Genomic DNA, 72089 nt, shown 5'->3' with positions numbered 1-72089 from the left:
GGTAAATATATACACATAATACCATTACGATGCATTTCTAGAGCATTACACTTCTAACTAAAAAAACTTGCTCATGTCATGCAAAACACTGCTGGTATTTCCTAATGAAATATGAAGAAATGAGATGAGAAAGAAGTGAACTACAAAACTTGACAGTACCAAAATACAGCTATGTAGTAAACAAAACTTTTTACTTTAAAAAATTGTAAATACCTGTCCATTTTTCAAGCCAAGCAACAGTCCTTCTCTATTAGGTGGGGCCACCAACTACTTTGATGTAACGAATAAGTGAATCCATCTGCCACTCACGTTCCTTGACACCACTAAAATTAAGACACTGTAACCGCTTCTCTATAATAAAAAACAATATTAGAACAATGATTTTAATTTTTCATAGACTCTAGATCTATCCAACTCTTAAAATTAGGATGAGAGCTAATAAAAAAGTACAAAGACTTGTTTAGCTAGTGTCAATCATAAGAAGTGACCAATTTTGTCAATTTATTATATTCAGTACTATCACAAATCAGTACAGCAAATGCCATGATAAGAAAAATTACATACCTGACAAAGAACTATATTGTTTGTACAAACCGACAAGTAAATTGCAGTCTAGCCGCTGATTTATCTTCTCTCGCACCCTGTAATGCATATCTGATGCATCTTGTGAATACAGCTCATAAATGATGATCCGTTCAGGAAGCTGGACCTAAAATACACACGTTCTGTCAGTGTCCATAGGGATGTGATTTCAAGAGTAAAACTTACATTACAGACAACCAGTGAAAATGTTTTACAAAATTCTACATGATACTGTACTAAAAAAATAGCTGAAGAAGTAGCTAGTCTTTCTTCTTCAAGCTTTAGGGTGTTTCATTACATTCATTTACAACCAGTGCTGCTCTCTTTTCTTGATGTACATTTCACTTCTTTTTTTTATTTTTTTGACTGTGAACAGATACTGGTCAGCCCTCTTGCCCCATGTGGCTCTTCACAACATATTTCAGTGCAGACTAATCCGTCACTATGAAGGAACAGCCTCCCTTAAGGGAGGCACAGACTAGTTAATGAGGCAAATTCACCTCTCATCATCAGTTTCGATGCCTGGCCATCCCCACTCCATGCAGAAATGGGGAAAAAACCCAAAACCCAATCATCACCACAACCACTTTCAACAAAAACCAATATCTGCCAAAAGGGGGTCCTGTTTGAAGGTGAGGGCATCAAGTTCAAGGAACAGTCTAGTTCACAGCATCAGCAAAGCATCAAATCAAAGAACAAGGATGGATGCATATACTACTAGAAAGAAATAAGAATACGTAAGTAGAAACCAAGCATTCTTCTGGGTGCTCTGAATTGATCCTAGTAGTATGATTGGACCTTGAGGGAAGGGAAAACTTTCCCACTGCCACTATCTTGTTCTCCCTTGCATCATGCATTCCCTTTCCCACACTTCTCATCTGAGTGCTGGGTCATCAGAGGCGCTTCATTTGAGAAAAATATGTTTCTAGGGCTAAAATAAACTACTTTTTAATACAAACAAATTGTCAGTTTAATGCATCCCTAATTCTGCAATCAGCAGGTCTCCAGACACACAAAAGGAAGGAGGAAGACCCTCAACCTGGACAGGGCTGAAACTATGAATGTACTTAAATACTCCTCCAAACTGATAAATTTGTATCATACAAAAGGTTTTAGTTTTAAAAAATCTTTTATCAAATCTAACCTTCCTGTTGCAAGTAAAACAAATTTCAAATTCTAACTAGAATCCTGTAGCTGGTAGTAGGCACTTCAGAGCCCCTCAAAGAAGCCTGAAAAGACTTATCATACATAGAAACCAGGATATAGCCATCAGCCTGCAAGGAGACTACGATCATAAACATAGCTTCCAAACACTCCCAAATCCCTGTGAAGAGCGTTGAGGTACTAAAAAGGGGATCCAGAGTGGCAGCACAACACCAAAGGACATGAACTAAAGCATGATGTCTCACACATTAAACAGATGATGTGAAAACAGAGTGGCTGAACAGATGATGTGAAAACAGAGTGGCAGAACCTGAACAATTGGGGAAAAGAAGGAGAACGGTGTGCCTGATGCCAGAAGAGCACCCTCAAGAAGCTACCAAAGCACCTTTTGAGCGAAATATCATTGCAAGGGTTACAAGTAACAGGAGAATTGGAATAGGATCCCGACAAAAGTTGCTAGAGACCTCAGCCTCCTGGAAGGCCAGGGAGAGAAAGTTAGACTTAAAACAAGCACTTCTTATCTACACTAGATCACCTTATCATCTTGCCACTGAATCCCATATAAGCCTATGCCACTCACATCCTTCAATGACTGAGTCCCAACCTCTGTGGATGCTCACACAGAAGAGCTAACCACTGAGGAGCTGCAAGACCTTCAGCAGGAACAGCAACCAACAGCAGATGAGGAGAAAGAGAAAGGGGATACTGTGCCTACTTCAGTGATTAAAGAAATGTTGCAAAATGGAATAAAAAAAATTTTGTTGAGACATACCATCCTAACAGAGTTGCAATCTGTCTCTAACATGTTTAAAGACAATGCTTTGTATCATTTTAGGCAGATATTGAAGAGACGTCAGAAACAAACGTCTCCGGACAGTTTTGTTATTTGACAGGGGTCCAGCGGCTCTCAAGCTGGTTCTAGTGCCAGTAAAATAAGAAGTGGGGAAGTAACAGACAGTTAAAAACATAGAGAAGTAACCCCAGATAGGTTCTTGATACCTTAAGTCCATCTGAGGGTATTCCCCTTCCAAACAGTAACCTCTCCTCCTTCCTCTCCCCTCCTGTCCGTCTTCCATACACAAACAGAGTCTTCCATAAAGGTAAGAGTGATATTAAATGTTCATTTATATTTATTTTCTCATTGTTTTCTTTATGTAAAAGTTCCTTGTTGTAAGTAAACTTTGTTAGCCTAGTTTTGCAACCCTCAAAACAGTAAAAAACACCAGATGAGCTAGTATCTGACATTTTAACTTTTAAGAAAACTAATAAAGCTAACCACAAAACTATATTGGCTGATGAAAGAAAGCCACAACAACAAATCTCAAATACTTCATCAAGTATCGGTACACAACCATCCAAAAAAGTAGCTGCGGATAAAACTCCTATGTTACTCAGAAGCCAGCAGGAAACAAATTGAGCTCTTTGCTAGTTTTTTTCCCTAAGTCCCAGATAGTGGGTGGGACCTACACAAAAATGAAAGAAGCACCAAGCATGAATTTTGAATTTTTATGCTGCCGTAGGTTAGGGAACCATAGCTATGTAATTACTTGGTAAGTTAATTATAAAAAATTAAATGTTATACTTGAGTGCATGAGAGCAGATAAAACTAACTGAAAATTAAGGGAAAACTTACATTTGACATGGGTGAGTAGAGCACAAAACCGATTAATAAAAAAGCCAAATGAAAATATAATTTTAAAACTTTTATACTAGTAAATAGCAAAGAAAACTAATAAAAACAATACAGTGGGTTGCAATAAAGGCAGTGCAAAAGTGCTTCAGTACAGTACAGTAATGCTAAACAACGTACAAAAATTTGGCAGTATCTCCTGTGAGATGCAATACTTACTGCTAAACGGTGCTTGTATATAGCTATTTTCTTCACAAGATCTCGGCATTTGATCCGCACTTTCTGCTCAGTTATCAAATGCTGAATAATGACATCAGTCATATTTTCTCTGAATGCATAGCGCTCTTTGTAAAGACCATGCACTGTAGAGAATATCAGCTGGTAGTAAGCAATGGTTCCATCCTGACATCCAAGTGCCTGCATGTAAATTAATACATCCTAGTAAACACAACTTCAAGATTACATATTCACAATTGCATCCCAAACATGGTTAATATATCACATTCAAATTTTCTAAACTGTTCAAAGACCTACGATTATCAAAATAAGAACATCTCAGTTTTTTAGACACGAAAACTGTGCAATACAAGAATTCTTAATCTGAAAAAGCTATAATAGTGTTAGAGTAAAAATATCTGAACATTTTTTCATTGTCCCAATAACAAAAATCTCTTATTTCACTCACACTTTTAGTCCCAGTAAGTGCAATTCTACCCAATTACTGATTATATATTTCCTAAATGTCACTCTATACCAAAAGTGTGTGCTAATGAGAGGGATGAAAAGAGTACTGGTATAAAGAATTTACACCCATAGAACATGAAAACAATTACAAATTTTGTAGGTGTGGGTAACTGCAATAAATAAACTTTTTGTTCTGACTATAATGAATTAGCAACTAGGAAGGTCAGTGCTTGTCGCCTTTCAGCTATTCATCCAGCTGGTCATCTTTATAGTTGAAAATTAATTCCTGATGATGAAAGTATGTACTAGGGACTACTGTGCAGAGCACTTAAAATTATATGCCACCATTACGATAGATATGGAATTTTTATTATAAAATTAATATTAATAATACTTACCTGTAGGATGGGTGGGACTAGATAAATTATACAGGTATTATTAATATTAATTTTATAATAAAATTTCCATATTATAGTAAACTTACCTTAATTATAATTTATCTAGCCCGATTAACCACATTGAAAAGGGAGGGAATCTGAGTACAATTTCCCTTTTGGGCAGAATAAGGACATAAACAGTCAGAGATATATATCATAGGCAGTTAAAAACTCAACCCGAGGTCTAAGATACTAAGAACTCAAAGTCTCCTACCATAATGCCGCAGAACTGCGGTAGTAAAGGACAAGGAGTAAGTGTGTAGTCAGCCTGTCTGTACTAAACAGTCAGGTGACCGACCAGGTGACCAGTCAGACAAAATGAGGACAGCAAGGCTGCACCCTGATGACTTTATCAGCACTACAACGACACCTGCTCTCTCACGAATGTCCTGGCGCCAGAAGAGAGAAGATCGGGGTGATTGACAACTCTTTGTTTTTTCCCTGAAGGATGAGTGCCTGGACTGCCTGGGCGATTCTTAAAGCTAAGCAAACATTGAATGTGTATCAACACAACCCAACGTCGCCAGCAGCGATATCAGTTCATGAGCAACTCCTGACTCGAGCTTTCTGGTGCCAAGAGAAAGGAGCGTGGAGCAAAACGGCGACTCTGGTCCCGAAGGACGAGTGCCAGCAGTCCAAACCTGGTCTCATGTTAAACGATCATCGGAGGGTGGTATCAACGCAACTGACGTTGTCAACAAGAAACTCAGGGCTACTAAATGTCCAACCTGATCACGGACGAGTGTCTGACTTCGAGAAAACAGGTGAGACAAAAAGTAGATGGTAGAACGAGTCACCAGATGACAGCAGACGATCCATCGACTAATTCCCTATCCAGAGGGACAATGGAAGAAGCGTGAGTCGTCAGGACAAGCGAACCAGTGACTAGTCCTAGGTTTGGCATCGACTTTGGGAGAAGCATAGTCGCCAGTGCCGACAACCCAGTGGCTGGTCCCATGTCACTCTGACAATGGAAGCAGCATGAGTTGTCAAGCAGCTAGTCCTTGTCATCAATAACACCTAAATACCAAACTGCCTAATTCCCATTATAACTAAACCAAAAACTGCCATAAGTTATAATGTAAAAGGAAAAATATATAAAAAAAAAAAAATAATAATAATATACAGGTAGCAACCAAATGTAAAATAGGAAGACTACCTAATTCTCCTGTCTGACGACCTGCCCTGCCATCACCAACGGGCCCAAGGAACGAAGGTTGCCTAGAACTAGAGAAATATCCCTCAAGTAAAAGGAGGCAAAAAACAGAATTAGAACGCCAAGTCGCCGCTTCAAGCACCTTGGCGACTGAGACGTTCTTCATAAAAGCTACTGATGTAGCAACTGCTCTAATACTGTGTGCTCTGAGCGTATGGCCCTCACAGGCAGCTGAACCACCAGTTTTTAATAAGATCTCTGAGAAAAAGGATACACCATTCTTTAATATAGGTCTCTTGACATTTCGGGGTGAAACAAACAGATGACGGGGACGACCCTGAAGGTCCTTCGTCTGGCGTAAATAGCAAGAGAGCGCCCTAACAGGGCAAAGAACTACAGTGGGCCCCCCCGTATTCGCATTCTCCGGATTCGCGGACTCACACATTCGCAGATTTCTCTCAGGAACGTTTCCCCGCATTATTCGCGGAAAATTCGCGCATTCGCGGTATTTTTCTTTGAGAAATATCCATAACTTCCTGGTTTTTTTTATCAATTTCATCTAAATATGCACTTTTTACGATAAAACTATTAAAAAAAACCAAGTATAAAAATTTTTTGTGGTTTTTCTTGAGTTTTAACGAACAAAATAGCCTGTTTTTAGCGTTTTATAGGGGTTCCAAACATTCGCGGGTTCTAACTATTCACGGGGGGGTCTGGTACACATCCCCCGCGAATACGGGGGGACCACTGTAATTCCTCATTTAAATTACCGACAAAGTCAACCAGCGACTTCAGCACTAAAGACCTGGGAATGGGATTATCTGACGATTCAGTCTTTGCGACAAATTCGGGAAGGTATGACAAAATCATTTCTTGTCCAGATCTGGCAACCAGAAAAGAGAGTGCTTGCAGTTCACCCACCCTCTTGGCTGTAGCCAGCGAGACGAGTGTCTTAGAAGAGAGGTCCCTAAAATCAGCCGTATTCAGAGGCTCAAACGAAAAGAACCTTAAGACTTTAAGGACTTTATTAATGTCCCATGTCGGAGGAGAACACTGCAGACTGGGTCAGCCAACTGTCGCACCACTCTGGAGGAGAATCCTTCGTGCTTGGAGAATCTCCTGAGTCTCCAGGCATGAAGATGAGCATGTGGAGCCTCTGATGGAACCGATGAAAATGGGGTTGTTTGAGAAGATCTGGTCTCTCTGTCAGACGAATGGGGGGCTCCACCAGAGCTTCCAGTAGGTCGGGAAACCACTCCTTTTGTGGCCAGAAGGGGGCAATCAAGGTGAGATCCAGACGATTGGTTGCCCTCACTTTGTTGAGGACTGACCTCACCAGAGCGAACGGAGGAAATGCATAGGCTTGAAGGCCCTCCCAGTCCTGCAAAAGAGCGTCTGTCCCGGCACTCTGAGGAGTCTGGTAAGAGGCAAAGAAGATCTGGCACCTAAAATTCAGTGGGGTGGCAAACAGATCGACTGTGACAGGCCACTTCTTCCTGAGGCTGTTGAAGACTTCCTGGCAAAGTGTCCATTCCGACCCTTGAACTTCGTTCGGTCTCAACAAGGCGTCTGCTAAGACGTAGTGATGGCCCAGGATAAACTGAGGGACCGACGTAATCCCCGTCTTCTGCCCAACACAGGATTGATCGCGCTTCTTAAGTGAGAAGGTCCGACTGTGTGCCATCTTGGTTTCTTAAGCACGAGACTGCTGTGGTGTTGTCGACGAAGATCGCGACAACCGACTCCAACAGTTGATCCTGAAATGAAAGAAGGCCTAGGTACACTGCCCTTAGTTCCTTCCAGTTTACTGACATGATCCTCTCTTCCTCTGACCAAAGGCCCGAAGCGGCTTCGGAGCCCAGGTGCGCGCCCTAACCTTGAACCGAGGCGTCTGACCAAAACATTAGGTCTGGCGGAACTGAAAGAAGAGATGTCCCTGACTTGAGGCGGTGAACTTGCATCCACCAATGGAGATCCTTCCAACATTGTGGAGAGGAGGCGACTATTGTGTCCTCGGACACGAAATCCCACGACTGGCGAAGTGTCGACTGAAGGGACCTCATTCTGAGACGACCTCAGGGAACCAGTTGGATGAGGGATGACAAATGGCACAGGAGAGTCCTCCAAAGAGAAACTGGCTGCATTACGGAGGACAAAAATTCTTCGACCACACTTAGAAGCTTGTCTATCCATTTCGGAGTGGGAGAAGCCCTCAAAATCTGGGAATTCAAAACAATCCCCAAATAAGTCATGATCTGGCAAGGGATTAGACTGGACTTGTCGAAGTTGATATGAATGCCCAACTCGACACAAAGAGACAGAACTATCTCCCTCAACCAGAGACATTTCTCTAGTCCGTGAAAAACCAAAGGTAAGGTCTGCTCTTCAGATGCATGGGGATTTGCAGATAAGCATCCTGCAGATCGATGGAAATCATCCAGTCCCCCATCCTGACAGATGAAGGAGACTTGGACTTTAGAATGAACTTGTTCAAGACCGAAAGATCTATGATGGGGCGCCAGGCACCCGAGGCCTTTAGAACTACAACACCCGTGAGTAAAACCCGGGAGAAGGAGGAGCTCGCTCTATGGCATACTTCTCCAAGAGAGCCGAAAGCTCCTTCTCCAAGGCTTGACCCCTGATTGAGTGAGGGGAATGACTGCTGAACTTGAGAGGACGATTGGAAAGTGGAGGTCTCGAAACAAAAGGGAACTCGCAACCTACCTTCAGGACCTCCACCACCCAAGCATCCACTGCTCTCTCCTGCCAAACTAACCAATGGCGAGAGAGACTAAGCTCCTACTGTGGTCTCCGGGCGAGGTAATGACTCCTACTTCCAAAAATTCTTCCGCAGAGGTGAGGAAGAAGAAGAAGAAGAAGGTCCACCTGGAGGTTGAGCTCTTCCCCTGCCCTTAGAGCCACGCCAAGAACCTCTCCCACATTTCAAAGAGTGAGCACCAGAGGAGGAAGCTGAGGCGCCAGAAACCTGAGATGTACTCTGGAAAAACGAGCCAGAAGGAGGAGGTTGTTGGGCTGGAGCATAAGGTATGGATCTGGCACTAAACTTACGCTTACCCCTTGAAGGAACGGGAAGGTTGCAACACTCGAGATTCAATGCAGAGGATGAAGCAGCCACTGCAGATTGCACAAGGGAAGATACACTAACACTCTCTGAAACACCAACACTCTCTAGAACATGGCCATGTTGCTCCTCCCTCGCAGGCATAGAAAGGGCAAAGTCCCTAGGCTTCCAACGCTTGATATGCTGACATGGTGGAGAGGGGGAAGAAAGAAAGGAAGACAGCACTGGTTCCTTACGCGATCTTTTCACAGGAGGCAGGGACGATGCAACACGTTTCCTTCCAGTCCTCCCAGCTGACATGGCAGCCAACTTATCATCCAAAACAGAGTCCAACCTCTAAAGAACCGCTTGGCATAAAGCCTCAGATGGATCAGCAAGAGAAGGCTCCGATGACATGGAAGGGAGATGCAGCAAACTGGGCGGCAGAGATGACGTCACGGCTAAGTGAGGCAGCACAGAGGAAACAACTGGGAGTGACGTCATCGATGGAAGTGACGTCACAAGTGGTGATGACGTCACGGCTTCCCCTCGATTCGAACAGGAAGCAGACGCCACTGGCGGAGGAATACAAAATGACTGACCCCGTGACGTCATTAAGCGGGGCTGACGCCACGGCTTCCCTCTGACTCGAAGAAGTGGCAACAGTCACTGGCAGAGCAATACAAAATGGCTGACCTCGGCTACCCACGAAGAGGAGGCTGGGAGGAGGGGGGAGGGCCTGGCCAGCATGAGGAGGGGGTAGCGAGCATCCATGAAGTGCGCCAGCAACCCCTCCAAGGACACAGAACCCCCTAGCCCGAGTGTCTTCCAAATCACCGCCATTTTGGACGCCTCCGACACTGGAATAAAGGAGAATGATGAAAAAGCTTCCTCCCTCTCAGGAATCAAATTAACTCCCGAAGAAGAAGGGGCAACATTACAAAAATTAGCCTGAGGGTCCTCCCAAAGGGGACAAGGCAGCAAACACTACTATGGGGTGTGAACGCAGCAGGAGACGAAGCATTGGGAAGAGATGAAGAAAAATCTTCCCATGAAGGAAGAGTAGAAACCCTCCGATGCTCTCTCTTGATATAAAACAAATTCCACTGCTCTTTAGGCCATGCACGGCATTCCGTGCAAGGATTCGTTATTATACAAACATTAGAGCGACACCTACTACACGTGATGAGGGGATCGGATGCCACGGAAGCCAAAAAACGAGAACACGGAAAACCTGGAGTTCCGGAGCACACACGTTGACGAGGCCAAGAAGGAGCAGAAGCAGCCATAATATCAGCAAACACACACACACACTAAACAAGCGAAATGGGCAATGAACCGAGCAAAGGCCAAGAGAGGTTAACCACTACACTCGCCCAGGCGGTTAAGAAAAGACTGACGCAGTGGCGTAGATGAGTGGCCCTTGACCACTCTTCACCCGATATACGCATGTGTTGACAGATCTCACAAGCTTCCCTGCTTTCATCTGCGTTTTGACCGGATCCAGCTAGGCACTAGAAATTATCCTATTGTTAAGACCGAAGGTTTGTTCATACATGAAGAACTTCATATTGCCATACACTCCCCGAACACCTGAATTAGTCCAATTAACAAAATTTTAATGGAGGTGGGATCAATCTAAATCAGCCTGACCTGTCCACGGAGCATATGCAGGAAACTCATTATAAACCTACCATGTATAAATGTATGTATCCTCACCTAGTTATCTAACTTGGTAGGTGAGGATGTTTGCAAAGAAAGTACTTCAACGTCAGTGTTGAGTCTAAGGTACCATCTGAGTCAGAAGTACCTCCCATATGGTAATCTATATTTCTTATTCATGAAGGTAAAAGCAAATGTCCTCACCTGGTCGTCCAACTCAGTAGGTGAGGATTCTTGCAGAGGAAGTACCTTACCACCAGTGTTGAGTCCACGGTATTCTATACCTCTCATGTATGGAGGGGAAACAGTGAACCTCCCATGTGGCTATCTAGCCTCTCATGTATGGAGGAGAAGTTGAGTGTGCAGGACCTTCGAGTTCTCTACTGCTCCAACTCCATTTCAAACCCTTCTTCCGTCAGCAGGCAACAGGAGGAGACAGCTGCCGACAGGAGGTAAACAAAAGAGCTTAAAGGAGTGCTCTTTTTTTTGCAACTGGCAACAGAAAGCGACATTTGTCAATAGGAGGTGACAGCAGCTGAGTGCTGTAGCGCATCCACCATGACTCGATGAAAGGAAAACAGTTTTAAGTGACTCAGGACTCTGCCAATTCCGCACGAGTCAACTGAGAGAAAGAAAATGAGGCGCAAGAACATGGGAAAGATTGGGAGGCAGTGGGAGCGGAGTTACAACGGATCTCCTGCTTCGTCCGAAAGCAAACGTACATACTTGAAAGCATCCCTATAGAAAAGCTCTGAAGCTAGAATAATATCTAACTTGGAGAGAACCTTAGATGCTACAGACACTGTAAACTTAAAAGAGAAACATTAATCAAGGCAGTAGTAAGAGATTTGCCGATAACCGAAGGGAAAGCAGGCAAAGAATAAACACAAGCATTACGAAGAAAGAGGAATATGCTAGCAGACTAGAATTTAGAATAACCAAAACATGAGAAAGATAAACAGTTGACTGAGTCAACATAATATTTAAATGTGTAAAACTCGCTACAGATACATTATCATCTCAATAAAATTGTCTATGTATCTACATATATAGGTATATTATTTATCCTATGATGCTAACACCTGAAACTTGGTGTTGATGACGGCAGAATGCGCCTACGGAGCGAGGATTAACGCTTACCGAAACGGTCTTTATGCGAATGCTTTAACCCTCTTGTGCACAGGCCGAAAATATAAGGGTGTAAGGCACGCGAATTTTCCCCCCAGGCCGAAAAGAACATGTGCATGGAAAAGTTTTTTGGTAGAATTCGGTACATCCAAACTATAACTAATATACACTTCTGGTTAGTGTTATTGCGTCGGTAAATTATTAAATTATTTCCTAAAGCAATCAGAACATCTTTACGAGGCTTAGAAATAATAAAAGTGATGTGATGAACGTGAAATTTCTAAGAAAAACGTAGATATTTTTGGGATATAATCATGAAAAACATAATAATTAGGTTTGGGGAGTTTGTTTTATACCTAAATTGTGTAGAATGTTTGATCTTTTATGTGAAAGCAATAATTTTGCTATAAATGTGTTTTCTAATGAGCTCTAATTGATTAAAAAATGTTAATTTTTTACGGAGTGCAATTTTCAGATTTTCCAACCTACTTATGTTGACGTTTTGTATCGTAGCTAAGTAAGCTAGCAGCGTCGGCCTTGCGTTTTCTTCGAGATTCATCATCTGTTGACCTAATGGCGTCAACTACGTTTTCTATGACTGACGTGTTTTTTTCGTGAATTACTCCCGACAATAACTTACATATGACGGGTTGGCGTTGATGTCTTCTCCTTCGTCGTCTTCCGACCTGGGCAATCAAATCGCCGAAAATAGTGCTGGCCTTGTGGAAGACTGCCGTCTCCGTTATCGTATCGCCAGCTAGTATTTCTTTGTCTTTTATCCAGACAAGAAGCAGCCGTTCCATCTCGTTGTGCACGTGGGTCCTCTTGCTGGACAAAATAGTTGATGACCCTTGGAAGGTGTAGCTGCTTTGATGACATCCTTCTGCTTAGGGATGGTGCCTATTGTCGACAGATTTCGGCAGTATTCCTTGGCGATCACACTCCTCCATCGCATACCAGCTTCATACTTCTTGATAATCTCCATCTTTGTCTCAAAAGAGAGCATTCGCTTCTTTCCATGAATTTCAACTTTCTTGGGACCCACGACTATGTTATACTGTACGTAATTTACATATAAGTAGAGTAAAGTTTTCACACAACACGATAAAGTACGTATCTGCAAAGAAATCACTAACGAATTTAAGTTAATAAACGAAATCGTTAGACCGAGCGAATACCGCGTGTGTACGATAAAGATGATGCTGTGCGTGGCCAAAGAAGCACGCCGCTACGTAGATGCACCATGGGAGGGATGCTGACCAATAGGAGAGAAGGATTCTCATGGCGGTGACTAGCATCAGGAACCAATGGGAGAGCAGGAGGATGGTGGCGAGTCTACTCAGTTGGCAGTGCATCGAGTTTCAAAATTGTTATCGGTGGTTCGGGCGAATCTCGGACGTTTACAGAAACCTTTCGTACCTTGAAAACTTTTCGATGTAGAGCCGTTAAATTTTCGTGTTAGCTTTCGTATCTCGAGTTTTTCATAAGTTGAGCCTTTCGTATCTCGAGGTACCACTGTAGTTTATATTTGACAACGCCTCCAGGGTTTGCGTGTGAGAGAGAGAGAGAGAGAGAGAGAGAGAGAGAGAGAGAGAGAGAGAGAGAGAGAGAGAGAGAGAGAAGAGAGAGATTGGTGGAAGAATAAATGGGAGTGGTTAAATGGTGGTCGGAAGCGTGTGTCTGTTGTGGCGCTCTGTTGTGTATATCGGTGGCGGGAGTCTGTTACGGGTGTCGAAAGCAGTAAGGCGTTCGGTGAAGTCATAAAGTTGATTTTGGCAGCAGTCTTGTCCGTTGATGGCCAGTTGATGTGTTATTTGATTGATTTTGGTGTTGTAAAGTTGATGTGCGTGTGTCTGTCTGGTTGTGGTGAGGTTGAAGCGGTTGGTGGTAAATTTCGGTGTCTGTGGGTGGTAATTGGGGCAGTGTTGGTGTTGGCGTGTTGTTGTGCTGGGGTAAGTCGTGTGGATTCAAGCTGTTGGTGTTCTTCAGCTCATTGATTTGTCGGGTTGGTAAGTTGTTGTGGGTTTGTGGTTCTCGGTTGGTTGGCTTGTGGTGTGATTATCAGTGGTGGTTGTGTCTCGGCTAGCCTATATCCAGCAGACAGCACAGCCTAGCCCTGAGTATCTGGAGCCAGAGATGAGTACGTGGTTGTGTTTTGTGTGTTCGGTGTTTCGTTAAACCAATTGTCCTGCAGGTAAAAAGCAACGTAAAGGGGAAAGAGTGGCTGTGGGGAATTTTGTCAGCTTGTATGATTAACGTTACTGTGGCGATTTTGCTTGCTGTTTTTCACTTAGCTTTGATTCCGCCACAGCCTAACCGCAATGGCGACAAGGAGAATTTTGACAAGAGCTAAAACATTCGAAACACACCTGGCGGAGAACATGTAAACTAGACAGTCATCCGGGCAGCCAATCAATATTTTTTATTTAAATGCAGACTCGCCTAATCAGCGGGGAGATATAGCTAACTTTAACAGTAGGTAAGATTCATCATAAATAATTAAAGTTACTGTAATTTGATTGAAAAGTTAGTTTAATACATTACCCTTAAAAAAGAAATAACTGGTTGCCGTAAAATTACTTACAGAAACTACGTACATATGTATCCATTTTCGTGCGTATACTAATGTTACCCCTAATTCATGGGATGCCATTTTCTTTTTCCCTCAGAGTAAAAGAAGTTTTCTTTGCATCACTAGGTAAACTTCATAAGTCTGTTATACGTAACAAAGGTACACAATTCAATAAAATAAAGAAAACATGTATATGTACATACATAATGTTTGCAGAGGGTGAAGGTAAAATTGTAAAATTCAATCAATTTAAAATCATGTACTAGTGAGAGGGCTAACTATGAGAGAGAGAGAGAGAGAGAGAGAGAGAGAGAGAGAGAGAGAGAAATACGTATGTCATGTGAGGTTAAACTCAGGAGGGGTATCATCTTTAAAAAGTGCGAATGGGATCACATCTTTTGAAAGTACATTAGTAACTGTATGTGCTGTAATTACATAACATAGTACATACAGATAGTAGTTTTCACAGAACGACAACTCTGTTATGTCTAATATGTTTTACTAGTTGATCATGGAGGTCTTATATAGTGGTAAACACTGAATTACATACTACCTTTGTATATATTTTCAAAAATATAAATAGCATACACAGAATCTCCATACTAATTTTACACTTAAAAGCATAAAAACTTATACACTAATTGTAGTTCACTAGTACACACTTCAGAAATCAAACAAAGTTTCTGAAGGGATATCATCTTTGAAAAGTGCAGTAACTTTGTGAATAGGTATTGCATCTAGTAAAAGTACATATATGCACTAACTGTAGGTGCTGTAATTACCTTTGATCATAAATTTTTTGCATGTACAATAATAAAAATATAATACATTTTTAATAAAGATTTTATAAAGAAAAGAACTTTAAAACTTCAAAAATCTACATAAATAAATTAAACATAAACACCTTTTTTTTTGCAGGGTTTCTGCAGCAGTGTTTTCTGGAGGATTGCAAATGTCACACTATCGTGAAGAACTTGCATATGATAATTAATTAGGTTTCAATGAAAAATTCGTGCTATTGTGAATTCGCGAAACACCAATCTCGTAAGTTCGGGGCATTGCTGTATTTGCTCTCATCAAGTCTTTCCAGCAATCCAACACTGAAAACAAGTAAAGTGCTGTATATTTGGTTTACATATGAAAAAATAAAGGGTAACTTACAACAAAATTGGAGTCAGGTCTGGCAGCACACCACCAACACGAAGCCTGTTCTCCAACAGTTCCAAGCTTCACACTTCTCTGGTGTATAACAAGCATGACTTGTTTGAGCCTCCCAAAAGAAGATACTCCCCTTTACTGAAGTAGCTGACACAACATGGATCAAACCAGAGGCCTTCTCTTGAACCAACCTGCAAAATTGTTACATCTCAATCCAATATGATAGCAAGGCAAAACCAATCCTATGAATGATACATAATTAGTATAGTCTATGTGTTTATTTAACAAGCTAAAATTCCACTGCTTGTTTGCTAAAAATGATATTTTATTCTACACAATAATTCACCAAGCTGAAGTACAGTATACTGTACAGGCAAAATAATATTGATTGTGCCAAAAGGTTTTAATCTATAGCAATAATCCCAAACAGAAAAATCTAAAACTGAATACATTGGACCCCCGTATTCGCATTCTCTGGATTCGCGGACTCACACATTCGTGGATTTCCCTCTGGAACATTTCCCCGCATTATTTGCGGAAAATTCGCTATTCGCAGTATTTTTCTATAAGAAAATATCCACAAATTCCTGGTTTTTTTATCAATTCATCATAAAATGCACTTTTTAATGATAAAACTATTTAAAAAAACAAAAAACCAGGTATAAAAGTTTTTAGCGGGTTTTTCTTTGAGTTTTAACCAACAAATAGGGTTTTAAGCAATTTTTATAGGGGTTCCAAACCTATTCACAGTTCTAACTATTCCACAGGGGGGTCTGGGGTGCACATCACCCGCGAATACAGGGAGACCACTGTATTGCTTTACAGTACTGTTTTCCACTCAAACAATAGAATGAAAGATTCTGTCCCCAGTCAGCTACACAGAGCACATCAACTGGTTCATCTCTGAAAGATAAATAATTGAGATCTATTTCACACTTCATCACTGAAAATAAATATATCGTATATATAAAGAATATTTGAAATTTATGGATTCTTATGTGTTAAATATATTAATAGGAAATCAATTTAAATATTTTGCATTTATCTAGTCAATTACCAAAATAAAGAACTAAAGACAAAAGGCAGAAGGATACTAACTTGGCGGATTCCATGCCAAGGACCAAACAGGGGAGAGTTGGTACCTCCAGGCCGTTCAATTCGCATTTTTTCTTCACCCCACCTGAACCAGTCAAGTCCAATAGAATGATCAATAAATATGACAAATTTTTAATCAATTTGAATTTTTCATAGCTAACAAACCTGAGATCTTAACAATAGGATAATCTCCAAGCCCCAGCTGGTAACCCAGTTAAAACAATCAAAAGGAGGTCTGTGAGATCTGGCAACTCCTGCACGAGAGGTGAGAGCTGGTCAGAGACCGTGCATCACACTCTGTAATGCGTTTAGTCTTTTCCCCAACCCAGAAACTATAAAATAGAGGGCCAGCTAGAGGTGGGAAGTAAAAACGTTAAGATCTCAGGTTTGTTAGCTTGGATCCAGCCTAGGCAGGTTAGTTGGTTGGTGTTTCAGGCTGTTTGGCTGCTGGTTCTTCTGTTAATTTACACAAGGAAGGCGCTGTAAATAAGCCTGCACATCCATCTCCACTGCCGGAGCAGGAGGGGGGAGACACACAAGAGTTTTTGTCTTCCTTTACAGAAGTTGTGATCATATTCATGGGTTCAACAATTTGGAGAGTAGGACTCAGGTTCGGGTCGGTCGTCTTTCACTTCCTCGCTTTGAAGCCTCTGGGAGCTTACAACGGGATCCCAAGTCATCGTTTCAACTTCCCTTGTCGGGGACATGTCAGTCAGTCTTGCATAACTAAGTTAATTCGCCTCTGTTTCAGATCGGGCCAGCCATTTCGAATCTTCGCACTACAGGCTCTGCCAGTGTTTCCCCCCGCCCCTCTTTTTTCCACGAAGGTATAGGAAGTACTATGCTACGAACTCTCCAATATTTGATGTCACTGTCATCTTAACCCGGACGTCATTCGTTTGAAGCTGAGGTTGACCCTGGAGCAGGTGATGTCGGTGGCTACGTCCTTGTCTCCACAGGATGCCTTAGTGGATTGGAGTCTACGGCAGCCCCCATGTTGCAACGGTTTCTGGCTGGACTTCTGGTCGTGGTCATTGCCAAGATAGCTTCTGACAGGTCCTCAGAGGGGTTGGTGAGTGGTTCCTCTCTTGCCAGTTTGTTGCAGTCAGGAGGCAAGGCACTTTTGTATCTTGCTCACCTCAGCATTAATTTATGGGCTAACCGTCTCCTGATTAGAAGAGAGGCGGTTTTTATCCAGGATGGAAAGATCGGTTGACCCTGGGTCCTTGCTGGCATGAGGAATGGGGATCTTTTGGAATCACAATTTCTGTTCACTCACCGAGCTGGAGGATGTGATAGACCAGTGCCAGGCTGACACCAAGGACAGATTAGTGCACCAGGCTGTGTCTAAGTCAGAGTCTCGTCCTCAGAGATGTCTGGCTCCTCCTCCTCCACCTGCCCAGCAGCAATCACGAAGGTCGTCGCCTGGTAGGCCGTCAAGGAGTTCGGTTTTGGCAGGGCCTCCCCATTCATCCAGCCTAGGTCAGAGGAACAACGTCCCTTTCGCTCCCTTTCCTTTAAGCCAAGAAGGGGCCCCATCGGGGCAGAGGTAAAGGGGGTCATTGTAGGTTAGGCATCAATCTCCCTCTCCTGTGCCACGGGTAGAGGGGTACCTGGCGGGGGCCATAGGGTTGGCTAAAATGGCCAGAGTTAGGAGCAGAGAAGTGAGTAGTAGATGTCCTTCGGGTGAGGTATATACTTCTCTCCCCAACCCCTCGGCGGACAAGCTACTGCTCAGGAGGTGTATCCTCCAGACTCTGGAGTTCTTGACTCTCGGGAGGAAGTGCAGAAGAGCTGGACAAGTGATGCGATAGAGGATGTGGTGCGTCCGTCTCCGGGGTTTTACAGCCACTCTTGGTGCCCCAAACGTGTCGGGTGAGGTGGAGACCTGTGATCAACTTATCCACCCTAAATCACTTTGTCAAGAAGACAAGGTTCAAGGTGGAGACCCTGTATTCAGTGTTGGCAGCTGTGAGGGAGGCCGATTTCATGCTGTCGATAGACTTGAGGGATGCATACTTCCAGATCCCTATTCATCCGACATCAAGGAAGTTCCTTTGCTTTTCTCTCGGAGACAAGGTCTTCGGGTTCAAAGTCCTGTGCTTCAGGCTGACCACAGCCCCTCAAGTGTTCACAAGGGTCTTCTCTCTTGTCTCAAGTTGGGCCCATGCTCAGGGGATCCGTTTGCCGAGGTACCTCGACGATTGGTTGGTCTTGGCAGGTTCCAGGGAGAAGCTGCTGCAGGACAGAGATTGTATGCTTCGGTTCGGTGTCTGGAACCTGGCCATTGTGGTCAACCAAGAGAAGTCAAACCTCATACTCAGTCAAAGGATTCTCTACCTGCCATGGTCATTGATACGGAGGTTGCAAGTTTTCCTGTCGGATCAGAGGTTGGAGAAGTTGTAAGTGGTGGCGCATGACTTCCTGCCGGAAACCACATCAATCAGCTCCATCAGTAGCAGGTTCTCTGAGAGTTTTGTCTTTCCTGGAGAGCTGGTCCCTCATGGGCAATCTTCATCTTCACAATGGAGGCTGGGGGAACTTCTGGTCTCCGGCAGGGGACTCATACCTGTCTCTGGAAGTGAGATAAGACCTTCGTTGGTGGTTGGGCGACTGAAATCTCTTGAAGGGTGTTCCTCTGCAATTCTCTCCCTCTGGACTTCCATCTGTTTTCAGACGCCTCTCTCGCAGGTTTGGGGGCTCGTTTAGGTGGCCTCATTGCATCGGGCATATGGAGTTTCAAGGACAAACAGCAGTATATTTCAATGTCTTGGAGTTGAAGGCAGCCTTTCTGGGTCTGAGGGAGTTTTGGGAGAAAGTGGATCGTCATTCTGTCCGTTCTCATGTTGACAACACCACGATGGTCGCTTACATGAACAAGCAGGGAGGTCTGGTTTCATATCAACTTCACGCCTTGACTGTCAAGGTTCACCAGTGGGTCGGTCAGCTATTCAGTAGAGCTCTCAGCCAGGTATATCCCAGGCAAATGGAATGTGGTCTCAGACAAGCTCAGTCGTCGGGATCAGATCCTAGGCATAGAGTGGTCCCTTCATCAGGTAGTAGCAGACAAGCTCTTCCAGGTTTGGGGAGACCCATGCTGGACCATTTGGGCACTGGTTCAACAGGAAACTGGAGATATTCTGTTCAGTGGTTCCTGTTCCTATCCTTTAGCGTTAGCAGAGGAGGCACTCCAACATCCCTGGGACAAACTGGAGGTATATGCCTTCCCTCCGTTTTTGTTTTGATCATCAAGTCCTGAACAGGCTGATGAGTTTGCAGACTCTCAGGTTGACTTTGTTAGCCCCTCTGTGGCCTCAGGCAGAATGGTTTCCAGATCTGATGTCTTTGTTGTCGGAGGTTCCGAGGGAAATTCCTCCTTGGCGGCATCTCCTGTGTCAACCACTTGTAGAAAGGTTCCACCAATTAGTAGAATCCCAGTCTCTTCATGGTTGAAGGCTATCAAGTATCTCCTCCGAGCAAGAGACTTTTCTCAGAGAAGAGCAGGGCATGTGTCAGCAGACTCTGAAGGTCGACCTCTGCAGTTTACCAAGGCAAATGGCGATCTACTGTGATTGGTGTCGTAAACTGGGTTTTTTCTCCACTCGGAACTTCTATTCAGCACATAGCAGACTTTGTAACCTTCCTCAGAGATGAGAAACATTTGTCCATTTCTGCCATTAGAGGCTACAGGGTGGACCTGAGTTTAGTGTTATGCTTTAGAGGTATCAACATCTCATCCAGGGAACTTTCCTTGCTGGTTAAGGGGTTTGAGCAATCGACTTCTCCTAAGGAGCTTAAGCCTCCGACGTGGGATGTTTCCTTAGTTCTGAGAAGTTTTACTAAGGGTCCATATGATCATGCCTTTGCTTCGCTCATATGACAGGAACTTGACACTCAAGATGGTTTTCTTCCTGGCCTTGGCATCTTCGAAAAGAGTCGGGGAGCTGCACGGTCTGAGGTATGATGTGAAGCACACCAGGGGTTGGGGCTCAGTGTACTTCGAATTTGTCCCCGGAATTTGTGGCCAAGACCCAGAATCCCTCTTTGCATGACAATAGGTTCACCTCCTTTTCCATTCCATCACTAAATGACTTTGTGGCAGTGATGCTCAAGAGCTTTTGGTTGTGTCCTGTCAGGGCCCTGCGTTGCTATCTTAAAAGGACACGGCACCTTAGACCAGGCTGCCGCAGACATTTTGTTGGCACGGGGACATACAAAGAAAGGTCTCGAAGAATTGCTATTTCTTTTTGGACACAGGAAGCCATCAGACAGGCATACTTGACTCTTGATGATTCCGCCGCCATGTCTGTCCAGGCTACAGCACATGATGTTAAGGGTATTGATATATGGGAGAATCATTGCACAGGGAACTAAAGAGAAAATTTGACTGTCCAATAACAAAGCAACACACCAGGGTTTGTTACCACTCCCTACTCCCCTTTGCCAAGGAGTGGAGCATATGCTACCGAATAGAGGGTTGGTTATTTGCATACCAAGCGACCAAAACTATCAGTATGACTACTTTACTCACCTGTATCAGGCTAGTCTAGCAAATGACATGTCTATTCCTCAACCTGTCTGAAGGAAGAAGGAAAGGTACAAGAGAAAGAAAGTAACTAGCCAACTCACTCATTCTCTCATCCACACAATCATCTTGGGTAAGATACAAATGTGCCCTGTTAAGGGAAATGATGAGTTACACAATCTGTTGGGCAGCCACCACAGGACCCAGGGAAAAAAAATGTGTCCATAGATCTGTGGGCAACATCCTTAAGACAGAAAGAGGTGAATGTGGACTGGCGTAACCAAGTCCCAGCGCTCCACGACTCTATGTACAGCCAAGTTCTTCCGCTGCCCTCATTGTCTCATGTCTCGCCGTCAACATCATTATCTGGTGTCACGCTGAGGGGTAGGACCACGATCCTGATGTAGAAATCAACAATAAAAGTACAAATAAAGTAATTATAATAATGTTGTTTTGACTTTTATAATAAGAAAAAAAGCGAAAATTTACATAGCAAATCTTTGGGAGCTCATAACTCAAAAACATACTTATGCGCATGTCGGTAACCATTACTCGGTTATTTATTATCCAATTTTAGAGAGAAAGATATCATTGGAAAGAGGAATAAAAATCCCATAATTCTGTGTGACAGAATTTTGATATCTTTTTTTTCTTCTTTTTTTTTAGAATTTTTTGAGTGTCTAGACTAAAAAAAAAAAAAAAAAATTCATAAAAAATAAAAAATAAAAAAATAAAAAATAAAAATTCTGTCACACAGAATTGTTCCGTATATAACGAAGTTTTTATGGTATGATTTTCAATACAACTGATGTCATATTAGCAGAGAAAACTCTACCAATTTTTTTTTTTAAATCATGATTTTTGCTAATAAACGAAAAGTTTTTGATCAAATGACTTGAAATTTTTATATGATGAAGGTATTATATATATCTAAAACATATATGAAAATTATGTATTTTGCGTAATAAATAAAAAAAATAGACATCATAGTGGACGGTCCCCTTAAAGGAACGGGAGCAAAAGGGACGTTGGTCCCGACCTAGGCTGGGATGAACGGGGAGGCCCTGCCGAAACCGAACTCCTTGACGGCCTACCAGGCGATGAACTTCATGACTGCTGCTAGGCAGGGGGAGGAGGAGGAGCCAGACGTCTCCAAAGACGAGACTTTGACTTAGAAACAGCCTGGTTTGGCACTAGTCTGTCCTTGGTGTCAGCCCAGCGCCGGTCTATCACATCCTCCAACTCAGTCCAAAGGAACAGAAATTGTGATTCCAAACGATACCCATTCCTCAATGCCAGCAAGGAACCAAGGTCAACTGATCTTTCCATCCTAGATAAAGCCACGTCTCTGCTAATCAGGAGAAGGCTTGCCCATAAATTAACACTGAGGTGAGCAAGATACGAGATTGCCTTGCCCCCAGACTGCAACAAACTGGCAAGAGAGGAAGCACTCACCAACCCCTCTGAGGACCTGTCAGAAGCTATCTTGGCAATGACCGCCGACCAGAAGTCCAACCAAGAAACTCTGCAACATGGAGGCTGCCGTAGACTCCAACGCTAAGGAATCCTGTGGAGACGAGGACATAGTCACCGACCTCACCCTGCTCCAGAGTCGACCCCGGCTTCAAACGAATAGACGTCCAGGTTAAGATGACATGACATCTAATATGCAGAGTTCGTAGCATAGTACTTCCTATGCCTCCTGAGAGGCAGGGAAGCAAACTGGCAGAGCCCCTAGAGCGAATTTAAGCAATCCGTCCCGATCTGAAACAGAGGCGTTAACCTTATGTAAGACCGACTGGAAATACCCCGACAAGGTAAGTTGAAACAATGACTTGGGATCCTGCGTAGCTCCCAGCAAGGCTTCCAAGCAGGAAGGAGTGAAAGACAACCGAGCCTTGGAGTCCTACTCTCCAAAGTGTTGAACCCACGAATGAGATTGACAACTCTGTAAAGGAAGACAAAAATTTTTGTGTTTCCCTCCTCCTGCTCTGGCAACAGAGACTGACAATGAGAAGGATGTGCAGGCTTATCTACAGCGCCTTCCTCTTGTGTAAATTAACAGAAGAACCCGCACCCAAACAGCCCGAAACACCAACTAACCTGTCTGGGCTGGATCCAAGCGCCAGCTCCTGCGACAAACCAACCACAACACTAGGTATATCACTAAGCACTCTCCCAACAGGTGACTCTCGAACTTGGCCGCGTACGATCATGTGTGGGGTGGACGTACGTTCCTGCGCAAGTGAGGAATCTCAAACACTCAAAATAGAACAAGAATCCCTCGGAGGCAAACCCCTGGAAGCCAGGGAGAGGGGCAGGCAAACACTCCTGCTGCAATAACTCCGCGTTCTCCAACCTTCGACCTCTAGACGGGAGCCTTGAGATCCTTACGGTCACAAATAGGCCCTGGAGAAGGAGATGCGGAAGCACCTGCAACATGTGCACAAATGTGGGAGGTTGCAAAACACTCGCGACTTGATGCAGAGGACGAAGCAGCCACTACAGAACGCACAGGGGAAGAAACACTTACACTCTCAGTAACACCAACACTTGCAAGAACATAGGCGTGCCAATCCTCACTAGCAGGCGAAGAAAGGGTAAAGTCCTTAGCCTTCCAACGCTTGATACACTGACACGGCAGAGATGGGGGAGAAGGAGAGGAAGAAAGCACTGGCTCCTTACATAACCTCTTTGCAGGAGGTGAGGGCAACAACTTCCAGTCCTCCCAGCTGACATGGCAGCAAACCTATCTTCTAAAACAGAGTCCAATCTCTTAAGAACCACCCAGCATAAAGCCTCAGATGGATCAGCAAGAGAAGGGGCCAATGACATGGAAGGGAGATACAGTGAACTGGATGGCAGAGATGATGTCAAGGCAGCAAACGATGACGACACAGACGAGCAAGGCAGTGCCACGGAGACAACTCAGAGTGACGTCATCGATGGAAGTGACATCATAAGCGGCAAAGACATCACGGCTGCCCCCTCGATCCAAAAGGGAAGCAGACGCCACTGGCGGAGGGATACAAAATGGCTGATCCTGTGACGTCACTAGCGGGGCTGATGCCACATTTTGTCCCATCTGACTCGAAGAAGCTGCAATCATCACTGGCAGAGCAATACAATGTGGCTGACCTTGGCTATCAATGAAGACAAGGCCAGGAGGAGGGGGAGGGCCTGACAGCGAGAGGAGGGGGTTAGCAAGCATCCAAGAAGTACGTCAGCAAACCCTCCAATGAGGGTGGACCCAGTAGCCCAACCATCCCCCAGAGCGCTGCCATTATGGATACCTCCAAATCTGAAATTAAAGAAAATGATGAAAAAGCCCCTCCTCCTCTCAGGAATCAAATTAACTCCTGAAGAAGAGGGGGCAACATACATAAATCACCTGAGGGCCTCCCAATACTTCCAACACCAAATCAATGGAAGAAAAGGAAGCGGACAAAGGCACAACAGTAGCATGGGGTATGACAGCAGGAAAAGAAAAACTTTCCCACGAAGGAAGAATAGAAACTCTATGATGCTCCCTCTTACTATAAAATAACTTCTATTGCTCTCTAGGCCACACACGGCATCCCATGTAGGGATTTGTTATGGTACAAACGTTAGAATGGCACCTACTCAAGTTCTGTGATTGGAATCCATTTGGCTGACGAAGCCAAAAAACAAGAACATGGAAAACCTGGAGTTCTGGGGCACACATGTAGATGAGGCCAAGAGGGAGCAGAAGAAGCCATAATAAAAGCACACACACACAGAAACACAAGCGAAAACAGGCAATGAACTGGGTAAAGGCCGAAAGAGGTCAACCACAACTCTCGTCCCAGCAGTTAAGAAAAGATCGACACTGTGGCGTGGTGCGTGGTCCTTGACCACTCTTCACCGATATACGCACGCATTGCCAGATCTCACAAGATTCCTTGCTTTTATCTGCAATTTAACCGATCTAGCTAGGCACTAAAAATGATCCTATTGTTAAGATAAAAGGTTTGTTTGCTAAGAAGGAAAATAATGATGAAATGCTGATTCTTTCTATCATCAGTAACACTTCCTAGCTTAATGTAATAATTGTTAATCATTAGCAAAATTAAATCAAGCACAATTGTAAAAAAAAAATACCAACCTTGTTCCTAATAGACACAGTTCCATTTGCCAAGCCAAGAGCCAAATAAACACCATCATTAGTCAAGCACAGCTGTAAATTCTACTGGTGATCTGAAAATCAATTATCATATTTTAAATGGCTTCTCTACACAAATATTGATGCCCACCAACAACACAAAACTCACAATCACTGTAGTTACATGAACTACACGTCTATAGTATTCTAAAATATGGTGTAAACTAAAACACAATGTACATTACTAAATTAATGATGCTTAGCATATAAAATAGGAAAAACTTTAGGTGTCATTTATTTTAAAATAACAGGTTTTGAAGTAAGAAAAACCTATTTTTTGGTGGTGGCTGTTGAGTCCTAAAGGAGTTACCTTCCATGACCTACAAGAGCTCCAGGGCAACCAGACTAATATCAAAGAATTTTCTTTTATCCGGTCTGGTAGCCGGGTATTGTGTTATAATGATAAAAATTATAACATGTGATGGAGTATAAATGGCACATTCCCTTATCCTTAGCGAGCTGAACTCAATTTTTCTATGTCAAACCCTGCAAGAAGGGGTTAGTGACCATTGTGCACATGTGTGTCTGCCATATTGTTTGCATACAGCCTAGTAAGATACCAAGAAGACATTAGTTTCTGTTGGTCAATGCAGGATGATCCCTTACCCAAATCCCATGCTTTTATCAGAGAAGTTTTGAGAACTCAACATCAACTACCAAAAATAGGTTTTTCCCACACTAAGACCCATTTTTGATACTGTAGTCACTTCTTGTGACCCTAAGGAGCTTTACAAAGAAATTGGCAAGTGGCAAAAAGCTCTCAAACCTGAATCCCAACAACCCAAAAACATTTTTGGTCTGAGATCAAGCCACAAGTTTCATGGTCCCATTTTTTATTCTAAATGCCTTAAAGTTTTGATAACAAAGAACAAAAACTAAATACAAACTTCTGTTTTTAGGGTAAAGTTCTACAGTGACTTACCTAAGCATGCTGGGTATGGTTTGCAATACAATGTAAACCTTCCCCAGTGCAAGTCGGCATACCCACCAGTTAGGAAGACCCCAGGTTTTCCATTGAAGTGCCTATGGGGTCAAGACTAACTATACCACTTACTGATACACAGTGTAGTCGAATTTTGTTTGAGCTCATGGCAGTAATGTTTTAAGAATACAGACTATGATTACGACCCTGTACATTCAGAGACTTCTTCTAAAGAGACATTTCTGAAGGTCAACGACATACTTACTTTCCTAATATCATGTGACCTAGGAAATAAGTGTGGGTTTGCCTTTCGATAAGGGACACTAAAATTATTCTCAGCTCTGGTAGAGAGGGTGGTTTATGTATGAGTGGTTAAGGTGTAGGAAAATCACACCTCTTGGGATGTATGCACGACTCTAAGTAAACCTTAAGTGCTTCATCGAGCATATTGTTTTGTCTGCTTAATTGGATTTTTCTTATCAGAACACATTTCCTTCTTAAAGGATCCTCCTTCCTGGCCAGGAATGACAGGCCAGAGGCCAATAATAATTGATGATCAGCTGTTTGAGTGATGTATCGTCCCCATCTAAGAGAGCCCAATTCACTAATACGAGCTCATGATACTAATAGAATCAAGATCACCTTTTGTAGCATGTGACCGGTGGTTGTATTGGATCTGCTGAATTGAAGGGTTGATAGAAGTCTAAGCACCTTGTTCAGGCACCAAGTAATTGGAAGCCTTTTGGGAGCAGGTCTTTGTAGTGCAAAAGACCAGGGAAGTGACAACTTCTTTACTAGAGTCAATCCTGAATCCATAAAGCAAGGGTTCCGTTAATCTGCCTTGTATGCTATGACTGATGTAACCGCAAGGTGTTTGTCTTCAAAAGGTATGCATACATGTAAAAATATTTAAGTGTTTCCATAGAAATCTCAAATGGGTTCTCAGTATGGATACAATCAAACCATGTCTTCCATACAGACTGGTATTCTTGAATAGATAATGTCCATAACTTTTACACTAGGTACCTAGCAATGTTGGGTGGATAATTTTCATGGTAGATAATACTTGAAAAAATCCACATGAAGGTCTCCGTTCAGAAAGGAGGATGCGTAGACGACTTTCCTCCTTACTGAACAATGAACGGTAGTGGAAATGATCTCTTCACCCATTGTTGAAGTACGTAATAAGAACTAATGCCTGTTTGGCCAATTTGGGGCTAGGTAGTAAGTAAGCTGTTCCTTCGAAGATTAGAAGTTTCCTCAAAACCTTAGTTTTCTGGGAAATGGAGGAAAAAAAAATATATCGTCCTCCATTTGCCTCCAGTCTTATAGGAAGGCACCTTTGGCTGTTGCTTGGTTATCCAAGTTCACATACACATATACTGGCAGTTTGCAATTTTTGTATGTGGTGAACAGGTCCACTTACAGTTGCGGAAGCATGTTGGATATTGATTGAAAAGAGTGGTCATCCAACATCCACTCTATTAAGGCTGTCAGTTTCCTTGATAGAGTCTGCTATTATATAAGAGATCCTGCGAGGTTAACTGCAGACAGGTACTACTTCCTTGTTTGCACCATCTGAAGGTGATCCTGACCTTTTGATGCAGGACATTGCAGTTATGTTGTCTAGGATAAGAAAATGTGCGTCTCTTCTGGAAGATTAAGTTTTTGAGAAACTTAAGACAGCCATCAGCTCCAGGAAATTGATATGACAATTCCTCAGAGTAGCTGACCACCTCCCTGCCACCTGACAATCCTCCCAATGTCCTCTCCAACCTGTCAACAAAGCATTTGTGTGTATTGTCACTCATACAGATGGAGGAGTCAAGGTGACCTGTTTCGCCAGATTCCTTCTGGGTTGGTCTAAGTATCTCCCCAACTATTATTCTTTTGATGAGATCAGTCTCGCATTTTTTTCTTGCATCCGACAGCCAGAATTTGTTCATATTTCTTTAAATGCAATCTGAGTATTGTATCTATTACTGATACAAATTGCAGAGCCCATCATACGTTCTAATTCCCGTCTGGAAACTCAGGGCTGTGCAAGGAATATTTTGAGGAAATTCCTTATTCTGTTATGAGTATTCATACAGAGACACACAGGCCATGAAGAGTATCCCACCACAGTTCCAGACACTGAGAGCATCTGCTGGGTGTGAGGCAGGTTTCTTTCCAATTTTTTGTAAAACCTTTTGGCTGGAGTATGTTAACCACTGCTGTTAGGTTTTTCAAGCACTCTTTTCTTTTCTGAGCTCCAGAACAACTACCATTGCTCATTTTGTAAAAATTCTCGAGACAATGTTTACCCCAAAAGGCATGACTGAACCTGACCTGTACATACCTTTCCCTATCCAGAACCCTAGGAATGGAACGGTGATAGGGACGTGCCAGTATGCATCTTTCAGATCTATAGAAGCTATCTACGTCCTTTTGGAATAATTGAACATACTTGGGCAACAGTAGTCATGCAAAAATTTTGGCAAACAATGCGCTTGTTCAATGTTGATAGATCGTGGATCACTCTTCCTTAGGAGGAATCCTTTGCACTTTAATTCTTTGTTGTACCGTAGTTACTATGTATTATGTACTGTTAAAAAATTGCATTGTGCCATTTTATGAGGCTTGTCTACCAGCGAAAACAGATTTTTGGTGTCGAAATGTACCAATTTCTGGCTATCAGTGCCTATAATAGAGTATTGGTGGCGATACATACCTAACAGAGGTGCCATTAGCGCTAAAATCCAATAAGTGCTGAAAATCACCGATTTTCGGTTATCAGCAATTTTTGCCTAAGTAATGCAAATGATATGTCAGTAATTATTCAAATACTGAATTATGTACGTATATTTTATTCATGTTTCCTTTCAGTGCAATACTTCAAGGATGGAGTAACGCAACATCAGTTTTGTTAATCATTTTGAAAATCTTTATTACAAACACTGAACGCTTGATCTTGGCCAAAAATTTCATCTGGAAATCCTTAAAAAAAAATCAAACAGACTAGCCATTCTGTATACAACGATAATTTATTATTTCTACAAAAAATTTCATAGCACCAATTTTTTCTCAAACTGAATCTTCAATGGTCTTCCATTTGGAAATTTTATCATATTTTCTTTGTTTACCAGTACTAACACCACCTCTGGTACTTGACAAATCTGCTTCCTCCTCTGTTATTTTCTCTGATTTATTATCGTCTCTGAAAAAAATGATCTAAGGTAGGTTGGTCTATAACTATATAATAATCGCAATAGTCACTACTGTCACTATCACAACTATCTGACTGTTCAGGTCTACGACTATCATTGTCATTTCCAAAGAAAACTTCTGTACTATTTTATTATTAAGAGAGAACTCATCCCTCCATGGCATTTAGATGGGTACTGAAGGTCTAGCCCTTGTCTGAGATTATCCTCTAAGTTGGAAATCAAATTTTGCCATTTGTTGCAAAAATATAGACAAAAGCTTTTAACAATGATAAGGGAAATGCAAAAGAAGCTGACTGAGGAAATCAGTCCATGTCATGGATGAGACCTTTTAATGACTGAGGAGATTTGTTCAATGCAGCAAATGAGTTAATAAGTTTTTTCACCAAAAAACTGAATCAAACTAACCTTATATTTTTGTACACTCTTCTGTTCCGGTGACCATAAGCCAAAATCACTTAGAGCACATGAGGCTAACTGATGTGAAACTGGATTATAAGATAAGCACTGTATTGCATCATTATGTCTGAAATTAAAGAGAATGATTTCACCTGTATTGTTTAATTAAAACAACAAAAAATCTAGAAATAACATTACTATTGTTTTAAAAGGTCTTTTCCCAAAGCTTCATGAGTAAGCCACCATCAAACTCTAGACATTCTAATGTAATAAGGCTTTTGATAGAATATATTCCTCTGCCACAACTTATTAAGCTCAATAAACTTGGAATTTGCTTTCAAATTTGTGTTGCTGCTTTATAAACAATCTAAATATTGTACAGTGTTATCAGAAATTATTATGCTTTAGTCTCATCCAGAGTATAATTAATACAATTCTGTTAAATGACCATCTCAGACATTTACAAAGTTATACATACATAAATCCAAACAATATACATAGTACTAATAAGTTTATGGCTAAGCATTGTTGTATAAAAATGTGATTACTATAGCAGGTAAGCAGCTTAAAATGTACATTAAAAAACAAACGAAAATGGTAAGGCCACTTGACAAACTTACGAATACTTTAAAATGCCCTCTAGTTTTGAAGTCCATATAATAACACTTCTATCCGCACTTCCTGAAGCAAATCGCTTCCCATCTCGACTGTAACACACACAATATACAGCTTCTTTATGACCTGAAATGAAATGGAAAATCCAATTTTTTTCATAAATAATTCTCCCACAATTTTTCAGTCTTATACAACTCATATAATATCTTTACTGAAAGTGATGTTACAAATCAAGATGTTACACAAGTTCTTTGTATATTACTAAAGCTTGAAGAAAATATGTTCTACAGAAAAACTTCAGTACTGTATGACATTTAAATCTGGCTAAGGTCCTTGCCCATTAAGTATCTAAATCAGCATATAAATTCTGTTCTGCTGGAATCAATGTTCCATTCTTCCATTCACCATTTACTATGATGAACCATGGCAAAATAATGATGCACTCCTATAAGTATTACCTGCATTGTCAGTTACCTTTCTTTCCTCTACAGAATCCAGGTTTTAAACCATGAAATAGGGAGGAACAAGTTTAAAGAATAAAGGAAGAAAATATCAAGCTGTTGAAGTAAATATCACCATTGAGTAAAGTTATTTATTAACAAATGATACACAATAAACATTCACTTGAGAAAAGGACAAGGTTGACAAAAATACTCAAACCTACAAGGACCTGAACTCAGGCCCAGGTAGTAGTGGCTTATGACCTTTGCAAGCTCACCTTCACTGCCCCATAAAATTTAAAATGTATCACCCTCTACATAAATAAGAGGGGAGAGTGTGAGGATATAATAAAAACAGGGTCAATAATGTATACATGAGGAGCAAAAGAGCAAACGTATAAAATTGCTCCTCTGTCATCATATTGCTTTTGTAGCACAAAGGTAAAATTCACAATTATTACTTGGAATCTTCAGTGAAAACTCAAAGTTGATAGCTGTGCCAAAAAAATCTGCTACATAAATCATATGTCACCAGCAATAGTAACCTGTAATACTATAACATTACCAATGATATAACCACTGTCTTAAGCAAAAGCTCAAAAGATCATAACGTTAATATGAAATAACAATCACAAGACTGATTAGACATACCATTGTCTTTCAGTTACAGAAACAAAAATTATGTACACTTAACTGCATATAAGTGCACTTATGACAAAAAGTAAACCATCACCTACATAGTAGTTAAGAACAGAGGTGGTTGAAGGTCACCTTTAACATACAATGTTAATGAGGTAATCGGCAAAAATATTTGAAGAAAAGTGGTTATGAAAGTAGTTTGAAAGTTTAAAGAAAACAAAATAAAATCCTATTTATTTTTCAAACTTGATTAATGGAGTGTAACCCTCATAAGTTGAAATAAAGAACCCTATTGTCTCTTTATTGATTGGTCAAAGGTATGTAATATTGTCACTCAGTAGTACAGTTGATTTTCTAGTTGTCTGAAAAATTCAGCATTGGAAACCAAGGCTAATTATGATTGATGGGTTTATCAAACAATTACTGGTTAGTTATGAACTAATTACAACATAATGTTTTCATCTTATTTGACACAGTATTTGTGAATAAGAAACATAAACAAATATTTTGCACAAACTAATAACATTTACTCTGTATTTAAGAATTTAGCATATACTTGAAGTTTATTACAGGCTGGTATTAGAAAATATTTTATCTACTACTGTACATGTCTTCAAAAGACAGGAGTTAAGACAGACAATGGTTTGACAATTTAAAAAAACATACCATTCTAAAGACAGTTAACAATTCTCATAAGAATGAAAGTTAATCACAAAACCATCATATGTAGTATACTAACCTTTTAGAGGCTGAACTAATGCCCCATCTGCTGTATCATACACTAACACACGGTTTCCTGCTGCTACAATTAGTTGAGATCCATCAGGTCTAAAGCACAAATCATAGATACTGAAATAGGTAATATAAAAAATTGCATTATACATACTATGTACAAGTAATTATGGTATAAAATTCTGGGCTACTCTAAAGGCCCAAACAAAGAATTACAAATGAAAGGGCTGTTGAGACTGTTGTGTCTAGACACTGAATAACAGAGGGAGATCTTAAAGGCCGAGATGGTTTGGGCATGTGACAAGAAAGGGAAGTGCAGTCGTATATAAGGAAGCAGCAAAACGAAGACAAGTTTAAATGTAAAATAATTGCGATGAACAGTTTCCTTATATCTTCTGACACATATTGCTCAATAATGCCACACCTGACAACTCTACAAAGGGGGCAGAGCTTCAAAATCATAGCATTTGTTGCTTTTTAGATTTCCATTAACTTTACATCATAAAGATTCTGTAGAAGTCCTATAATCATTTATACTTGAATGTAGTAACAGGCTCTATATTATTCATTAATGTTGGTTCGGTAACGTCAGTTCACAGTAGAATATTGATCCTCCTTTTTTGAAACCTACTATGAAACCTTAATTATAAGTAATGTTTAACACTAAACTGACATAAAATTCAAGTGTAATTGAAGATGGACAGAACTTCAAAAATGAGAGAAAATGTTTTAAAATTTGGGCAGTACTTGTGGAAATCGTGAGAAACAATACAGCAAAGAAAGAAATATCATGGACGAGAGAGAGAGAGAGAGAGAGAGAGAGAGAGAGAGAGAGAGAGAGAGAGAGAGAGAGAGAGAGAGAGAGAGAGCACAAAAATAGGTCTATCAATAAAGATACTTAATTCATTATAATTACTTTGAGAGAGATATTTTTTCAAATGTTTCAAAAGAGAGAGAGAGAGAGAGAGAGAGAGAGAGAGAGAGAGAGAGAGAGAGAGAGAGAGAGAGAGAGAGAGAGAGAGGCCTATCTATAGAGATACTTAATTCATTATATTTTACTTTAGAAGATTTGAGCGATAATATTTTTTCATATATTTACTTTGAGAGATTGAGCGATAATATTTTGTTCATATGTTTTAAAAGTGAAAGAGAGAGAGAGCAAAATCTGCTTACGTGAAAGCATAGGTATTCATAACTACTTAATTTCATAATATTTTCTTTCGGGAGATTGAGTGGGCAATATATATTTTTAAAGTATGTTTTTAAAAGTGGAGAGAGAGAGAGAGAGAGAGAGAGAGAGAGAGAGAGAGAGAGAGAGAGAGAGAGAGAGAGAGAGAGAGAGAGAGTCTGCAAATATCTGGGAAACAGTGATATTATGGCTGCCAAGATTGTGCTGCACTATGCTAGATAAAATTTGAAAGACCATAGTATTAAAGTAAATTCTCTAAGAAATACATAACCTAATCTCGATTTCATTCGAAAGTTGCCGTAACATTCAAAGATTGTAAAAAGACGTGGAAATTTTCAAACACAGGCTGCGGTCATTCTTGCTCTCTTGATATACTAGTTTGTTCTTTTAAAAATCGGTTTTCAACCACAAATCATTCATGAAAAATTTGTGTTAAGTAAAAAAAAATATTTATACCACAAATAACTCAATATATTGCACAGACAATTAATGTTTTATATAGTGCAAAAATGCTGATGTGTTGGGAGATCGTTTAGCCTCGCGGCAAAAGAAATGCAGTCGTGTAGGCTAACTACGAACTGCTTTGTAATGGGAGCATAGCCTGAAAATCTTTGAGCTGACATACTACTTTAACCTTGATAATGATTTATTTCAGACAGTAGCTTTGTAAACAGCAACTAGCATTCGATCCATGTCAACGTCAAAGTAATCAGTGTGAAATCGTTTTACGTAAACCAGTATCCAGTGACTTAGGCTTTCCCACTCGAAGTTCTAGGACAAACCTCCTCCCACACATCATAAGAAAAACGCTCTTGTGGATGCTACTAGATTTGCTCAATCTACCTTAGCTGTTGCAACAATGACTGCCATTGACATCAGTCTAACTTTAAATACTTTGGAATACTAACTAAATAAATTTGTAGAAACTAAAATAATTACATTCACCACTTACAAAGATCCAATAATATTCCCATTCATGAAGGAAAACAAGTAAATGTTGTCACCGCGATACACAGTACTACAATCAGAAATTCACATTCTATCTACCAGATCTCTATGAACGAATCCATCTGAGAAATGACAATTTGTCGAAAATTGCATTTTCCTAACTATTTAAAACCTGAGGTCCTTTAACAATAGGAAGGTAACTAGCGGCAGCTGGGACAGTCCTAAGCTTTCGAACAAGGGGATGAACGGTAGTTGAACTGCTTGTCCGATCGTGCGCGCGCGCGAAGAATCACTTTTGCTTTAGGCCCATGCAAAAAGTTGCAGAGTGAGGGGTGGCATGAGGTGGGACTATATGTAAAGGACCTCAGGTTTGTATAGTTAGGAAAAATGCAATTTTCGACAAATTGTCATTTGTTCCGATACGTAATACAAACACTCGGTCCTTTAACAATAGGAAGACTCGCCTATTGGTGGGAGGAATCTGAGTCTTTTTGGTGACAGACTGGTGTTCGTCCAACCTTTGGAATGACTCCCTGGTCATAAGACGAGGGAGGTGTCCAAGCCTCTGTCCGATTGATCGGGGTGTGCACCGCAGGATCAATGGTCAGACCTCTGAGCCGAGAGATACTAAGAGAGGAGGCAAGCGTATCTCATGTACCAGCAAGCAAGAACTTGTTCCTTTACCAAAGGCAAACATAAAGTTATGGGTTTGTCTCGAGTAGACATCCACTCCCTCCCCCTTGAGGAAGTGGAGATATTTGCTTCTATCCCTAACTAAAGGATAGATTGGGGCTCTGTCGAGTAGCTTACCTGCATCATATTCCTTTCCAGCATGGTGACGACCGTGACCCTCTGCCCACAGGTAGAGGGAGAGAAAGATGGGGAAGAGAAGCCAGTCGCACTCTCATTCACACATTCATTCTTACAGTCACACCAGGAATCGATGCTGTTCTGCCTGCTCGGGCTGCTGGGTAAGCTTACACAACATGTTGAGCAGCCACCACAGGTCCCAAGGAAAAAAGTATCCAAGGACTCGTGGGCAATATCCCAAAGGTAGAAGGACGTGAAGGTAGTCTGGTTGGCCCAGACACCTGCTTCAGACCTGCGCCACGGAGAAGTTCTTACGGAACGCCAAAGAGGGTCCAATACCTCTGACTTCGTGGGCTCTCGGACGAAGGGTACGGGTGTCGTTACTACCATCAGCCTCGTACGCCCTCCTGATCACCTCACGCAGCCAGAAAGGCAAAGCGGGTTGTCTTGGATTACTTCTTTGTCTTGGTAACCCAGTGCTAACGAAGAGGCGTCGACACTCAGGCTGAGGTGTCGAGTTCTCTTCAGATAGCGCCGTAGCGCCCTCACAGGACAAAGCAGCATCTCATCCGTATCGTTGTCGGTGAAATCCATTAGGGAGGGGATCGTGAAAGAATCAAACCTGTCGTCAGGGATCGACGGATTCTGAGTCTTAGCTACGAAGTTCGGGACGAAATCAAGCATCACAGATCCCCAAGTCAAACTCCTAAGGACGAGAGTCATCCCAATCAGGGGCCCATGAGTTCGCTGGGTGGGCAAGACCTTTCGAAGCTCCTCATAAGCAAGGAAATCTCGAACGAGTTCGAGATGTCCAGTCCCCTCAGTTTTAGGACAAGGGCCAGAGCGGCTCTGTATCCTTTGACTGTTGTGCCGGGTGGCGAACAGATCTATGACTGGACGCCCCTACAGGTTGAAGAGCCTTTCCGCCACTCTGGGTGTAGAGACCACTCTGTTCCTATCACCTGATCCCGACGGCTGAGCTTGTCTGCTACTACATTCCTCTTGCCTGGAATGTAGCGTGCTGACAGCTCTATTGAGAGCCGTGGCCCACTCGTGCACCTGCACGGTCAACTGGTGTAGCGGGAGAGACACTAGGCCCCCCTGCTTGTTGACGTATGCCACTAATGTGGTGTTGTCGCACATCAACACCACCGAGTGTCCCACCAAGCGGTCTTGAAACTCTTGAAGTGCGTAGAACGCTGCCTTGAGTCCAGAACATTGATGTGAAGGTGTTTTGTTGTGATGGTCCCACACACCTGCAGTCCAGCAACTCCTCCAGGTGTGCGCCCCATCCCTCGGTTGATGCGTCTGAAAACAGCAACATCCCGCAGGTGAAGACGTCCGTGAGGAATAACTTCTCGAGTGACGACAGGTGGCCGATCATGACTTGCCATTGCTGAGCTGCCTGTTCCTGCCAAGACAGGAACCGGCCGGCTGCCTCCCTGAATCTGCTGATCCTCAAGTCTGCGGGGCGAACTTGAGCTGCTACCGTATCGATCAGCATACCCAGGTACTTCATTCTTCTGCCTTGGGTTCGAGATCGGGACTTCTCGTAGTTTATCACGATCCCCAGATCTTGACAAAACTTTAGAAGTCAATCCCTGTCCTGCAGCAACTGCGAGCGGCAGCTCGCCAGGACTAGCCAATCGTCGAGATACCTCAGAAGACGTATTCCCGTGCGAATGGGCCCAAGCAGACACCAGAGTGAACACTCGCGTGAGCACCGGGGGCGGTTGGACAGACCGAAGCAAAGTGCCCTGAATTGGTACACCGTCCCATCGAAGATGAGCGAGGTACTTTCTGGAGGGGACCTGATGGATGGGTATTTGGAAATACGCATCCTTCAAGTCCACTGAAGCATGAAATCGTTCTCCCTGATGAACGTTCCACCCGGGCACCGGGACCTGTGCTGTTCTCCAATCCATGAAACCGAGTCTGGCGAACAAATCGTTCAGGGGAGAGAGAATCTATCATCCGGGCGCAGCCCCGATGCCTTCTCCTCTAAGAAAAAGGCGGCTGTAAAAGCCCGGTGACCGATCCTCGACGATTTCTACAGCTCGTTTGGTTCAGTCATGGTCTTGATCTCCTGCCGAAGAGCGTCGTCCTTTGAAGAAACCCTGGACATAAGTCTGAAGATGGACCGGGTTGGAGGTGAGGGGTGGCCGAGATTCGAAGGGTAGTAGATATCCCTCCCCGAAGGACGTCTACTATCCAGGTCTCTGCACCGTAGCACTACCAAGTTGCCCAGTGGCTCGCCAGGCACCCCCCCCACTTCGGCAGCAGGTGAGGGGGAACGCTGTCCCTAGCGTTTCCCGCCTCGCTTCGACTGTCCCTTCCCACCACCTCCTCGGGGAAAGGAGGGCTGGGAGGAGGGCTGGTTACGGCCTCCTTTGAGCAGAAGTTGAAGCAGCGAGAGTCTTTCCTCAGGGCTTCGATGGAGCAGCCGTCTTAGCAGCCGAGGAAGCGCTAGCTAAACTCTTAGGCTTAGCCGCAGTAGCTCGAGGTTGCCCAGAAACCTTCGAGACTGCCTGGTGAACCAGACGGTCACTGTCATCAGTGCGCCATCTCTCCACCGCAGCATCCACCACCTCTCCAGGAAAGAGAGAGGGAAAGAGAGAGGAGGAACTCATGATAGGTCCATTGCGAATTCCATTTACAGCCTCACGCCCAGCCCCCTTGGCTACTCGTGTAAGGACTGCGTCCCTACAACGAAGCACCAAGTTGGCCCACAAGGTTTTTGCCGGCTGAGTGGGCCCCCGACGGTAGGAGATGGCCCTACCTCCAGACTGGCACAGTCTCCTGAACGCCGGGTCGTCTTCGAGGGCAGAGCCCCCAGAGTCGGCCGCGACTTTGGATACTGTGAGGGACCACAGATCCAACCAAGAGACTGCCTGGAATGCTACCATAGTGGAGATTCCAGGCCGAGTGCCTCCTGCTGCGAGAACCAGAGGTTCTCCGACAGGAGCTGCTGGCCTGCAGGGACACACCTGGAGTTAGCCTAGCTAGCTCCGGGTTAACCTGTTTGGGCGGTATTGGATCTTCCGATGGCACGTAGAATTTCCGCTGTCGCTGCAGAGGAGGAGGAAGTAGCTTGGAAGACCGTCCTGACTTCAGTGAGTCCTCTCGTCCTGAGACGAAATTCTCCACCTGGTCAAGGACTGAGTCTGCAAGCTCCGATCGCGGCAAACCCACCGTCAATTTGGGTTCCCTCTTCGGGCCCCAAAATGACTCGAGCCGGGACGTGGGCTCGGATGGTGGGAGCGGCGATCCTTCCCCAGGTTGTTGTGCTGACGAATCAGCGCAATAAACCTGGGCAAAGTTCCTCTGGATCTCGGGAGTTACAGGTGTCCTGAGGAGTAGGACCGTCCAGTCCCTCCAACAAGAGCAGCTCTCGAGACCCTCCTCCTTCAGAAGGAGGAACAGCAACAGACCCCTGACGGTCTTCTCCAGGTCACATTGCGCGTACGACCTGGCTGGTCTAAAACCATACCCGGCACGTGCGGCGTCATGACGGGATCGTGAGCGGCGCACCCTCTCACTATCACTCCTAGCTACCTCGCTCTCTCCCGGCGTATCCTGAGGAAGTTGAAGGTAGTGGAGAGGCAGACCTGACGCTTCCCCCACCCTCGCTGGCAGGACCAGCGTACGTGGGGGGCTGCAGCCGATCACCAACCCGCGGTGGGGATCAATCTGCAGGCCTGGCCGTGCCGCTCACCTGTGGCGAGCGGCATCGACTGAGCACGTCGACCGGTCCCATGCGTCAGACGAGCTGCTGCTGGTCGCCCTATCCGCCCGGTCCCTGTGGGAGCGGCGGTCAGGTGACCTGCAAAGCTCGTTTTCGCGGTGAGACCGGGTGGAGCGTCCTCGCGGCACGTCCCCCAAACCGCTGGTGCCAGCCGAGGGGCCCCCCTGGTACCCGTCGGTCGAGGGGACCTCTTCCCAGCCTCACCCGTGGCCGGTCAAGAGAACCGTCACGTGGTTCAAGCCGAGGTACCCGGCTGGTCACTACTCCGTGCCTCGGTCTTGACGCTGAGCGAACTCGGGCGTCTTAACTTTGGCTGCACGGTCTCAACAAAGGAGACCGTACACTCGGAACTTCTCCGCGGACGAGAAGCCGAGCCGGTACCTGACTTAGCGGCAGAGCTGCTAAAAAGTCAGGCCGGAGGGAGTACCAGCGGTAGCTGGTACACCCCTGGTCCCCGTCTTCTTCTTCTTCTCAGAAGAGGAGACGGGCCCTGTTCCGTTCCCGAGGGAACAGGAGGACCAGCAGAAGAACCCCCGTCACATCGGAGTGAGATGGGCCCTTCGAAGGTCCCAAAGGAGCCTTCTTAGGGGGGGAGGAGACAGCCTTCTTCTTCTTCGGCTTGGAAGCCTTAGAAGTCGAAGGGGAGGGGGAGAGGCGGCAGCAGACGATGAAGACGACGACGACACCTTCCTCTTCTTCCTCCTCTTCTTCGTCAGCTCTCTCAGGACGGACGTCAGGTCTTCCATCCAGGCCCAAACGGGGCAATTGCCGAAGCAACACGGCCCGACTGCACCTGTCCGGAAAGACCTGAGTCCGGGGCAGCACTTCCATGACGAGACGCGACGTGGGCAGGGGCAGGCACGGCAGGAACGGCAGGAACAGCAAACAGCAGGAACAGCAAACAGCAGGTACAGCAGCAGCAGGAGCGTCACGAGCGGCTGGGCTAGCGTCAACAGGTACGGCAGGTACGGCATCATAGTCAGGCGTCCCAGGCGTCTTACACTCAGCCACCGTCATCCTGGGAACAGGTGGCAGGTCCAGGGGAGAACTCTTTGGGCAGCAGGAAGGTCCGGGGTCAGCAGCACAAAGAAACCAGGTGGAGGTGGCACACCCCTCCTTGGCACGGCAGCGATCGGCATTTGGATTGACGCTGTCGGGGTCACCGAAGCAATATGCGGCGTATATACCAGGTGCGGAGGGGCGGCATACCCTGGAGTCGTCAAAGTAGTCGTGGTAGTGGTCACCACTCCATGAGTGACCACTGCCGACCCCGCCAACCGCTGAATCAAGCCCTGGATACTGGGGGCGCCCTGCAGTACCCCAACGACGCCCACACCACCTGCCCAGGTCGTCACTCACAGAAGGCACACCTGAGGGAGGAACAGTCGGGTCAATTAGAGGGGCACCCTCACGCCTGGGGGAGGACGAACCCCACCCAGAGCGGACGGAAGACCCCGAATACAATTGCACATCTGGGTATCGGGCGGGGCCCTCCTCCAAACAGCTCGATGTATCGAATGATTGATCCAGGACTCCGAAACCTCCCCCCGCAGGGGAAGGGGAAGGCGCGAAACGTGGGGGCTGAGCCGGGGGTAGGAAGGAAGACGAGGTATCCGTCACCAAAGGAGTCGCTGGAGAGCTTTCCGACGACTCCTTGGCTGGCCTACGCCTCTTCCTACCCTCATACAGCACCCACTACGCCTCAGACCAATTATTACATACATTGCATGGATCGGTCCGAGAGCATTCTCGCCCCCGGCACTGAGAACACAATTCATGTGGATACATTTCTGGGAAAGAGCGGAAGCCGCCACATTTACGCCCCTCCAGCCCGGGACACACTCTACGGGCGACCGGGGGGCGCGGCGAAAGCTCCATTTCCAGATCCATAATCAAAAATCACTTCACAAATGAAAAATGAAAAGAGTACAGGCGGTCCCCGGGTTACGACGGTTCCGGCTGACGACGTTCCGAGGTTACGACGCTTTTTCTTAAATATTCAATGGAAAAAATCCGTCCTGGTTACGACGCTTGTTCCGAGGTTACGACGCTGACGCTTCCGACGCTCCGAGTTAACGACGCTTTTAAAAAACTCATACTATGATAAAAATCCTTTATAGTTTAGCACAGTATATTAATAAAAATAAGTTTCTGGTTAGATTACAACAAAATTTTGAGGTTATGATGATTTTCGACACTTTTTATGTCGTATTTTTCTATGTTTTTTAGTGACGCCTCATATGCGGAACTAGTTTCCAAGCGAATGAATACATACTAGCTTGCGGTGAGCAAAGTTTACATATAAACAGTCCAAAAAGCACAAATAATGAAAAAAATCATTGCTTGTTTCCAGTAATAATAACAAAACGAAGTTTCTGGTTAGATTACAACGAGAGAGAGAGAGAGAAGATGAGAGAGAGAGAGAGAGAGAGAGAGAGTAGAGAGAGAGAGCGAGAGAGAGGAGGAGGAGATGAGAGAGAGAGAGTTAAGGACAGAGAAGTGTTCGTTCATTAAACGGCCTCTGACTCATGCCAGTAAATGTTTTGTTGATACTAATAATATAAGCCTATTTAAAGATACGTTTACTTTAATTAGTCTATATGATACGTAAATAGTAATAAACTGTTCTTGTAGCCCTCAAGATTTGGCAAAATCGAAGTATCCAAAGAGAGACATTATCCAGTACACTGGAACCTTGACATACGAATTTAATTTGTTCCGTTACCATCGTCGTATATCAAAAAAACAGTGTATCTCAAAGCATTTTTTTTCCCATTTAAAATAATGTAATATGTATTAATCCGTTCTAGCGGTATGAAACCACACCTAAACACAGCTAAATTACATATAATATGCACAATTTATACACAAATACACCGAGGTAAAAATCAACACACATAATGATAAAATAACATAGCAATGTGATAAATGATAATAAATGTTAATAAAATCAATTAAAAAAAAGAAAGGAATTTTACTTACCACAACGAAAGATGACGCGAGGCCAGCAGGGGGAGGAGGTAGGGAAGGGTGGCAGGGAACGATTTGTTCTCTTTTTATTTACGTATGTACACTAATAACTACGTAATAAACACAAATGAAATAACATTGCTAAACTAATTTTTATTTTTTATTTTAACCAGTTTGTAGTTTAGAAATAATGTTGATGCCTTTGGAAGGTTTTATGCTTTGCTATAATTTCATGTTTTGCTTCCATCGAAATCATTTTCTTTGGTTTCTTATCACCTGCTTTGTCTTTAGCTTTGAGACCCATGGTTAATAATAAAATAGACAAAATAACACGAAAAAATAGGCGCAAATACAACGAACTAAACAACGCCGTGTTAACATGCAGCACCAACAAACAAACAGACTGAACGCCATTTATCGGTCCCACCGCCCCCTATACAACTAAACACTCATCGCAAAATCGTATTTCAAATATTTCGTTGTATATCAAAGCTTATATTTTCGCAAATTTTCTGTTGTATCTCAAAACATTCGTATATTAGGGCAATCGTATGTCAAAGTTCCAGTGTAATTTGATCAGAGAGAGAGAGAGAGTAGAGAGAGAGAGAAGAGAGAGAGAGACGCCTTGGCAACAATGGTCACCGTCTCGGGGATTGACGTAACATTTATTTTCTGAACAGATAGGACAGAAAAGTGTTCGTTTCATTAAACGGCCTCTGACTCATAGCAGGAAATGTTTTTTTTTTTGTTGATACTAATATATAAAGCCCTATTTAAAGATACGTTTACTTTAATTAGTCTATATGATACGTAAATAGTAATCAGCTGTTCTTGTAGCCCTCAAGATTTGGCAAAATCACTCCAGGTTGTACATAAACTTCAAGAATGTAGTGTCACCAGAGGATTACAATAGTTTTTACCTTCAAGAACCAGCATTCTTTTATGAAAATAACTCCAGGTTGTACATAAAACTACAGGAAACAACATGTAGAGTAACCAAAGGATACAAGTAGGTTTTTATAACTTTTTATTAGTTTAAGACATATTCCAAGCGTCCCGTTCCCGGCTTACGACGATTTTCAGCTTACTGAACGGGCTCAAGAACGGAACCCCGTCGAACCCGGGACTGCCTGTACTTACAATTTCAATCACTACCAATCAAACAAACCAGTAAGAAGGAATTGTAAACATTCAAAGCACACGACGAAATAGCGGGCAGAGAGCAATGACAAGCACGTCCTGTCACACCACGGCCGAAAGCAAAAGTGATTCTTCACCTCTCGGGCGCGCGGCACGCGCACGATCGCACAAGCAGTTAACTACCGTTTCTCCCTTGTTCGAAGCTTACGACCGTCCCAGCTGCCGCTAGTTACCTTCCTATTGTTAAAGGACCGAGGTTTGTATTACGTATCGGAACAAATACAAGTATCACGTCTCGGTGCGAGAGCATTCTCGGACTCAAAATACACCGAGTACAAAAAACAATCATGAGGATCAACCTCAACAGATTGATCGGAAGGCCCCACACTTACGGCCCTCCAAATCAGGGCACAATCTGCGGCTGATGGGGGGCAAGGGGGTCTTTCCTGCTCTTGGGAATCCATATTCACTTGCAATATTCACTGAGAATGAAATACAAAACACAGATATGTACTACCGCAGGCTTTGTACATTCACACTGAGTAAAAGAGAAAGATAAACAGCCTTCACAAAGTGAAGAAAAACAGAGCATACGATGAAGCGGGCAGAGAGACTAGCAGCACGTCCATCCACTGTACGGCCGAAACAAGCAAAGTGACTCCTCTCCTCGTAGTCGAGCTGACCGCCAACTGCCGGACAAGTAGTTAATTACCCGAACCCCTTGTTCGAAGCTTACGACCAGTTCAGCTGCCGCTAAGTACCTTCCTATTGTTAAAGGACCGAGGGTTTATATGTATCGGAACAAATCTTCATTCATGTAGGATTTACTTAGCCTAGGTAGTACCTAGTAGGGTAAACAATCGCGCTGGCCAGGCCTTATTCACTCGATATTTAATTGGTGAAACAAGAATACAATTACAACTTTAAGCATACCATTCAAAAGATTGAAGTTTCGTCAACATAATGCCCCATATGAACTAAAATAAGCATGTGAACTCTTCGTAAAATATGTTTCAAGGCAGTTTTGAAATCCAATATGGCGGCAATCGCGTGGCTGGCCGTTCTAACCAGATACAATCCACCATCTTTCCCAGCCTTCCCAGCACTCATTTGAACAATGTTAGCATATATATGTAACATGAATTGATCTTACTCAAGATTGCAGTTGTAATCAGATCAATAAAACAACATTTTATTGCCTATATTAGTGAAAGTATGAATCTTTTTATTCCTGGAGTCATGGTTTGAACTGAATTCATTTTTACCTTGTAATCGGTAGTTTTATCCTTACTGCCATCACAACTGAAACTCCACAGTGCTTATTTGATAGTAATTATACACATTTTGGTCTTAATTTCACTCCAAATTGCACTTGAACCACGTTGCTGTTCCTGGTTTCTAAGCACTCATCCGCAAACACAGTTACGAGCAGCAGACAACAACACTGATTATGAGGCGCAAAGCTTTATTCCTTAATTGTTTACTTTGCTCATTATTTAGTTGAACTTTACTTCAAAATGTTTATTTAAGTCATGTCTATAATCCCTTTTTTTTTTTTTTTTGCCACCAAATTAACCCCGAAAAATTACAAATATTTCGGACGTATACTTACGAGCAGACAACGCGAGGAAAATGACTCATCGTTGCCAATCTAGTGGAGCATCACACATACACCAATGCATTAACAAACTGTTTACATGAATTTTAGTTGTCATAGTAGTGCAGTAATGATAAAATTGCTGTAATATCTATATATACTACAAAGAATGCCGTAGTCCCCTTGAATAAGTACAAATAAGTGCTGGTAAGAGGTCGGGGATACAAGTGTTATGATGAAAGTGCCCTAGCGTCTATGGGTACAAGTGGTGTGCGGATTTAGCACAGGAAATGGGAAGTTTGTTGACACAAGCGACTCCACAAACATCAAGATGGCGTCAATCTTCTAAATTTTGTTAATCGTAAGTAAAAACTTCGAAAGCGTTTTGGGGTTGTGGGCATTGCGTGGCCACCCTTTTCATTACCCTCTGTTTAAATCTTAAAATATGGCCTTAATTTCTAACTTTGAAGAAAAACTTATACTTCGAAAGGAGAGTAGAGGTCTTGAGCTCCTTCTCTCACCACAAACAACTCGTGACTGATGACCATCTCCAGTGTCAGGACGTGTTAAACGTACTTTTTTGCGGGTGGCCTAGCCGTGGTAGTCGGTGAGTTGGCCAGTCCACGCGGCGTGTTTACCCTATATAGGGTGAAAAACCGCATGGTACAGGGGTGGACCATGTATGATCAATGTGTACAACCTCAAAAAAAGTACATTATAATGCGTCCTGATATCGGAGATGGGCATCAGACGCGACTTGTTGTTGGTGAGAAACGGAGCTAAAGACCTCTACTCTGGTGTCAGGACGCGTTATAATGTACTTTTCTTGGGTTGTACACATAGATCGTACATGGTTCACCCCTGTACCATGCGGTTTTTACCCAACTACAAATAATTATATACGCTAAATTTCACTTATTTCCCCGGTTTTGTGTAAGAGTTTATATAACCCAGTTTGAAGGGTAAACATACCAATTGACAACACTGATAAACAATTGAAGAGCGCAAAATGCCGCAGATAATGCCGTAGTCTTCTTGGATGAGTACTGGTTAGAGGTCGGGTTTATGATTGTGGTGATGAAAGTGCCTAGCGTCTAAGGGTACAAGTGGTGTACGGATTTAGCACAAGAAATGGGAAGTTTTGTTGACACAAGCGACTCAGCAAACATCGAGATGGCGTCAATCTTCTAAACTTTTTTAATCATAAGTCGAAAGGAGAGTAGAGGTCTTGAGCTCCTGCTATCACCACCAACAAACTCATGACTGATGACCATCTCGGGTGTCAAGGACAGTGTTAAAGTACTTTTCGGAGGGTGGCCAAAACCACGGTAGTCAGTGAGTTGGCCAGTCCACTTGGTTGTTTACCCTAACCTATTAGCTAGTAGTAGCTAGGTACTACCTACCTAGGTAGGTAGCTACCTACTAGGGTAGAACACCACGGCAGGCCAACCCTCATCATGGTGGACGGGTCTTATTCACTCGATATTTAATTGGTGAAACAAGAATACAATTGCAACTCTAAGCATACCATTTAAAAGACTGAAGTTTCGTCAACATAATGTGATATATAAAGCCCCATACGAACTAAAATAAGCATGTGAGCTCTTCGTAAAATATGTTTTCAAGGCAGTTTTGAAATCCAATATGGCGGCTACGTTTTGCGTGGACGGTCTCATCAGTGACGGCCATCCATTTCTTTCCCCAAGCATTCCCAGCACTCATTTGAACAATGTTAGGCGTATATATGTAAACATTTATTGAATCTTACTCAAGATTGCAGTTGTAATCAGCACAATAAAACAACATTTTGTTGCCTATATTAGTGAAAGTATGAAACTTGTTATTCCCGGGGTTATGGTTGGAACTGAATTCATTCTTACCTTGTAATCGGTGGTTTTTATCCTTACTGCCATCACAACTGAAACTCCACAGTGCTTATTTGATTGTAATTATACACATTTTGGTCTTAATTCACTCCACAGTGCACTTGAACCATGCTGTGGTTCCTTGGTTCCTAAGCACTCACTCCGCAAACACAGTTACGAGCAGCAGACGACAACACTGATTATGAGATGCAAAGCTTCATTCCCTTAATTGTTTACTTTACTCAATATTTAGTTTAACTTTACTTCAAAATGTCTATTATCCCTTTTTGCACCAAATTAACCCCCAAAAATTACAAATGTTTCGGATGTATACTTACGAGCAGACGACGTGAGGAAAAATGACTCATCGTTGCCAATCTAGTGGAGCGTCACACATACGCCGATGCATTTACAAACTGTTTCGATGAATTCTAGTTGTCGCAGTAATGATAAAATTGCTGTAATATGTACGTATATATAATACAAATAGATACGCTAATTTACTTATTTCCCCGGTTTTGTGTAAGTCTTATACCTAGTTTGGAGGGTAACCACATACCAATTGACAACACTGATAAACAATTGAAGAGCGCAAAACGCCGCAAAGAATGCCGTAGTCCCCTTGAATAAGTGCTGGTAAGAGGTTGGTTTACGATTGTTGTGATGAAAGTGCCCCAGCGTCTATGGGTACAAGTGGTGTGCAGATTTAGCACAGGAAATGGGAGTTTGTTTGTTGACACGAGCGACTCCGTAAATATCAAGATGGCGTCAATCTTCTAAACATTTTTAGTTGTAAGTAAAAATTTCTAAAGCGTTTTGGTGAGATTTCCACTGCCGTAGCCACCCTTTTCACTACCTCCTGTTTTGTTTTAAATCTTAAAATTTGGCCTTAATTTCTAACTTTGGAGAAATTACTTACTTCGAAAGGAGAGTAGAGGTCTTTAGCTCCGTTTCTCACCAACAAGAAGTCGCAACCGATGCCCATCTCCGGTGTCAGGACGCGTTATAATGTACTTTTTCAGAGGGTGGCAAGCGTTGAATGTAGGTGGCCTGTTTGGCCTGCTGTGATGTTTTACCCTAGTAGCTAGTAGGCTACCTAGTACCTAGCTATAGCATACGTATGCATCTCTGGTGTTCTTAGTAGGGATAGCCTAATGTTATTGTGAAATTAAAAAGGTCATAAGCTTCAGGGTAAATGGTCATAAACTCTAAGCTAGCCTACGATAGATGCCTATCAGTGTCAAGTTGTACCTACCTTAGGTACTTCACTCTCAGCTTTCATCATGAATGAATTACATTACTTGGCTACATACCATTGTTCAACTTTGTCTCTGTCGTGAACTTTATCCACCCAAGTAGGAACTGCCCTCATTTTATAGCTGTTTTACATAAATAATGTTATTTATAAAATAACAGTCAGTGACTTGAAAACTGACATTCTTCGACAGCTTCGTTTCGAATTCAGGACTTATTCTGAAAAGAATTTCGTGTTGACAATCACGTACGTGCTTGTAGTCTCTATTGGAGTCGTGTAATTAAGTGAAGTTTTATTTAATTCTGACTTATGTACACATACCACATGTGATATTTTATTAAAAGTATACATTAAAGCTTCATAAAATTTAATATTATATTTGTAATGACATAATCATTTCATATTTTAAAATTCTTATTCCCTTTATAGCTTAGGGTTGCATTAGTTCCGTGGAAGACGTAACCAAAAACATTGGTATCGTTACACTACATGATTGCAAAACGAATTCACTGTAATGCCTCTTTTTAAAATATTTCTAAATACGGCATTCGACTTTTTCTCGTCAATATCACCGCTAAAGCAAAGACAAGGCCATTGGTACTCCTGTTTCCTAAAAAGAAACATCATACCACTGATATCAATACTCAGGTAGTTTAGACAACTATTTTTGTTATTACAATGGAGTTACAGTTTCTGAGGGCCACTTTCGACTCATTCTCCATTAAATACTTTGAGTTCTCACAATTATTGTCAGTAATGTCACTTCGTTTCACAGCGTAGGGATATGAGACAATAATCATTTAAGCATTCATTAAAAATTATACCGCAATCATTAAAAAAAAAAGTGTGATGAATGAACGCACTTTTTAAAATTTAAACTTAACATTAATGTAAGAGAAGCTAGACAAATCAGATTGTTATTTTCACTTAGATCAAATGAAATAACTAAATCAAAAGGAATTAACACTAAAACGTAAATGGCATTACAAAGAATCGAAATTATGAAATATTTCATGATAAAGGCTTTGCTCATCGTCCCCCGTAGCGGGCGGGGTATACTTAGTAGAGCCCGTGCCGCAGTGCACTGGGAGCATTAGGTACTTAAAAGAAGATGTTTTAACTATCTTGTTATTTTAGGGTTGTCTATATGTAATAGAATTACATACAAAAAATGGAAATGCATTTTACTTCCATTATTTAAGAAAGAAAAAAAACACCGTTATGCTCTGCATAATGGGCCAAGGAGGAAAGAACTCCTAAAATTACCATGTCCCCTCAGAATATTGTGCAAATGCAGAATGATCATGTTTTTTCTTAATAAAACCCTGGGGTGCCCCATTCATTTCGACTGGGGTCCCCCTACGTGACCAGTCTCTTATGACCCCAAAAGTCATGTGTGTATGTTAGTTTGTATGTATGTCACGTTTACTAAGATCAAATTGAAAACTTTGTGATCATTCTCTTTCGACCTCCCATCTAATCAAGAGTCCTTCAAAGAGCACATATCTCTAAGTAAGAAGAATCTCGACTTGTAAATACTTAGGTAGAATACAGTAATCTTTTATACTTCGAGTTGTTTCAAGAACCTTGAAGAATACCAAATATGAACGGAAGTGAGAAGACAATCCCGGTTCCCTACTAGACACGGCCATCAGAGAGAGAGAGAGAGACGCTAGAGATGCGCCTCAAATACCAATTAACTGCCATTCACGACTGTGAATCAATCCCCAGCTGACCGCTTTCCTGCACATCGTAGAAAGTTGGTCAAAGCCATAATATATATAGGCCTACCCTGAATATGATTGTAATTTATATTGTGTCGAATTTCTTTTATATTGTGTTTGGAGGTTAGGTTAAGGTTATGTTTGGTCAAGCTGGTTCAGATGAATTACTTTGTATTAAGACACATTTTGCAGGTCATCAGTGCGAGTTTCGGGCAAAGGATAGAACTTTATCGCTGTTATCTAACAGGAGTAGATATCAATCTTAGCTATTTAGGTATATTCTAGGTAGAACAGCAGAAAGTTATATTTGATCATTCTAGTTTAGAAGATATTTTCTGAAATGGTTTGCATCTGTTAATTGCAGTTAGTACATTCATTAGTAATTAGCAGTTTCCTTTATGCTTACATTCAATATTAATTTACGATTGCTTCTGGGTGAACTAGGTAAGTGAACCACTATTGTCTTGGAAAACAAATGTCAAATAGGAAGAAGAAAAGGAAGAAATTAATGGAAATCTCCTAAAATTAAGTAATAAAGGATACGGTAAGTAACAAGGAGGATAAGAGTGGTACAAAATTAGTATAAAGAATGATGCTGATCATCATATGAATTTTTTCTGGAGCCTTCAGTTATTCCAGAGCTTGCAAAGGAAAAAACATTATTTTTGTTACGCAGCGCACATTCTCTAACATCGAGTGATATTACTTGGATTCTCGCCATTTATGTGTTTGTTTCGTGCAGTTACGGAACAGTTATCAGTATGAATCTTACCAGAAAGCAGAAGCTTCTAAAAAGAAAACTCTGGGAGACTAAAAGAGAACACGTCAACACACAGCGAGATGTCTATGCCAGCAAGCACCTCTCCTACAACCCCTCATGAAAAAAACATGCAGCTCCAGAACAAAAAGTAAGTTACAGTTTGGTGCAACAATGCACAGAGACATCAAAGGCGATGATGAAGCTGATAGATCTGCAAGAAAATATGTATTAGTGGATGAAGAAGTTTTAACTGAAGACATGGCCAAGTCGTTTGTGGCAAAGTGTGGTCAGTGTAATGACAATAGTTATGAAAACCTCACAGGGCGGAGTAAAGAGAAAAAATGAATGCAGTGTTGAAACAGGTCATTATGACGTGCACAATAATATAGCAAAAACCGCCTTAGAGTCACATCAAGGCCGGTGGTACTCGAGTGGTGTAGTGCTTTCAATATGCAACCTTTATCAGAATATCCTTTTTATGTAATTGCAAAGGAGATTGAGAATTATGAAACTGATAAAATGGGAAAATTAATACAAAATAACCTTAAAAGTTGCACGCATTACCTACTGCGAGATCGTGATGACAGTGAAAATGAGGTGAAAGATATCAGAGTTAATTGCGAGGGATGTTGGTCAAAACGAGGTTTTACTAATGTGACCAGAATCCCACTTTTTCAACGTCTGTCCCGCTTTTTTATGTTAGCAAAATGTCCCACTTTTTTTTTTCACTTTTGTGAGTTTCGTCCCGCTTTTTTCACATTTGTCCTGCTTTTTTGTGCTACAAAAACAAAACTGTCCCCATTTTAATGGAATAGTACTGATATTTTGTTTAATTTTGCCATTTCACCAGCTGGTAACTTCTATCGTCATCTCCGACTGCTACGATACCCAATGAAGTGAATTACAAGAATACTATAGACTGTAAAGTGTATAAAGTGCGGCCCTTTGCAGCTACTGATGTCAGCAGAATGTATTGCCAAGAAAGTCACCGAAGGTACAATAGTAGTATGTATGTATGTATGTATGTATGTATGTATGTATGTATGTATGTATATATATATATATATATATATATATATATATATATATATATATATATATATATATATATATATATATATATTATATATATATATATTGTGACGAAGTGCCAAGTCTCTGGTTACCACACTTACCATTCATTAATTGATACCTCACAAAAGCCAGACACCTGAACCCTCATCACAGGTACTAAACGACTGAATACTCTAAAGGCAACAGTGATCCCTTAACAACTTACCAGTATTGCAGAAAATCAGACTAAGTTCATCAAAACAGGTGTGAGGTAATCTTGTAAGTAATCAAATTAATCAAAGGGCATCACTCCATCAACAACTTTAAAAGTCTAAGTATTTCCCTGATTTCAGAAGTCTAAGTAATTCCCTGGTTCTAAGTCACTTCAAGTAAATTGAAGGAAAGCAGATCAATTACCACTCTATGTTTCTACCTAACATCAATATAATCATAATTAAATGCAAATACACTGGTTATAAATGAAAACACTTATAAAAATTGTATATACAAAAATTTATTATTAAACTCAAAATTTATAAGTGAAATTCACAATATCATGGGAAATTACTGTTACTTGAAAACAAAGTAAAGTTTAATTAATTCTTCAATCACATTAAGTAAAATTAAATCAAAATTAGTTTATCACAAAATTCAAGAAAATTAATTCAATCAAAATTCAAAAGTGTTAGGCAATAATTGAAAATTTAAAATTAATTCACAAGTGCTAAACAATAATAAAACTTGAAAAGAATTCTAGGTAAATGCAAATTAACTCACAAGTGTTAAATTTAATTAAATGTGCAATGATTAAGCAATGAAAATAACTAAGTTAATTAAATTGTGAATGCAAATGAAAATACAGAAAAATGGGACAATATCAAAATTTGCAAAAAGTATTAATCACACAGAATATAAAATAAAAAGGCACACTTCAATAATAAAATGAACAAATGCATAAAAATGAAACAAACACAAAACACAAAAATTTGCAATGCGCAATAGTTTCTCTCAAAACACTGTAACCATCAGTTATTTAGTTTTTACCAAACCACTGTTCCTATCAGTTATTAGTTATTAGTTAACCACTGTTTCTATCAGTTATTAGTTATTAGTTAACCACTGTTCCTATCAGTTATTAGTTGCAACTAATAAAAATATAACACACTTTACCTTTTTGGTATACCAACTTCTTTCTTTCTTGCTGCAGATCGTTTCACACTTTCACAAAACCAGGCGCCGTTACAACAGCAATGTTTGTTCAGATTCCACAAAAAACCCTATTTAACACTAAATAAACTCTAAGAAATATCAAATATGAAATTCTCAAGTTACGGGTGACCATTCAATAAGTACGAAATTGTTACGTTACTTTAACATCAAAAGTGCTATGTGATGGAGAGAGAGGGAGAGAGAGAGAGAGATGTGAACAGTTTGAGTCTTTAAGCCCGAATGAAAAACTTCTCCCTTACGGAAGCTGGACAGGGGAGATGTCACAAAACGTTTTGAGACACAATTCTTTCTAGAAGCTTCGAAATCTTACACAACTATACATACAAATTGTGTAATCTGCACGTAGCTTTGACAAAGACATACACGAACGAGACCAGTCTGTTAAAAAAAAGACATGTACTCGACTCGATCGACCGAAGCAGAATTCCCTTATCTTACTTGATGACAGAATCCCAAAACTCAATGAAGGCTCGATCTCGGTTATCAAACGTGTTGACAGATTTTGAAAAACAACTCTAGCTTTGAACGGACAGATATTCTCTCTCTTTCTGCATTCTACGTTATATATATTCTTTTACATTATGTTATGCAAACTCTGAACACACATTTAAAACATCCTATCTCTAAGCTATCTAGGAATCTGAAAAAATGTTGCACAGTTCTACATAACATTTTATACAGTCAAAGAGGGGAAATATGCATTTTGAAAGGAGCAATATATAATAATATGAAATGTCCTGCTTTTACAGAAAAAGAATCCTATCTAATTAGGTTTTACATCCTTATACAGATTTGTGTCAGTGATAGAAGTTACGTCGAGTCAATGTATTTGTTTATTTGTATGGTGTTTTTACGTTGCATGGAAACCAGTTGTTATTCAGCAATGGAACCAACAGCTTTACGTGACTTCCGAACCATGTTGGGAGTGAACTTCTATCACCAGCAATACACATCTATCACAGCTCAGTGGAATGCCCGAGAATCGAACTCACAGCCCAAGACCATACCAATCACGCCACTGAGGTGCTGAAATTACCTCATAATTCTAAGCAAGTATTGTAAGACATGGTGAGGCCTTAGTAGCAGAGAAAGTGTTCCTCCCCATGAGTGTACAAAGACCTTTGATGGCAGTTCTTCAATAGAGTCAAAAGGATAAAAAATATTATTTTAACATTCAGTTGAGAAATGTAAGTTTAGATATGTAGAGGTAATTTCAGACAGGGACTCCAAAAGGCATAAGTGCCGCAAAGAATGCTGTCACCTACGAAATAACAAAATTTCAATACACAAATCATATCTCAAAGGGGGAAACACAAAATGCTAATGAAAGCCTCCATAATGTTTTATGGAATGAACTCCCTAAAAAGTAAGTTCTTTTCCCTACGAAGAATGAAGTATGGAGTATATAGAGGAGTTATGAAATTTAACCTGGACACAAAATATAATTACGGAGAGCGGCGGGTGACACCGGATCGAACGTTCCTGCAATAAGGAAGAGGATAGACTAAAATTGACTATCTTTTTCAATCAATGCAATTGTGAAGGAGAAGAAATAGGAAATTCAAGAAACTGCTAGAGGAAGAGGCAAAAAGGGCAAGAGAAGAAGAGACACTAAGATTGTAGAAGAGAACGGGAATTGTTTCCACACCTCAGGGGGGAAGGTTGGTGTTTTCCTCTGAGTCAGTTTGCAACTGGCACTCTTGTGGTATGTATCACTCTGCAATACATGCATCACTGGACACTGGGGTTTTATTAATCCTACGCATCTAACATCCTACATGGCACTGTGAGTAACCTATGCTTACACATGTGGAGCAAAATGCCCACCCCATGAAGATCTACAGTAGCTGCCCGAAGGCCTACTGGCCTTAGAGGCTCCTATTCGCGAGCTCCTCATGATGCTGCATGTGCGAGGCAATGGCTGGCTCAACAGCAATGTATGCTCAAGGCCTTCCAAACCGGTATCGCCAATGTTGCCCTAACTGGATCACGTGGATCCCCATCTTTGGTGCCAGTGTCCACAGCCCCCAAGAAATGTGAAATGGAGATGTCAATGGCTGCATTTTGATCATGGCGAAGGTCAATTGAGTGTTGGCTTTAACTTTGCAAGATGCTGGCCAACAAGACGGTCCATCACATGAGTGTATTGCACACTGGCACTGCATTACGCCCTCGATGCCAGGTACAGTGTAACAAACTGGGGCACCCTTTCGACTGAGGAGGCACTGGATGCTGTCTCCAAACTCGTCCTTCATGCGTCAAACCAAGCAGTTCAGTGGTTAGAGTTTATCAGCATGATGCGAGGTCATAATGAAAGTGTTAGTGATTTTTTCTTGCGTAGCTCTCAAAAAGCCACAGACGGTGAGTTTCAATGTCCGAATTGTAATTTTAATCTTTCAAAGTATATGTTCTTAAAGAAATTTATAGTGGGATTAGGGGATCAAGTGTTAAAGAGGCAAATATTTCAATCATATGATTCCTCTGCAAGTGTCAAAGCCCTTATGGGCAATGTGTTGTGTGTTCGAGGCTGCCAAGCAAGATGCCAGTGGTAAGCAGCAAGGGTGGCAGCAGGATAATGAAATCACACCAGTAGAGTTTGAAAGTAGCTTCAGCTGCCATCCCCGAGACAGCTGCTGCACACGGCAGGAGGAGCCAGGCATCGTTAGGCGCACGTGCAGGAACTGTAGAGGTAGTCACGCCCCTGAGAGAAACACATGCCCGGCAAAGTCGCTTATTTGCCATAACTGCCATAAGACCGGGCACATCAAGAAATACTGCAGAAGCAAGAAGGCACCATCGGACCCCACCACTGCCACGGTGGTGACAGGGGCAATCGTTGCTGCAACACAGCACCCCTCCCAACTAACTATCTTGGTCAGGGTGGCGGAGAGAGTGGCATCACCGATACAGGAGATGCTGTCATTCTTCAATGTAAGGCCTGGACTGCTGCAGCATCGGGCTGGCTTTAGAGATGTCACAAACTAACAACTAGAGTGCCTGGGAATAACAGACTTTCAGATCTCCTTCAGGAATTGCACAAGTATACAAGAGGTTTTATTTCATCAAATCTGCCAAGTCACTTTACCTTTCTCTCTCTGCATGTAAAGACCTTGGTCTTGTCCCCAACAACTTTCCACACCATCTTCCACGTCCAGTGTCAGCAAGTGTGTCTACCGACACAACCCCATCACCCAGATCTTCATCAGTTCCATTACCACCCATCGAAGAGAATGCCCCATACTTGGAGCAATGACTCCAACACTTCTCGTTGATGACATTCAATAAGACCAGGGAGCCATTACCTGTTATGGTGGGCGAGCCCCTTCGCATCCATCTGATGCTGAACGCCGTGCCGTATGCATGCCATACTCCCACAACAGTTCCCAAGCACTAGGAAGCCAACGTGAAGGCCCAGCTTGAAGAAGGCATGCGGAAGGGCATCATCCAAGAAGTTCCTCCAGGAGAAGTGACAGAGTGGTGCAAGCAAATGGTTGTGTCAAAGAAGTTGTGTGGGATGCTGCCACATACATCCATGTGAGAAATGGAATGAAGGGGTGACAAATTAAATCCATAGGTTCTTAAAAATCTTGTAATGAAGATAAACAGACATCAAGACGACAGTAGCGGGAAGCAGGTCCGCGCTTGTCACTACAATGACCACTGGACAGTGACTGACTATGCATATGGCGGGAAATAAAGGCAGTGTTGTCACATCTAATTACAATGTTGCCACGATGCATAATGAAATAGTGGTCTCACAGTATGTGCAATGGGAAATATACATGGAAACATAAATATAATTCTTCTTTAGAATAATGCAAAGCAAATGTACAAAATGTTCATAAACTGTACGTAATGTAATCAATATACAGCATAACATTAAATATCTATACACCTCCCTCCCCCTTTACGCTCGTAGCAGTGTCTCGAGCGGAACATTAATTCCTCTGAGCTAGTCGAGGTGAATGATGAGGGACATTGGAGGGTCGAATGATGGATCTCTCTTTCCTGGCCAGGGCAAGGGGACACAGGGACTTGGGGAGAGGTGTCATCACTCAATATTAGCCACTGGGCGTAAATGTCTTCGGTTTCGAAACCATACACGACCACTTGGAAGGCGTATTTCATACTTTCTTGACATTCCGCGGCCCATCACGATGCCGACCTTGTCCCATCGAAGCGTCGTTGAGTCCTGTATCCTAACTCGTTGGCCGATGGTGAGCTTGGGTAGAGGGCGGGCATGAGAATTGTAAAGGCTCATGGCTTGGTCGGTTTGGGCAGCAGTGCGACGGTCGTAATCTTCAGTCTTAGTTTGCCACTCTTCTGTGAATGATCTGGGGTGAGCCGGAACACAAGTACGGAGAGGATGGCCATAGAGGATCTGCGCAGGGGAGCGTCCAGCAGGGTTCGGTGTATTCCGAAGCTCCAGCAGTCCTCTATCAAAGGCTTCACAATCTATGTTCCCGGATGGGGCAGTCTTGATGATAAGGTGTTTAACAGCTTTCACTGCAGCTTCTGCGTGTCCATTAGCCTGAGGGTAATGTGGAGAAGTGATGATGTGATGAACTCCCCAGCGGTCGGCGAATTGCTTGAAGTCATGGCTGGAAAATGGGGGTCCTCCATCAGTTCGTAAGCGGAGTGGAACACCAACCTCGCGGAAGAAAACACAGAACATTCTTGTAACTCTGGCTGCAGTTGTGTCACGTCCACAAGGAACAACCACAGGCCAGCCTGAAAGTCTATCAGCAATAACAAGGAAGGATTTCCCTGCTACGTGGAAGAAGTCAGCTGACACACTTTCGAAGGGCCGGGATGGATGGTCGTCACACATGTAAGGTTCTTGTTGCTGACTAGGGAGAAGCTGTTGGCAGGCCTCACAGCTTTCTACTTTACTCTTGATATCTGCATTGATACCTGGCCAGAATACTATCTGCATTGCACGACGTCGAGTAGCGTCAATCCCTCGATGGCTGTCGTGGAGTCGATCCAAGGTGCGTCTACGGAGGGCTGCAGGATGACGATCCGGGGTCCATACAATACTAACTCTCCATCCGCGTAAAGGTTGTCCCGCAGCTTTCCCAATACGGGAGGGCGGAAGATCGTGGAGATCATAGCGGTTGGTAGGAAAACCGTTGGAGACGTAGTGAACGAGACGACTGTAATCTTGATCCTGGGATGCGGCCGTGCGGATTTCTTGTAGAGACTTGTCTTCTTCGATGATGGGTCCTGTTGCCTGGTCGTCAGTGGAAGTGGCGGTGCTGGCAACGATACTGCTGACATGTGCAGTCGAAGTAGTGCACTCCTCTTCATCTTCAGGTGTGGGGCGACTGGTTGGGGAGCGAGACAGGGCGTCTGGTATGCAAAGTTGTTTCCCTGCGCGCCATACTGCAGTGAAGATGTAGGGGGCCACTTTCATCTTGAGGCGTTGAAGGCGTGGATTCTCAATAGCATCCAAAGTGTAGTGATTGAGAATTGGTATCAAGGGGCGATGGTCAGTCATTAAGGTGAAATGTTGAAGTCGCAGACAAGTATAGGCGGCACTTAGCTATAGCCCATGTGACTGCAAGTAGCTCCAGCTCTATGGTGGCGTAGCGAGTCTCTGTATCCGTAAGGAAAACGAGAGCCACACTGGACGAGACGCATCTGACCTCGGCCGTTATCTTGAAGTAGGGCATAGCCGAGACCGTTATAGGCGTGAGGCATCTGTTTGTAGAACCACAGGCGAGGCAGGATTGAAGGGTGCCAGGACAGGTGGTGAAGTCAGAGCTGTCTTGTTTACTTTGGGCTTTTCCCTTTAAATGCCTCCCCCCCGCTCATGGTCGGGCGTCCAGACGAATGAGCGTTTTTTGGGGCTCATAAGTGGACGTAAGTCTGTGCTGCTGCTGCGATGTCTGGAGTGAAGTCGGCAAGTTGATTGACGAGACCCATAAACGACCTGACGTCTGTGACATTGGACGGTGTCGGGAAGTCGTGTATAGCTGATACCTTGTCGGGGTTCTGCTGCATACCATCGGATGATAAGACATAACAGCAAAAGTTAACTTTAAGGGCGGCCACTGTAAATTTCTCATTGTTGAGGGTGATGCCATACTGACGGGCATCTGGTCAGCATTTGGTGCACGTGCTGTAGGTGGGAAGGGAGATCCTCGTCGGAAAGGAGGATGTCATCTACAACCTTCACACAGTTGGGAACACCTTGTAGTGCCATATCTCCACGGAGGCAGTATGCATCACCTGTTGCTGAAAATCCCATCGGGCCCCGACAGTGCTGGAACCTTCCATACGGAGTTATAAATGTAGTCAGGTGGCGGTCCTCTTCTGCCAACTCCATTTGCCAATAGCCATGCAGGGCATCCGCTGTGGTGAAGTACTTCGCAGTAGGAGAGATGTTGCGGACGGCATCATGGGGCGTAGGTGAAGGGTGTGTAGGGCGGGCTACCTGAGAATTTAGTGGGTGTGATCAACAGTGATGCGCACACCTTTGTCCCCCACACCCTTGGGTAGGGTAACCCAAAGACCATTGGGGATGGTGCCAAAACCCACTCAGAGGGTTCGTCGCCTGCTGGACTGATGATTCCTTGTTGTACTAAGGAGTCAAGTTCTTCTTTCACTTGATCTCTGAGAGCGAACGGAATGGGCCTGGGTGTATGCACAGCGAATGGTGTAGCACCAGGTTTCAGGTGAATCCTCATCGGAGGGCCTGCCATTTTCTTTAGTGGCTGGGTTTGTAGATCCTTCTTGGATATGAGGACGTCGCTGAAGTGCCGAAGAAAATAGTCCTTAATAGCTGCGGGTGACGTCATGGCAGAGGCAGGAAACTGAGCGCATCTGTTAACATGTGTTACCTTGAGGATGGGCTTCGGGAATTCCAGCGACACTATGGCGAGAGCTCGGCAATGTTCACGGGAGAGGAGGGGAGTCTGGATATCCTCATGAACATGTATGGTTGCTGAGCAGGACTTGTTGCCAAGACGAAGTGTTGCCTGGAAGCATCCTACAGCCGGTGTCATTGGGGATCCATCTGCTGTCACGACAATCTGTCATTGGGTGGAGGTTCGAGCCTTGTCCGAGGTATGCGGAGTGTATCCAAATGTATGGTGCCAATCACTGTGATGTCTGCTCCTGTATCTGGGATTAGCTGGAGTTGTGCTGATATACCGCCAAATGACAGAGAGACAGTGACTGGTGTGGGGGACTCGCTACCCAAGTTATCACCCACAAAACGGCAGCTGGGATTTGACTTATTAGGAGGAGGGGAAGCTGTGTACCCAGTCTGACTTTTGTTGGTCGACCTGCACATCTTCTCAAAATGTCCCTGTTTCTGGCAGGTCTTGCACTGAGCTTCCTTAGCAGGGCATTTCTGAGTGCGGGGCCAGTGACCCATGCGTCCGCAGTTATTGCATGATGCACCCGTGGCTGGGCATTGTCCGGAATCGTGCTTGCGAGAGCAATATTGACAAGGGTCACTGTTAGGAGACTGGTGAGAACGTTGGTCAGGAGATCGATGAGAAGTCCTCTTCTGTAGACACTGGTCCTTCTTGTAAGTAGATACTGCGTTGACCTGGCTAGGGGAAGATGCAATGGCTGATGCAGTCGCACGTGTAGATTCGTAGGAGCGGCAGCATGTCACGAACTCTGCGAGGGTAGATGAGGGTTGGAGGGGGATAAGGCGTTGTATTAACTCTTCGTCTCTCACACCCATCAAAATTACCATCTGCAATTGCCGTTCGGTGCAGGAGGTGGGGTTGCCAGTGCATAAGGTCCACTTCATCAGCGAGATCCTTGAGGTTGAGGCGTGCGTAGTAGTCTGCAAACGATCTCCGACAGCCTGTTTGCAGGACAACAATTCCCTGCGTCGTAAGGCTTCATTTCTGAGGCTGCGAAAGTGTTTTTGCAATGTATCCAACACCTCTGTAAGGGAAAGTGATGTGTTGGGGTGGGGGATGCCCCCAGTGTATGCATAAGCAGGCGCTGGACGTCCAGGGAGATGCAAGTTCTCAGGTGAATCAGCTGGGAGGTTTGATGTAACCTATCAAGTCCAACTAATGCTGCATAATCCTCAAAACGGAGTCTCCATTGACGAAACACTTGGTACGTTGCATCTTGTTGCAGGAGAGGTGGGGGCTGGACCGTAGGCTTGCTAGAAACTGTCGGTGTATTCTCTGAGAAGCCAGGGGGTGGGGGAACAGGTGTAACAGGAGGTGCAATCATGGGGTTAGTTTGCTGGGTTGCGATGCCGCAATCTGTCCTGATAGCAAGGAGAAAAGAGACATGAACCGCTGGTTGTCTTCCTGTCTTGATTGCTCCATCTGTAGTCTGAAGTTCTGCTCCTCTTGTCGTCGTCGGTTCTTGCTCTTGCATGCTGGAAGTCTGCAGAAAGTGTATAAGATGAAGTATGTCATTATTCTGGTCTCCTGTCCTATTGGGAGTCAGGGGAGGAGGGAGAGTGTGTGCTGGTATCTTCATCAGCAGTGGGGAGGTGCACAGGTACTCGTCTCTCATCAGACCCTGCGTTTGATCCCTCGGCCTGATCCGCTGTCTGCTCCTCTGTCTCATCCATTAAATCAATAAGCTTTTCCTCTTGTTGAGCCATGTCGTGTTTTCGTGGGGGGGGGGGGGGTCGTAAGAGAGCTTGAGATCAGTAGAATGCCAGAAAAATATCCAAGTCGCTGTATGTAAGCGAAAGAAAGCACTTGGGATATTTAAAAATTACAATGTTTGTCAGTGCGCTTGTGAAATAAGCGGCAGTCGGGTGGGGTGAGTGAGTGTGTGTTGCGAGCTAGCGACCAGAGGGGAGGCGGGAGGGGTGAGAGTGCCTCTGGGGGTTGGGAGCGCCTCGGGCCTCAGTCACCATCGATGCATGACGAGGGGAAGGCATTGCTATGGGTGGGGGTCCGAGAAAAACAGGCGCTAGAGTTCAAATGTCCTGAAGAAAGCTTGGCCAGGACATTTTAATATAATGCAACACAACACTATAGCACACTGTCACTCTAACCCTGCACTGCACAAACACTGTATCACTCTTGGAGACACTGTCGTGATATCTTGAGTCACTGTAAGGAATCCAATGTGCGAGACGAGAAGAAAGCGGCAATGGCGGTCATCTTCTTGGAGTCCATAACGTGCGGTTACTCACTGCGCCATGTGTGGGATGCTGCCACATACATCCATGTGAGAAATGGAATGAAGGGGTGACAAATTAAATCCATAGGTTCTTTAAAATCTTGTAATGAAGATAAACAGACATCAAGACGACAGTAGCGGGAAGCAGGTCCACGCTTGTCACTACAATGACCACTGGACAGTGACTGACTATGCATATGGTGGGAAATAAAGGCAGTGTTGTCACATCTAATTACAATGTTGCCACGATGCATAATGAAATAGTGGTCTCACAGTATGTGCAATGGGAAATATACATGGAAACATAAATATAATTCTTCTTTAGAATAATGCAAAGCAAATGTACAAAATGTTCACAAACTGTACGAATGTAATCAATATACAGCATAACATTAAATATCTATACAGAAGTCAGGTCGTCCACGACACACAGTGGACTATCAATGCTTGAATGCCTCCTGCAGAAGGGAGACACATCACACTCCAGCGCCCTTCGACATGGTATCCGGCATTCCCAACACTCCTACAAGACAACAGCCGATGCTTACTGGGGGTTCCATTGGGTGGAACTGAGGAAAGCCACCACCTGACAGCGTTCATCATGCCCTGTGGCCATTTCCAGTACTGCAGGACCCCATGGGCCATTGCTCCGCCTCGGATGCCTATACAAGACGATTCAACGACTCCATCAAGGACATACCACAGAAGTATAAGTGCATAGATGAAACCCTTCTTTATAACAGTGGGGTTGAGGAAGCACCCCTGATGACTGTGACATTGAGCTAGCGGATATGGCAGCTGCCGTCACTGTGGCAGCGACCAAGACGCTACTTAGGGCGGGGCTCACAATGGATGAGGCGACCATCAGTGCAGCAACAGTCAAAGATGCGGTATATCAGTTGCTGATGGCAAGAGTGTCTGCAGGTGACTGGCCCCTGCAGAAGGCGCAGGAGGTGGCCTGCCTTAAACCATTTTACGGTGTTAGATATCGCCTTTCAATGTCAGAGAATTTAGTGCTTTACAGTACAAAGATGGGTGCATACGACTTGTGATTCCAGAAGAATTTCGTCACCAGGTGTCAGTAAATCTACATGCAGGTCACCTAGGGCTCGACTCCATGCTCAGGAGAGCCAGACAATCCATTTATTGGCCTGGCATGGAGGGCGACCTTCATCACCACAGGAAGAAGTGTGTTATTTATGACATGCATGCTCCATCCCTACCTTAGGAAGCGATGGTCATCACACCGCCCCTAGAATACCCCCTTCGAGTGCATGGTTGCAGATATGCTTCAGTTGGAGGGGCGCATGTACATGGCATACGCTGATAGACTCACAGGATGGCTGGAAATAGCCCATTTCCCCAATGGCGCTAATTCACAGAGAATAATGTCAGTGCTAAGAGGCTACTTCTTGAGATGGGAGGCCCCAGAGGAAGTGTCCACAGATGGAGGCACTAACCTGGTAAGTGAAGAAATGTCTGCCTTCTTCAGGAGATGGGGGGTCAAGGTGCGCTTCTCATCAGCATATTTCCTGCAATCAAATGGTAGGGCAGAAGCAGCTGTAAAAACTGTGAAAAGAATCAACAGGGCAAACACAGGGGATGGAGGCAACCTGGACTGCGACAAGGCCTCTCTTGCAATATTGCAATACCTGAACATGCCCATCCACAACATCAACAAGTCCCCCGCACTGTTGGCGACTGGGAGGCAATTACGAGATATCATTCCCACAGCGAAGCAACATTACCTGGTCGACAGGCACTGGCAACAGCTATTGAGTAGACATGAACTTCAAATGGCCACCGACAAAGAGAAAATCAGTGCTAATCATGCCACCAGGACACTCAAACCCCTTGGAGGTAGGGGCAGTGTAAGAGTGCAAAATCAAGCAACAAAGGAATGGGATTGTACAGGGTTGTTGGTGGACCCCCTCCCCCAACGGCAATACCGAATCAAATTGGAAGGTAGTGGATGGCTGTCACTAAGAAACAGGAGACACATTGCACCCACCAACAGCACTGAAGTTAGCGTCATCTCACTGTCAGCGTCAACCGTCACTGTCAGCAACCAAATCAACGTAGCCAGAGGCACCAGCACACCCCAAGAGGCAAACTAAGCGCCCGAGGTGGCTATTCGATTATGTCATAAGCTGTGTGAATGAGTAAAAGTTATGCTCTACCCAGTTAATTCAGCCATTACAGAATGAACATATAACTTGCAATATGTTGCTTATTCATTTGTTTGATTGTTTCTTGTCACAAAAGTTCATTGCCATTTTTTAATTTTTTTTGATATGCACTGTCCATACATCTATTTCTTATGATATCACATTTTTATTTACTGTATTCAAAATTCCACCTTGTCTCCTCCCAGAAAATACACTTACATTGAAGATTTAGGCCTTGACTAGAGGACGAAGAGTTTGAACAAGAAAAAAAAAGGTTGAAGAGGGAGGAATTTTTACATAAAAGCTGGACTCTAGTTTTAAAAGCACTGTATTTACATAGATTTACAGAGGTCCAGGAAACACAAGGGTAGGAGAACTTCTCTCAGTCTACCTGAACACGTGGGGAGCAGCCCGGTCACGTGTTTAGGACTTCCAAGTTCTACCACAGCCAGGCACAGCGTTTGTCTGCAAGTAGAGGGGCATAGGTATGAGGTAGGGCACACGTGGGGCGAACTCTACTTACTGTTTCTCTCAATCAAAAGGCCACTCAGGGGAAAAATGAAATGACTGGGAAATTTACACAGCAGAAACTATTTCGTGGCTTTAATTCACTAGGGGAATGTTACTGGTATGACAGGGGAGTAATTACAGAATTGAGCCCAGATGGCGAAGGGGAATGATACACTGCACAAGTTGCCTTGGAAAATGAAGTGAAATACAGACAAAGATAAACAATTCCCTGGTTGAAATGGAAATTCCCTTACTGTTTCTTTTTTGTGATGAAGCTGGTTGCCTCCTTCTCTAAGTCGCGACACTATGGACTGTTAAAAGTATACTTGGGCTTCCCAAAGCATGGAAAGCAAGCCCAGGAGTGGGGGGGGGGGGGGGGGGGGGGGGGGGGGGTCGGGGGGGGGGGGGGGGGGGGGGGGGGGCGGCATCTGGTCAGGGGCAAGAGAGCTGGCCTCTCCGAGATCTGGTGTTCTTCTGAGAGCTTTCTCCTGGATTCCAGGCCTTTTCAAACTTTCTCCTGGATAGCTCCGCCCAATATGCCTGCAGGGGATATTCCAACAACCAATGGGAGAAGAGGATAGCTTTTCAAAAGAAAAAGGAGAATGGATTCCTCCAAAGTCGAAGGGGCAACTCGTATAAATACATTAAACTTGGGTTAAAGATTATTCCTTTCCTTGTTTCTAGCTAAAATCTTGAACACCTCCCCATTCTAGAGGACATTTCAACCCTGGACGGGTTGGAATGGACAAGACAAGCTAGAAACAAGGACCAATTGCAATATAGATTACTGAGCCTTCCATTTTCCCTTGAGTGGACTTATAATATAAGCAATATTCAAAATCTGCCAATTATAATATTCATGAAGTCTTACTCGACAGGCAGAGAATTAAGTAAAATGAAGTGGGATGTGACTAAAGATTAACTTTCTATATGCAAGTAAGCATACACTTGAAATATGACGCCACACTGAGGATAACAATGAACAACAATTATTGGTGATGTATTTAATTAGACCTACAGGTAAATTACATCCTACATTATACTACTAACTCAGTTGTTCAGGGTAACACATCTTATCTGTCTACCTTGATGGATTTATATGACACGTTCAGGTGTGTTAATGGCCCATACAGGTTTTCCGTGAAGTTACTTTGTCTCGTAGCAAAGACGACATTAAGTCTGGACCCTATTAATTCTATCAAGCACTAACATTATTGCACTAACAAGGGGAAAATTAATGAAGTAATTCTTCGTAGGGATGAAATAAGATAATACACACAGACGAGAAAATAAAATGTAAATTTGATCAAAACAACATCAATCTCACAAAATATAAAGACTAGGGAATAACACTAAATCAGAACAGCTAACCAACTAATGTATAAACGAGCCAGACTTCGAAATTATCTCTAAGCTATAGCAACGTTTGCTGGCTAAAATTTTCCCAAGTTAAATGGAATTCTAAGTGCCTAGAATAGGGCATGGTGCCAATTGTGGCACTCTTACGACAGTAGTTCGTAAAGAAGTACTAAATTATGCAAGGCCAGGGTAGCTGGCAGTTTGGCTCTGAATATAAGTGAAACCTGGTATTCCCAAGAGACTAGGAATGATGATCAAATAAAAGGGTTCCAAACTTATAGATCAGATAGAAAAAATAGGAATCAAGGGGGAACCGCAATATATGGGAAAGACAAAAAACAAGGAAAAATATATGAGAAATATAGTAACTCAGAATTTGAACTAATAGCGGTAGAATAATTTGGAATCTGAAAAAATTCAATGAACATAGTAATATATAGACCCCCTAATACTAAAAAGTTTGACATAATAATAGAAAAATTGGATGATATAATGTAGAAATCACAAGGACTGGACTATTCTCCTATCTGGAGACTTTAACTTTCCTTTCGTAGACTGGAAAGAACAAATAGGAGATTGTGGTTGTATTTTGTATTTATACATATAAAAAAGAGAGTAATAGTAGTGCAGAAGATAAAAGGCAATTCGAAAAACTATTAGATATGCTACTAGAATACAACATTCAACAAATAAATCACCTGCCAACAAGAAAGGAAAATACTTTAGACCTAGTATTTGTGAACGAGGTGAATTATGTTAAAGAAATAATAGTTTATAATGCAAGTATTTCAGACCATAATATCATAGAATTAACAGTCCATTCCAAAGCAAGTGAAAACAGTAATAAGCAAGAAAAGAAAAAGTGGGAAGGATATGGAAAATACAACTTTTACAGTAAAAACATAAAATGGTCAGAAATAAATGAAGAATTAAACAAAGATTGGGATAACATTTTTGTAAGTGATGACATAAGGGTAAATATGGAGATATTATATAAAATATTAGAGAAAATAGGGGATAAATATATACCGAAGAAGAAAAGTAAACATCAGTCATGCATATCAAGAGACAGAAGGATCTTGTTCCAGAAAATCAGAAAGTGGAAAAAAGGTCTTGCAAAAGAAAAAAAATGCATGGAAAGTTATAGAACTAAAAAGTAAGATAAAAAATGCAGAACAAAAGATTATACAATCAAAAGAAAAAGAAAAATGGGACTTGGAAGAAAAAACCGCTAGTAAATATCAAGCAAAACCCCAAACTATTATACTCGTATGCGAAAAAGATGAATAAAAGAAGAATAGAAATAGGCCTTCTAAGAATTGAAGGGAGATTAACGAATGAAAAAAAGGATATATGCTACATATTGGCAGAATGTTATAAGAGAGAATTCACCCCTAGAATTGATAATGAAGATAATGATATAGAAGTAAGGGACAAAAATAGTGAATATTTAGCTGACATAGATATTAATGAAACTGATATTGTGCAGGCTATTAATGAAATTAAAAATGGAGCTGCTGCAGGTCCTGATGGTGTCCCTGCTATTTTGTTAAAGAAAGTAGTTCATTCTATCACAAAGCCACTTGCAATATTATTAAGACAAAGTGTAGATACTGACAAGATTTATGATGAGCACAAATTAGCATATATTACCCCTACTTTCAAAAGTGGATCAAGACTAGAGGCAAGTATTATAGGCCTGTGAGGGTTCTAACATCACATATTATGAAAAGTGTATGAAAGGGTAATGAAGAAAAAATATTATGAAACATTTAATAAAAAAATAACTTGTTTAATATAGGACAACATGGTTTTCATAACCCGGAAAAAAGTACACAAACCCAACTGTTAGTCCACCGTGAGAACATATACAAAAATATGAAAAGCGGAAATGAAACAGATGTGGTTTATTTAGAATTTGCAAAAGCTTTTGACAAGGTAGACCATAATATATTAGCGAAGAAAATTAGAAAACATAATATAGTGGATAGAGTAGGAAGATGGTTAAAAGAATTTTTACACAACAGAAAACAGATAGTTATTGCAAACGATGAGAAATCGGATGAAGCTAAGGTAATATCCGGTGTGCCACAAGGTACAGTGTTAGCTGCAATACTGTTTGTTATTATGATTGCAGACATAGACAGTAATGCTAAGGACTCGGTAGTGAGTAGTTTCACCTATGACACAAGAATAAGTAGAGAAATTACTTGTGATGAAGATAGGAACGCGCTACAAAGAGACCTTAACAAAGTATACAATTGAGCAGAGGTAAGTAGGATGGTATTTAACTCTGATAAATTTGAATCAATAAATTATGGAGACAGAGAAGGAAAGCTATATGCATATAGGGGACCTAATAATGAGACAATTGCAAATAAGGAAGCAGTTAAAGACCTTAGTGTGATGATGAATAGGAACATGTTATGCAATGATCAAATAGCAATTCTATTGGCAAAATGTAAAGCAAAAATGGGAATGTTGTTACGGCACTTCAAAACAAGAAAAGCTGAACACATGATTATTTTTTATAAAACATATGTTCGTAGTCCACTTGAATATTGCAAAATGATATGGTACCCACACTATCAAAAGGATATTGCACAAATAGAGAGTGTACAAAGGTCCTTTACAACTAGAATAGAAGAAGTTAAGGACCTTGACTACTGGGAAAGACTACAATCCTTAAAATTATATAGTCTAGAAAGGAGAAGAGAACGCTACATGATAATTCAGGCATGGAAACAGATAGAAGGAATAGCCGAAAGCATCATGGAGCTAAAAATATCAGAAAGAGCAAGCAGAGGTAGATTAATAATGCCCAAAACTATACCAGGAAAAATAAGGAAAGAACACAGGACATTAATCCACTGCACACCAGCATCGATAATGCAGAGTCTATACAATGAGTTGCCAGTTCATCTGAGGAATATATCAGGAGTGAGCGTACATGTGTTTAAGAATAAGCTCGACAAATATCTAAGCTGCATCCCAGACCATCCAAGATTGGAAGATGCAAAATATACCATAAAATGTACTGGCAACTCTCTGGTAGACATTAGAGGTGCCTCACACTGAGGGACCTGGGGCAACCCGAACATGATGTAAGGACAGGGCCAGGGAAGGAGCTAGCAACCCCCAACTGCTGGCGTCCCTTCTCCAGCCGCGTCCTGTTCTTGGTCTTGGATCAGGTTTGGTCGGGTCTGGTTTGCTGCTGGTTTCTATCTAAGTCAGGGCCAGGGAAGGATCCAGCAGCCCCCCAACTGCTGGTGTCCCTTCTCCAGCAGCGTCCTGTTCTTAGTCTTGGATTGGGTTTGGTCGGGTCGGGTCTGGTCAGGTACCAGTGTCTATCTAGGAGAGGGACAGGGAAGGAGCCAGCAACCCCCAACTGCTGGTGTCCCTTCTCCAGCCGCGTCCTGTTCTTGGTCTTGGATCGGGTTTGGACGGGTCTGGTCAGGTACCAGTGTCTATCTAGGACAGGGACAGGGAAGGAGCCAGCAACCCCCAACTGCTGGGGTCCCTTATCCAGCTATGTCCTGTTCTTAGTCTTCGATCGGGTTTTGTCAGGTCTGGTCAGGTGCTGGTGTCTATCTAGGACAGGGCAAGGGAAGGAGCCAGCAGCCCCCCAACTACTGGCATCCCTTCTCAAGCCGCGTCCTGTTGTTGGTCTTGGATTTGGTTTGGTCGGGTATGGTCAGGTGTCGGTGTCCATCTAGGTCAGGGCCAGGGAAGGAGCCAGCAGCCCAACAACTGCTGGCCTCCCTTCTCCAGCCGCATCTTGTTCTTGGTCTTGGATTTGGTTTGGTCGGGTATGGTCAGGTGCCGATGTCTATCTAGGACAGGACCAGGGAAGAAGCCAGCAGCCCCCCAACTGCTGGCGTCCCTTCTCCAGCCGCGTCCTGTTCTTGGTCCAGGATTGGGTTTGGTCGGGTCTGGTCAAGTGCCGATTACTATCTAGGACAGGACCAGGGAAGAAGCCAGCAGCCCCCAAACTGCTGGCGTCCCTTCTCCAGCCGCGTCCTGTTCTTGGTCTTGGATCGGGTTTGGTCGGGTCTGGTCAGGTGCCGATGTCTATCTAGGACAGGACCAGGGAACAAACCAGCAACCCCCCAACTGCTGGCGTCCCTTCTCCAGCCGCTTCCTGTTCTTGGTCTTGGATCGGGTTTGGTCGGGCCTGGTCAGGTGCCGATGTCTATCTAGGACAGGACCAGGGAACAAACCAGCAGCCCCACAACTGCTGGCCTCCCTTCTCCAGCCGCGTCCTGTTCTTGGTCTTGGATTGGGTTTGGTCGGGTCTGGTCAGGTGCCGATGTCTATCTAGGACAGTCTCAGGGAAAAAGCCAGCAGTCCCCTAACTGCTGGCGTCCCTTCTCCAGCCGCGTCCTGTTCTTGGTCTTGGATTGGGTTTGGTCGGGTCTGGTCAGGTGCCGATGTCTATATAGGACAGGACCAGGGAAGAAGCCAGCAGCCCCCCAACTGCTGGCCTCCCTTCTCCAGCCGCGTCCTCTTCTTGGTCTTGGATTGGGTTTGGTCGGGTCTGGTCAGGTGCCGATGTCTATCTAGGACAGGACCAGGGAAGGAGCCAGCAGCCCCACACTGCTGGCGTCCTTTCTCAAGCCGCTTCCTGTTCTTGGCCTTGGATTTGGTTTGGTCGGGTCTGGTCTGGTGCCGATGTCTATCTAGGACACGACCAGGGCAGAAGCCAGCAACCCCCCAACTGCTGGCGTCCCTTATCCAGCCGCGTCCTGTTCTTGGTCTTGGATTGGGTTTGGTCGGATCTGGTCAGGTGCGGATGTCTATCTAGGACAGGACCAGGGAAGGAGCCAGCAGCCCCCAAACTGCTGGCATCCCTTCTCCAGCAGCGTCCTGTTCTTGTCTTGGATTTGGGTTTGGTCGGATCGGTCAGGCGATGTCTACTAGGACGGACAGGGAAGAAGCCGCATCCCCCCAATGCTGGCCCTCCCTTCTCCAGCGCGTCTGTTCTTGGTCCAGGATTGGGTTGGTCGGAATCTTGGTCAGGTGCCGATGCTATCTAGGACCGGAACCAGAGAGCCAGCAGGCACTGCTGTGGCGTCCCTTCTCCGCCGCATCCTGTTCTTGGTCTTGGATAGGTTTGGTTTGGATCTGGTAGGTGCGATGTCATCTAGGACGGACCAGGGAAAAGAAGCCCGAGCCCCCAACTGCTGGCCTCCCTTCTCCAGCCGCGTCTTGTTTCTTGGTCTTGAATTGGTTTGGTGGGTCTGGAGGTCAGGTGCCGATGTGGTCCCTTATAGGACAGGACCAGGGAAAGGGAAGCCAGCAGCCCCCCAAACTGCTGGCCGTCCCTTTCTTCCAGGGCCGGGCGGTCCTGTCTGGTCAGGATGGTTTGGCGGGTCCTTGGTCCAGGTTTTGGCCGGATTACTATCTAGACAGGACCAGGGAAGGAAGGCCAGGGCAAGCCCCAAAACCCCCTGCTGGCCCGTCACTTCTTCCAGACGCGGTCCCCCCCTGGTTCCCTTGGTCCTTAGGCAGGCCCCAAACTGGCTGGACCCGTCCCGTTCTCCAGGCCGGCGGTCCTGTTCTTGGTCCAGGATGGTTTGGCGGGTTATTGGTCAAGGTTCCGATTACTATCTAGGAACCGGGCGGAACCAGGGAAGGAAGGGGCCCAGCAGAAACCCCAAACCTGCGGGCCGGTTCCCTTCTCCAGCCGCGGGTATGTTCTTGGTTTGGATCAGGTTTGGTCGGGTCTGGTCAGGTGCCGATGTCTATCTAGGACAGGACCAGGGAACAAACCAGCAACCCCCCAACTGCTGGCGTCCCTTCTCCAGCCGCTTCCCTGTTCTTGGTCGTTGGATCGGGTTTGGTCGGGCCTGGTCAGGTGCCGATGTCTATCTAGGACAGGACCAGGGAACAAACCAGCAGCCCCAACCCTGCTGGCCTCCCTTCTCCAGCCGCGTCCTGTTCTTGGTCTTGGATGGGTTTGGTCGGGTCTCGGTCAGGTGCCGATGTCTATCTAGGACAGTCTCAGGGAAAAAGCCAGCAGTCCTCTAACTGCTGGCGTCCCTTCTCCAGCCGCGTCCTGTTCTTGGTCTTGGATTGGGTTTGGTCGGGTCTGGTCAGGTGCCGATGTCTATATAGGACAGGCCCAGGGAAGAAGCCAGCAGCCCCCCAACTGCTGGCCTCCCTTCTCCAGCCGCGTCCTCTTCTTGGTCTTGGATTGGGTTTGGTCGGGTCTGGTCAGGTGCCGATGTCTATCTAGGACAGGACCAGGGAAGGAGCCAGCAGCCCCACACTGCTGGCGTCCTTTCTCAAGCCGCTTCCTGTTCTTGGCCTTGGATTTGGTTTGGTCGGGTCTGGTCTGGTGCCGATGTCTATCTAGGACACGACCAGGGCAGAAGCAGCAGCCCCCAACTGCTGGCGTCCCTTATCCAGCTGCGTCCTGTTCTTTGGTCTTGGATTGGGTTTATGGTCGGATCTGGTCAGGTGCCGATGTCTATCTAGGACAGGACCAGCGAAGAAGCCAGCAGCCCCCCAACTGCTGCTTCCCTTCTCCAGTCGCGTCCTGTTGTTCTTTGGTCTTGGATTTGGTTTGGTCGGAGATCTGGTCAGGTGCTGGATGTCTATCTAGGACAGGGCACCTGGGAAGGGAAAAGCCAGCCATGCCCCCAACTGCT

The 72089-nt window shown here is 43.5% G+C and overlaps 2 protein-coding genes and 1 long non-coding RNA gene across 3 annotated transcripts; all 3 read right to left on the bottom strand.

Moving 5' to 3' along the window:
• Positions 1–581: 581 nt before the first annotated feature.
• LOC135215642 (uncharacterized) lies at positions 582–15334 on the bottom strand. Its single transcript, XR_010314744.1, has 3 exons — positions 15238–15334; positions 3596–3793; positions 582–709 (listed from the first exon to the last, which is right to left on the bottom strand). It is a non-coding gene; the product is annotated as an uncharacterized LOC135215642 (long non-coding RNA).
• Positions 15335–24974: 9640 nt separating this feature from the next.
• LOC135215641 (intraflagellar transport protein 122 homolog) lies at positions 24975–47758 on the bottom strand. The gene is made up of 5 exons (XM_064250563.1): positions 47568–47758; positions 31998–32107; positions 30185–30305; positions 29574–29691; positions 24975–25072 (listed from the first exon to the last, which is right to left on the bottom strand). Exons 1-5 carry the CDS (start codon positions 47624–47626, stop codon positions 25043–25045), a joined length of 438 nt encoding a protein of 145 aa, XP_064106633.1. The 5' UTR covers positions 47627–47758; the 3' UTR covers positions 24975–25042.
• Positions 47759–56327: 8569 nt separating this feature from the next.
• Positions 56328–56951, bottom strand: LOC135215937 (uncharacterized). Its single transcript, XM_064250891.1, has one exon. It carries the CDS (start codon positions 56949–56951, stop codon positions 56328–56330), a length of 624 nt encoding a protein of 207 aa, XP_064106961.1.
• Between the last annotated feature and the right edge of the window lie 15138 nt (positions 56952–72089).

The sequence above is a fragment of the Macrobrachium nipponense genome, chromosome 5 (assembly GCF_015104395.2).
Source record: "Macrobrachium nipponense isolate FS-2020 chromosome 5, ASM1510439v2, whole genome shotgun sequence".
Taxonomy (NCBI): Eukaryota; Metazoa; Arthropoda; class Malacostraca; order Decapoda; family Palaemonidae; genus Macrobrachium; species Macrobrachium nipponense.
Note: the sequence above shows the minus strand (reverse complement) of the source record. Positions and strands in the feature narration are given on the sequence as shown.

Excerpts from the sequence above, each read along its gene's own strand:
- LOC135215641 (XM_064250563.1), bottom strand. The coding sequence starts at position 47,626 with ATGAGGGCAGTTCCTACTTGGGTGGATAAAGTTCACGACAGAGACAAA. Across the intron at positions 29,692-30,184 it reads GAGGGCATTTTAAAGTATTC|ACATAATGATGCAATACAGT; the intron begins GTAAGTTTGTCA and ends CTTTAATTTCAG. Across the intron at positions 25,073-29,573 it reads AGAGTGTACAAAAATATAAG|ATCACCAGTAGAATTTACAG; the intron begins GTTAGTTTGATT and ends ATTGATTTTCAG.
- LOC135215937 (XM_064250891.1), bottom strand. The coding sequence starts at position 56,951 with ATGTTCTGTGTTTTCTTCCGCGAGGTTGGTGTTCCACTCCGCTTACGA.